The 72089-nt window shown below is 38.2% G+C and overlaps 1 protein-coding gene and 1 long non-coding RNA gene across 2 annotated transcripts in view; one reads left to right on the top strand and one right to left on the bottom strand.

The window, feature by feature from the left end:
• Nucleotides 1–1927: 1927 nt before the first annotated feature.
• LOC115419180 (uncharacterized) lies at nt 1928–10494 on the top strand. The gene is made up of 3 exons (XR_003935408.1): nt 1928–1939; nt 7230–7231; nt 10367–10494. It is a non-coding gene; the product is annotated as an uncharacterized LOC115419180 (long non-coding RNA).
• Nucleotides 10495–57045: 46551 nt separating this feature from the next.
• Nucleotides 57046–72089, bottom strand: part of znf831 (zinc finger protein 831) — a 21533-nt gene continuing 6489 nt past the window's right edge. Inside the window, exons 2-3 of the mRNA XM_030133736.1 lie at nt 64858–65144; nt 57046–57989 (exon numbers count right to left, since the gene is read on the bottom strand). Of these exons, the coding sequence (XP_029989596.1) occupies nt 57159–57989; nt 64858–65144 (1118 nt within the window). The 3' untranslated portion in view covers nt 57046–57158. The remainder of the gene's footprint in view (nt 57990–64857; nt 65145–72089) is intronic.

The raw sequence follows: 72089 nt of genomic DNA on the forward strand, positions 1-72089 counted from the left end.
TTTGTTCCTGTTATTCACATTGTTTTAAAGGATAGTTGGCAAATGTAAACATTTTCATCACATAATTTTGGTTTATTCACTCTAAAACATAGAGGAAAGTTTGGAGTTGACATTATTTATATATTATTATGTTATTATTTTACTGGTCCGGCCCACTTAAGATCAGATTTGGCTTAATGTGGAGCCTAAACTAAAATGAGTTTCAACAACAACAACAACAACAACAACAACAACAACAACAACAACAACACACTTTTCATTCAGCAGAATTTCAAAGTGCTACAGAAAGAAGACAGTCCAACAAAAACTAAAGCACTGTAACATAAATAAAAGACTAAGTGAATAAAACAGAGCATCGTGGTGGGCCATAAAAAGCCTTTTTAAACAGGAATGTTTTCAGCACCTTTGGTCTAAATTGTCCAGGAAGCATGTTCAGTTTTTCATAAAAGCATAAACCTTGACACTTTGGTGTTGGTTGGGATTCAGTGGAACATTTTCACACATGGACCAAAAGCTTCATTATGGAAATTTTACTGGATTCAGTGAATAATACAGAGTTTATACTTTATATTTTTAGTAACTTCAGTCATGTTCTTATTTTTAAGCAACATAGCCTGAAAACAATATCTCTGGAAAAAATTTATTTCAGAAACACATGTGATTGTTTTGTTGTTAAATCCTCTAATCCAGATGTTTTTTTAAACTACCATGTCAATTTGAAGGGAGGTTTATGGATGATGTAGAAAAGAAAAAACAGAATGTGAGGCTTATTTCCATCACATGGTCTAGTCTAGAACAAAGGGGCAAGGACTTTATCTCCAAAATGAAGCCAACACTGGAACATCTTAGAGCTGTAATACCACTTTTGTCCACTAGATGCTGCTCCCATAGACTTAATGAGACCAGTTTTCCCGGTTTTTCCTGTTAATTTGGTCAGAGGTCAAATTAATGCATAAGACTATTTTTTCCCCTCAACTGTAATTATGGTTAATAGGTTATACAAACAAAATGCAAAACGCTATTGTTGCTGTTGTTGTTGGGGATTACGTAGTGCATGTGGGTTATGGAAATGGTGGGGATATGCCATCATTACTTGCTTTTCCATTGACCGTCAAATTGCGTGAATATAACTTCTGCATCAAAATTTGCTTAATGGAAAAACAACAATTTCACCAAAACCCTTGTTTTTCAACAAGTAACAATCTCAAGTTTTACACTCATATTGTCATTCATTCCTTGCTAGTATACATATACATGAGGGGGGGGGCTCATATAGACAGAAGTGCACAGGGACAGGATGTAACAAAGTGACAGACTGACACAGGACAGTGGGACAAAACAGACATAAGAGATACATATGATAAAATACTTTTGCGGACACTTGGACAGCCCTCTCGGTTTGATGAAGTTCACCATTTTAGTCATCCATGACCCGTTGCAGATGGTTCTGATCCCTTGCATCCCTGTAGCTCCGCCCCCTTTATCCAAATATGGTCATTTCACATCACAAATCACACCTTAACCACACACCTAATGTTGACATAAACATCAACATTGCATATCAGAAACCAATGAGTGATGTCATGGTTCCTCTGTCCAATAATTAAAAACAGTCTATGATCTTATTTTTATTTTATTTTATTGGTTTATTTAAGACTGAGTTTCTGTAACATTGTGTGGCAGTCGGGGACAGTACCTCTGGATTGGCTGACCGGGGTGGTGGTTCCCTTTTTTAAGAAGGGGGAACGGAGGATGTGCCCCAAACAGGGGGATCACACTCCTCGGCCTCCTGGGGAAAGTCTATTCCAGGGTACTGGAAAGGAGGATCCGACCGATAGTCGAACCTCGGATCCAGGAGGAACAATGTGGTTTTTTGTCCCAGTCGCGGAACACTGGACCAGCTCTACACTCTCCATCGGGTGCTCGAGGGTTCATGGGAGTTCACCCAACTGGTCCACATGTGTTTTGTGGATCTGGAGAAGGTGTTGAACCGTGTCCCTTGTGGTATCATGTGGGGGGTGCTTCTGGAGTATGGGGTATGGGGGCCTCTTCTGAGGGCAGTCTGGTCCTTGTATGACCGAAGCAGGAGCCTGGTTTGCATTGCCGGCAGTAAGTCAGACCTGTTCCAGGTGCATGTGGGACTCCGGCAGGGCTGCCCTTTGTCACCGGTTCTGTTCATAATTTTTATGTACAGAATTTCTAGGTGCAGTCAGAGGCCGGAGGGGGTCCGGTTTGGGGACCACAGGATTTCATCTCTGCTTTTTGCAGATGATGTTGTCCTGTTGGCCTCATCGAACCTGGACCTTCAGCGTGCCCTTGGGTCGGTGGGGAGTCTTTGTCCCAAGTGGAGGAGTTCAAGTATCTTGGGGTCTTGTTCACGAGTGAGGGAAGGATAGAGCGTGAGATTGACAGACGGATTGGTGCAGCGTCTGCAGTGATGCGGTCATTGTATCAGTCGGTTGTGGTAAAGAAGGAGCTGAGCCGAAAGGTGAAGCTCTCAATTTACTGGTCAATTTACATTCCTACCCTCACCTATGGTCATGAGCTTTGGGTCATGACCGAAAGGACAAGATCCCACATACAAGTGATCAAAATGAGTTTCCTCCGCAGGGTGGCTGGGCGCACCCTGAGGGATAGGGTGAGGAGCTCAGTCACCAGGGAGGAGCTCGGAGTAGAGCCACTGCTCCTCCACATCCAGAGGGGCCAGCTGAGGTGGCTCGGGCATCTGTTTCGGATGCCTCCTGGACGCCTCCCTGGGGAGGTGTTCCGGGCATGTCCCACTGGGAGGAGACCTTGGGGAAGACCTAGGACACGTTGGAGAGACTATGTCTCTCGGCTGGCATGGGAACGCCTCAGGGTCCCCCCGGAAGAGCTGGAGGAGGAGTCTGGGGAGAGGGAAGTCTGGGCATCCCTGCTTAGACTGTTGCCCCCGCGACCCGACCCTGGATAAAGCAGAGGATAATGGATGGATGGATGGTTTATTTAATAGGGACCATGCATATTTATGAACATTATAGCATAAAAAATACACCCATGTAAACATGCCAGAATTAGCAAAAATAAGTACTTTTCATCTACAGTTTCTAGGCAGATGACAGACACAAGACATAAAACAGCCAACATTAGTACATCACTCGTTTGCCATAAATAAAAAAAACAAAACAAAACCATATAATGATGACATAGGCACCATCAAAACAAACAAATTAAACAAAAAACAAATAGACATACGATGATCCCAAGGGCATTAGCCTATACCAGGGGTCAGCAACCCTGGTCCTAGGGAGCCACTATCCTGCATGTTTTAGATGTGTCCCTCTTCCAACACACTTGATTCAAATGATAAGCCTGTCATCTCTGCAGAAGCCTGATAATGACCATCAGGTGTGTTGGAAGAAGGAAACATCTTAAACATGCAGGATAGTGGCTCTCTAGGACCAGGGTTGCTGATCCCTGGCCTATACATTCACCTCTATACTTACAGAGAAAGTGTATGGGGGATGAAATATATCTCAATTTTAAAAAAATGAGTGCATCTGTATCTGCTTCCAGGAGCCACTGTTTTAAGTGAATTTTAAAAGTGTTGTGTGTTGGACACTCTTTTATTGAGAGTAAATCTGGAGTAAATCTTTAAAATCATAAAAATTTGCAGTAAAGACAGTCATGCTGGGGTGGGGGTGCGATCATGTCAGTAGACTAGGCATACATTATATTTGTGCTGTGTAAAATAGACAGTCGAATATAACCAGTAGGATTCATATTTTCTGGTCAAATAAACACAACAGGGAGTAAAAGCTCGTTGCCAAAACCCCATTCACTATCTGTGTTATTGGAGGTAATGCATCAGGATGTGTAAAACAGTCAGCATGTTGGCGCCTGTTTCTGTTGGAATGAAAAAGCAGCTTCTTTCCCGTCCAGCTTTTCCTTCTCATAATATCACTGAATCTGATGTTCACCTGAACTGTTATCGGTGCTGTACATGATATCGTTGTAATCTGTAACTGTCAAAACACAGCACTGGGCATCAGCTTTTCAGATACACCATGTTTGTATTACAGCCATTTTATTTCCCACCTTGATGAAAGTAAATATCATATTTTCTGAACCAATGTTTTTTGGATGAAATAGATCAGGGGTGTCAAACTCATGTTAGTTCAGGCTCCACATGAGCCAAATTGGATCTAAAGTGGGCCGGACCAGTGAAATAACAGCATAATAATATGTAAATAATGTTAACTCCAAACTTTCCTCCATGTTTTAGAGCAAAAAAAGTACAATCATGTGATGAAAATGTTTACATCTACCAACTATCCTTTAAAACAATGTAAATAACATGAACAAACTGAACTTTAAGAAAACTAAGTGTAATTTTAGCAATATTATGTCTCAGTTTATCATTTACATGTAAATTACAATGTACAGATCACAGTGGGTCTACAAATACACAAAAGATTTAATAACAGGCAGAATATTGGTGAAGTTGCACTTCAGACACTTCAAAATGTTCATATTTGTTCAGGTTATTTGTGTTTTTTTTGTGAAATGATAGTTTGTTTCAGTGTAAATACAGTAAAATGACATGAAAATGTTTACATTTATAAAATGAAAAATTTGAAGCTGTGAGTATTTATGTATGAATGAATGAATGAATGAATGAATGAATTTATTTTGGTTTGTACATAATCATTGCACTTAGTACAATAATCAGAATAAACATGAAAACCAAAAAAGGAATAAGCCAGAAACAAAAGTGTTTTTGTTTTTTTTTTTGCCTGTCCTTTTCACCTGATACACCGCTTACATCAAATTAAATGTGTACAGCACCAAACATCGAGCATTCACATCATTAAAAAAAAAAACAGAATAAATCGACAACAACAAAAACATATCTACCATCTCAATTCAATATCTCTTAATAATTTTAAACTTAAGGCTTTTTTTTTTTTTTTTTTTTTTTTTTTTTTAACTAATTCTAACTTTTTGGACATTTTTGGAATACCAGGTGATTTCATGTATAGAACGTGTTTGAACCACACCAATATCATTATTCATAGGTTATTATGATAGTATTTTACTGATCCAACCCACTGGAGATTAAATTGGTCTGTATGTGGAACCTGAACTAAGATGATTAATATCTTCAGTGTAATTTTTTGCATTTCACAAATTCATTCCAGGGGTCAGACTGGACCCTTTGGGGGGAGGGATTTCGCCCCCGGGCCACATGTTTGAGACCTCTGACATAGGTGGATGTCAGTGTTCACATTTCAACCAGCAAGAACAGACAATATGAGAGCTGTCTAAAACTGCCAAATATACAGGGTTATTCAAAAAGAATGAACCGATTTCATTATTTTCATCATTATTTTCATAAGGAAAAGCAATAGAAAACTCCAGCCAAGTCACAAGTATTCTAATCACAATTAACTTTTATTACCTGTCTTCCAAGTGTTCAATGTGTCCACCACCTGCAGCACAGACAACATCAATGCCAGAAGAGAATTCCTCCCAGACGTGTATCAGCATATCACCATCCACTGAGTCGATCGCTGTTGTTATTCGATGTTTACGGTCATCCAGGTTAGTGGGTAGTGGTGGAGCATAAATGCAATCTTTTATGTGCCCCCACAAGAAAAAATCACACACAATGAGGTCTGGGAATCTTGCAGGCCAAGCACAAAGAGCAAGGTCTAGGGCCCCCTTCAGACCAGTCCACTGCCGGGACAATTTTTCATTTAAAAAAGCTTGAACCATCAGGTGCCAAAAAACACTTAGAAAACTCCTCATTTAAATGGTCACTGACTCATTCCATGACGATGTTTGAAAACTGAAGCAATGCGTCATGAAATCGGTTCATTCTTTTTGGATAACCCTGTATGATATTATACTTTTCTTTTTTCTTTTGTTCAGACAAGGTATAGTTTTTAGATGGTACCTGCTTGACAGTTTCGACCGAACAAAAGAAAAAAGAAAAGCATAATTACATAAACAGAAGACAAAATGAACGTCATTAGCCTTAACCCTATATGATGAATCGTACAAGTGGGAATTGAAACTATTCAATATTCCATATAACGAATTTAGGATGTTGCTCCGTGAAAGAGAAGAGTCTCAGTCCTCCCATACTCTCGCTGTTCCACACATCTGGCCGTCAACTGCATAAAACAGGTGTGCACATTTTCCAGTTTTCAAATTTGTTGCTGGAAGCCTCCTACTGTGGTGCTGGAAGGTGTTTCAGGAGGAGGTTGACAACCTGACAGTCGGTTTGTTTTAAGTTATACTCATGTCTTCAGTCAAATGGAACAACACTTAGAGGGATCAAAGATGTACTTCAACTTGACAAAAACTGAAACTGAAGCCCAAGAATGTTTTGACTTTAACATTTAAAACAGTAGCAGTCTGTCTGTTAAAGCCAGGGTTTCCTCAGTTATTTATTTCATTTCATAATTCTTCACCTCAGGCTAGAATTGTAATTTGTGTAGGTTTGATATGTTGATATTTGAGCGTGTGTTTAAAACAACAACAACAACAACAAAAATACATAGGAGTCTTTTTCATGCTGTAAGGTTGACGTTTAAGTACTATCAAACTAAACCAATGGTAATCTGAGTTGATCTATAATACATCTATAATAATGGCATTGAATGAATCAATGAAAATTCTTGTTTATGTGTGTTTCTATACACTTGAGTAATGTAATTATTAAGAGCACCAAATATAAATAAACAAATATATATATTTGATTAAGGAAGTGACATTAACAGATGTTTTGACATAAACCTGAAGCTGTCCATCCATCTTTTCCATTTAAAATCAACTCCAGATCAGGATTCTACAACATTGTTTCAAACTCTTCCAGTGTTTGTCAAAGTCTTTGTCTAACATCTGTTTGTGCAGCTCTTCATATGTGATCGTATTTCATTGCTGTTGTCACTGAATCTGGGATTTCTATTGTTTCTTCAGATAATTCTGTGATTGTTGCAGTTTTATCATTGGTCACACAGGCAAACACATTTAGCCACTAAATCTGTTTACATTGCCCTTGTTCCTCAATTTCCTGAAAGCGCTGCCTAAAGAATCAATAAAGTCTCATCTCATCTCATCTCATCTCATCTCATCTCATCTCATCTCATCTCATGCGTTCATTCACGTTCAATGGCAGCTCTCAATTCAGCGACTGTTGCAGGTCTCAGAGCGTAGACTTTGTCTTTTCTGTATCCACATAAAAGAAGTCTAGCGGTGTGAGGTCTGGTGAACGCAGGTATTCAGCCAAACCCCTCCATCCAATCCACCTGTTTGTCCAGTTCACCAGACCTCATACCACTAGACTTTTTTTTAATGGGGATACCTAAAAGACAAAGTCTACACTATGAGACCTGCAACAGTCTCTGAATTGAGAGCAGCCATTGAACGTGAATGCACACAGTTACCAAGGGAATTGTTTGGTGATCTATGTGATTCCATTGCTTGTCGTCAGCAGTGTCTGGACCAGAAAGGACGTCAGTTTGAGAACAGGCAGTGACAAAACAATAAAAGGATGTTGGTAAATTTCTTTTACAATTGGAAAATTAAATGAATTTTAATAAACACCTACTTTACAGTTATTTAAAGTGTGTATACATTTTTTTGGGACACCCTTTATATTGGTTTTTGTTCATTTATACAACAGATTTATGAATGTTCCACTGATAGAACCTGTAAAGTGAATGTATTGTCATGTACAGACAGTATTCTGAAGTAGATCTGGGAGCTCTGAGACTAGTATTCCTCTGGAGTAAAACTATATGTATATGTATATGTATATGTATATGTATATGTATATGTCAGTGGCGATTTCTCAAAGACTGCAAGGGAAGCTCGGCTTCCCCTAAAATTGCAAAAATATGTTCGGTTGTGTTGACATTTCATTGACTCCAAATGTGTTAGAACACGTTCATCTCACAGATGACTTCAATCAGAATCAGCTTTATCACAAATCAACGGACTCGATGTTGTTCACTCCTCATACATTCCCGTTGCGCTTTTTTTTCATGCGATCTCTGCTCAGTGCATTTGCCCATAGACGCTCAGCGTCCATGCACTTCAATGGGACTGAGTGGAACAGTTTTTTTCATTGCCTCAAAACTGGACGGTAATTAGATAAATGCCACCATGTTGTCCCGCCCCCGGACACTCGATGTCTCTGGGGGTGAATGGAGCGGTGGGCGGAGCTCGACTGGGGTGGACGCTGAGCTTCCACGTGCTGATTGGAGGATCAGTCGAAAGGCTGAATCCCGTTTGATTGACAGCTATTTTGAGGCCTACTCCTTCACTGACACAGTTCAGTTTAATACCGTCGTGCATTCTGCTGTGAAGTCGAGAGAGAAACCACTATGAAATTACTTGTTCATTTCTTGTGCTGTAAATAAAACACACTCATTGTACTTCCTTGTTTCAATTTAATATAATTTCAACGTATTCTTGTTTAGTTGGTATGATAAGGTCACTGACCATTTTCTTAAAAAGGAATGGAGGGACGAATTTATGTTTAAATAACTAGACTTTTTTGTTTTTTTATGTAAGCCAACAATGAGCTTCCCTTCTCTGAAAGATGAGCAGCTGCCACTGGTATATGTATATGTTGAGGAGCTGCTGTATCAAAATGGAGGATTGTCTTCCTCCAGACATTAGAGTTAGGGTATATGTCTTTAATTATTCCAGTCCATTCCTTTTTTACTGTGGCTCAGCATTTAAATAACTTCTATCGGATTTGATGGTTTAGTCACAGTTTCCCCTACCCAGAAAATGTTATGCTTTTCTTTCACAAATGTGGGAATGATGGTCCGAAATTGTGTTTAAATTTACAAAAGCACCCCTAAACCTCTGATCCTAGAATCGCCACTGAATATGACCCTTTGAAAGTGTCAGCGATGTTTTATCTGTACCATCATTTGATGAAAACAGTACATTCCAACGTCAGCCAAGCATGTGACACATTTGACCTGTGACTGAAAACCCCACTGTTGACTTCAGTCACCTTTCAGTCACATCCTAGCTGTTGGCTGTTTGTAGTTATTAACCTCCGTTGCATTTATTTTCTATCAGCTGGGGTCTTAACGCTGCAGCCTGATGGTATTTGGAGTGAAAACACACAGGCTCAATGGGCTCTGCAGTGCAGCGCTGGTCCGGTGGCAGAGTTATGTTTTTCACAGGTTACCTCCATAAACATGGGAATGCATCGTCTGCTATTAGAGCCCTCATTCCACACGGATCCATAGGGGGAATAATCTTACTCAAACACCCTGTTTGAGGCCCCTGAAATTTTCATAGCCTTTGTTTAACTCCAGGAATTCTGTAGTAGAAAGCATAGGGTTAATCATTCCTGTATCCTTCTAAACTGCAGTATACATTTACATTTTTATCAGAGTTTATGAGGTCATCTGTTAAAAATGCAAAAGATCACAGCTGCAAAGACGTATTAAAGTGTCAGGGGACGTATCTTTTCATCCATTTTTGTAAGGTTGTAATGTTTTGAACTGATGACTGATGCTGATACTGGTCTTTACCAGCTTTTAAAGATAAGTCAAACAGTAAAAGAGATATGAGATCCAACAGATACATGCTGTTAAACAGTTCGTATCCAAACACATTACAAGATGTTTTTTTCTCAATGAGACGTTATTAGTTTTTTTTTTTTTTTTTTTTAATAAAATGTGCAATGTAAAATGTATCACAGTTAATCAGAAAAATAAAAACACCCAGGCGACACGTTATATAGAAAATCTTGACGGTATAATGCTTAATAATAGTATAATAATAATAATAATAATTATTATATTAATATAATAATAATAATAATTAATAATATAATAATTAGGTTCCTACTGGAAAAAGTAAACTTCCAACTGCAGTCTGTATGCATTATCAGGGACTACATGGCATCTGTCTTATTGACCAAAATGATTCCCCTTTGTTAACTTGCTGTCCTCATCTCCCACTGATTCTCAAATTGACCCATGACCCCTGCAGAAGATAGTTTTAATACAGTAACAATGGGTTAAATGATGCCAGTCAATGTGAGAGGGGATAAACAATAAAATATTTATTATCTATTGCAGTTACTTCAGCACATCTTTATGTAAAAACCAATGGTTAAATCACTTTATCATCCATGTATAGAAATTTGGTCACTGTATTTTACCCATCCTAATACACACACAGTACCTAGCATAAGCAGTTAGCATTAGCACACATTAAAGGTGGGGTAGGAGATCCTGGAAAAACGGTTCGAGCAGCTACATTTTGAAAATACACAATTCAAAAGTCCAAACACCTTTCTTCAGACTTCCCCCCGAAGCCACGCCTCCATTGTATTGATTGCACACAGAGGGGGGAGGGACAAATGGCAGTTCAATTTGATTGACATGTCACCCTTCAATCATTTTAATGGGTCAGTTAAAATGATTGGATGGTGTTTTTTTCAGTCCTGTCCGTTCCACAGGTGACCAATTTTTTTAATTTTAGTGTTAGAGCATTTAATTAATTGGTTGTAATTGGGGTGGGAAGGGGATTTTAAGGAATATGGTAAAAAAAAAAAAAAAAATGCTCCTGTCACACCTGCTGCCAGACGCTAGTCTGGTTTTGTCTGTCCTTTGTGTTTTTGTTTGTCACTTCCTGTTTTATTTTGTTAAGTTTTCCCTCATGTGTCTTGTCTGTCGTCTTTACTTCCTGTTCCCCGTTCATCCTGACCTCTGTCCTGATTACCTGTCTCCGCCCTGATTTGCTCCACCTGTGTCTAGTTGTCCTCCCTCCCTTTTGTGTATTTAAACCCTGTCTCTTCCCCCTGTCAGACGCCAGTTTGTAACTCTAGCAGTTCTTACCAGCGTTTTGACCTCGTTTGTTTGTTTGCCTGCCTGTTTTTGACCTGTTTTGGATTCCTCGGTTTTCTCGTCTTCTGCCTGCTCCCTGTCTGGTTTTTGTCTGCCTCATCTGATACCTGGTTTTGACCTTCTCGCCCTGACTACCGGTACGTGAGTTTTGCCTTGTCCTAATGTCCTGTTGCCCGATCGATTGCCTGCCTGTACATGACCTGTTTCCGTCCCTGACCTCCCTTTGCTTTTCCCTAGTTGGGAAAGAAACCCCTAACACCGCTCGGGGAGACGGGCTGTCGCCCTCGATCCGGAGGACAAATCAGAGGAGGATATCACCTACCATTATCCTCAAGATTCTGTCACTAATAATATTTTTTCACCTGTGTGTGATTAATAAATATTTTGAATCATACTCTTGGTGTGTAAGTTCTGCATTTGGATTCTGTGTTTGTACTAAAGCCATTACAGTACAAACTGGCCACAATATGAATCCAGCAGAACTCTCACAGGTTAAGGAGGCAATCCAGTCCCAGGGGCACAGGCTGGGGGGACATGAGAAGTCGCTACACTCCTTGGTGGATAGGATGACACAGTTAGCCACACAGGTTTCCCAGCTCACCCGTACCCAGGCTGTGGTTGCAGCTGTGTCAGGCGAGAGTCGGGCTGCCAGCCCGCATGTTCGAGACTCGGCTGAGCCGAACATTCTGGCGCCATCCAAGTATTCTGGTAATCCCGACACCTGTCGAGACTTTTTCACCCAGCTCCAGTTAATTTTTGATTCTCAACCCGTTCGTTTTGCTAAAGACTCTGTTAAGATTGCCTATGTGGCCAGCCTGCTGGAGGGTCCCCCTCTCAGTTACTTTAATGCACTTTTTGAACAAGATTCCCCTGCTGTTCAGTCTTTTTCGGCCCTGGTATCAGAACTTAAGAGGGTGTATGACCACCCGGTTCGTAGCCAGTTTGCTGGTCAACAGATTATGAGGCTTAGACAGGGAGAGAGATCTATCAGGCAGTATGTGAGAGCCTTTCGTTCTCTAGCAGTAGAATCAGGGTGGAACAACCAGGCCCTGATCACTGCCTTTTTGACCGGCCTTAATCGCTCTGTTGGCCGTGAGATGGCGCTCCGCCAACAGCTTCACTCCCTAGACGATGTCATCACCGAGGCCATCCGGGTCGCTGATCAGGAATCAGTTTGGCAGTCTGTGGAACCAGAGGTCAGCTCTCCATCCAGTAGGGGACCTGGTCGTGAGATGGTACGCCTTCCAGTAGCTGAGACTGGTGGTAACAAGGAGGAGCCAATGCAGTTGGGACGGACTCATATCTCAGTAGAAGAACGCCGTCGACGTATGACTGAGGGTCTCTGCCTGTACTGCGGACAAAGTGGACACAGAGTAAGCAACTGCACTCTTAGACCTGATGCCAAGGCAGGTGAGGGGTCGCTGTTGAGCAGAACTGTGTGCTTATCTACTGTCACTCGCCCGTTTCCTGTGGTTTTTCTGTGCTCTAGTTCTGTCTCTCCAGCACCCCGTCCTGATCGATTCCGGTTCCGACGCTAACCTTATGGACCAGAATCTGGTAAATAAACTGGGACTCAGCTCGACCACGGTTCAGCGTCCACTGGAAGCCCGAGCCCTGGATGATCACGTGATCTGCCGGATTACCCATTGTACTGAGCCGGTTGCTGTGCAGTTCATGGATGGACACACTGAAAGCATTAGCTTTCATGTTTATAACTCTGATACTCAGCCACTCATTCTGGGTTACCCATGGTTACAAATCCACGAACCATTTATTGACTGGGGCACAGGAGAGGTTATTTCTTGGAGTAAGAATTGTGAAACTCGTTGCAAGTTCGTTAAGTTACCTGTTAGTCCTCCCAAGACGTCACAGATTTCTGTAGCCCCAGTTAGTGTCCCCATTGAGGAGAATAAGGATTTTCCCGCACTAGAAAAGGTTCCCCTGTGTTATCACGATTTAAAAGAGGTTTTCAGTAAATCTAAGGCTACGGCCCTGCCTCCTCATCGTCCTTATGACTGCTCCATAGACTTACGCCCTGGCACTTCACCTCCTAAAGGGAGGTTATATTCCCTGTCTGGTCCAGAGAACTTAGCCATGAAAAAGTACATTGACGAGTCCCTGGCTGCTGGGTTAATTAGGCCCTCTTCGTCGCCTGCAGGAGCAGGTTTCTTTTTTGTGGATAAAAAGGACAAGTCACTAAGGCCATGTATAGACTATCGGGGGCTCAATGACATTACCGTCCGCAACAGATACCCCTTGCCACTGATGTCTTCAGCCTTTGAACTATTGCATGGTGCTAAGATCTTCTCCAAGCTAGACCTTCGTAACGCCTACCATTTAGTTAGAATCAGGGAAGGAGATGAGTGGAAGACGGCGTTCAACACCCCTAGTGGTCACTACGAGTACTTGGTGATGCCCTTTGGTCTGACCAACGCCCCTGCTGTCTTCCAGGCCCTGGTTAATGATGTTCTGAGAGACATGTTGAATGTGTTTGTGTTTGTCTATTTGGACGACATTTTGATTTTTTTCCCCAGACGAGGAGACTCACATCCAGCATGTGCGACAAGTGCTTCAAAGACTCCTCGCTAACCAACTGTTTGTCAAGGCTGAGAAATGCGAATTCCACCAGCCTTCGGTGTCTTTTTTGGGCTTCATCATTTCGGAAGGAAGCGTCCAGATGGACCCTGAGAAGGTTAGTGCGGTTAGGGAGTGGCCAACTCCAGCTTCCCGGAAGGAGGTTCAAAGATTTCTAGGTTTTGCTAACTTCTATAGGAAGTTTATCCGGGGGTTCAGCAGTGTGGCTGCCCCCCTGCATTCTCTCACTTCTTCCAAGTCTGTGTTCAGGTGGAGTCCTGAGGCTGATAAGGCCTTCAACCGTCTGAAGGGGGCGTTCTCCACGGCCCCCATCCTGTCCGTCCCCGACCCAGCTCTGCAGTTTGTGGTGGAAGTCGACGCCTCCGATTTGGGGGTTGGGGCGGTTATATCGCAACGCTCTCCTTCTGACAACAGGCTCCACCCCTGCGCTTATCTATCTAAGAGACTGTCGCCAGCTGAAAGGAACTATGATATTGGAAACCGTGAGTTGTTGGCCATCAAGGTGGCGCTGGAGGAATGGCGCCATTGGTTGGAGGGGACGGACGTGCCGTTTCTCATCTGGACAGACCACAAAAACCTGGAGTACCTGCGCTCAGCTAAACGCCTCAACTCTCGTCAGGCCAGGTGGGCTCTGTTTTTCACTCGTTTTAATTTCACCCTGTCCTACCGTCCTGGCTCTAAGAATGGGAAGCCAGATGCCCTCTCCAGAGTGTTTTCTCCTGACACATCTTTTTCTGAACCTGAGACTATTCTGCCCAGTTCTTGTATGGTGGGGGCTTTTCAGTGGGGTGTTGAGAAGTTGGTCATGGAGGCCCTTAATAATTGTGAAGTTCCGGATGGCGTCCCGCCAGACCGCCTGTTTGTTCCTCCTCACCTCCGTTCCCAGGTTATCCAGTGGGGCCATGCATCTAAGATGGCGTGCCATCCCGGGGTGAAGAGGACCCTGTTTGTGTTGAAACAGCGCTTTTGGTGGTCAGCGATGGAAAAGGACGTTGTTGAATATGTGGCTGCTTGTCCTGTGTGTGCCGCCTGTAAGGTCTCTAATAAGGCTCCCATGGGGGAGTTGTGTCCGTTGCCTGTTCCCAAGAGACCCTGGTCGGACATCGCCCTGGACTTTGTGACTGGTTTGCCCCTGTCTAATGGTAACACGGTGGTACTCACGGTAGTGGACAGATTCTCCAAGATGGTTCATTTTATTCCTCTGCCAAAACTGCCCTCAGCCAAAGAGACAGCAGAGGCGCTGTTGACTCATGTTTTCCGGCTACATGGTTTCCCCAGAGACGTGGTCTCCGATAGGGGGCCTCAGTTCATTGCCAGTTTTTGGAAAGCTTTTTGTTCTCTTGTTGGTGCTTCTGTCAGTCTGTCTTCTGGTTTTCACCCGCAGACCAATGGCCAGACGGAGAGGCTTAACCAGGTCCTGGAGGTGGGTCTCCGTGTGCTGGCCTCCCAGAATCCCGCCTCCTGGAGCCGTCATCTGTTGTGGGTGGAGTTCGCTCACAATTCACTGCCCAGTGCGTCTTCTGGGCTTTCGCCATTCCATGTTGTGTATGGTTATCAGCCGCCCTTGTTTCCTTCCTTGGAGAAGGAGGTGGGCGTGCCTTCGGCCCTGGCTCTCATCCACCGATGCAAGAGGACTTGGACTCGAGCTAGACAAGCCCTATTGAAGCCGTCAGGCCGTTACAAGACCTCAGCGGATGCCCATAGAAGTCCTGCTCCTGTTTACCATCCTGACCAGAGGGTTTGGCTGTCTGCAAAACATCTCCCTCTTCAGATAGAGAGTCGCAAGTTGGCACCCAGGTTTGTCGGTCCATTCCCTATCTCGAAAATTATTAATCCTGTTTCTGTTCGCCTAAAGTTACCAAGGTCAATGAGGATCCATCCCACCTTTCACGTCAGCCAAATTAAACCTGGGAAGGAAAGTCGTCTGGTCCCGCCCACCCAACCTCCTCCCCCACCACGGATGATTGACGGGGATCCAGCTTACACGGTCCGGCGTTTGATGGTAGCTCGGCGCCGGGGGAGAGGGTTCCAATACCTTGTGGACTGGGAGGGTTATGGACCTGAGGAGCGTTCCTGGGTGCCAGCATCCTGGACCCGGACCTTATCCGACAGTTTCATCAGAGCCATCCTGATGTCCCTGGTCCGTCTGGTGCCGTCCTTAGGAGGGGGGGTACTGTCACACCTGCTGCCAGACGCTAGTCTGGTTTTGTCTGTCCTTTGTGTTTTTGTTTGTCACTTCCTGTTTTATTTTGTTAAGTTTTCCCTCATGTGTCTTGTCTGTCGTCTTTACTTCCTGTTCCCGTTCATCCTGACCTCTGTCCTGATTACCTGTCTCCGCCCTGATTTGCTCCACCTGTGTCTAGTTGTCTTCCCTCCCTTTTGTGTATTTAAACCCTGTCTCTTCCCCCTGTCAGACGCCAGTTTGTAACTCTAGCAGTTCTTACCAGCGTTTTGACCTCGTTTGTTCGTTTGCCTGCCTGTTTTTGACCTGTTTTGGATTCCTCGGTTTTCTCGTCTTCTGCCTGCTCCCTGTCTGGTTTTTGTCTGCCTCATCTGATACCTGGTTTTGACCTTCTCGCCCTGACTACCGGTATGTGAGTTTTGCCTTGTCCTAATGTCCTGTTGCCCGATCGATTGCCTGCCTGTGCATGACCTGTTTCCATCCCTGACCTCCCTTTGCTTTTCCCTAGTCGGGAAAGAAACCCCTAACACCGCTCGGGGAGACGGGCTGTCGCCCTCGATCCGGAGGACAAATCAGAGGAGGATATCACCTACCATTATCCTCAAGATTCTGTCACTAATAATATTTTTTCACCTGTGTGTGATTAATAAATATTTTGAATCATACTCTTGGTGTGTAAGTTCTGCATTTGGATTCTGTGTTTGTACTAAAGCCATTACAGCTCCAGGAAAACATCTCCTACCCCACCTTTAAGGGCAGTGACTTCATTGTTTCATGATAATATTTGAGATTGTGTAATTTTTTTTAAGGACGTCGTTCCACTGCTGTATGTGCAGTTCACACAAAAACTTCAAGGCAACATTATTAACACCAGAGCTGTTTAGACAACAACAAACTGGCCAAAAAAGAAGAAAAAATGTATTAATTTGTTAAATCCTAAAATGTCAGTTGTATTTCTCTATAAACTTATATGTTGTCATATATCATCCACTGCTGGGTGAGGTCAAGGGTGTCCCAGATGGACCGCCCACTAATGTTTGATTCCTAACTTTTGAACCAGACAAGTTTCAGACAAATATTCCACATAATTGTAAAGGTCTAAATGCCATCTTAAACAGACTCAAAGGGAAAAATTTAGTTTCAAATATTTTTAACTAAAAAATATCAAAAACAACTGTGTCACGGATGGACAAAAAATTAAAGTATTTTTTGCAAGAAACCTTAAACCTTCTATTTTACAACCTAGTAATTGGTTAGAGGAAAAAAAACATTTGATCAAACCTAAGCAGAAAGAGTTTAGACAAATGTCAGTGTCACAGATTGACAACAAAAGTAAATATCAAATGAAACATTTTTTATTTCAGTTTTCAATATCATATACTTCTTTCTTTCTTTTCTTTTTTTTTTTTTTTACAATATTTACAACATACAAATAATATTAACATTCAAATATATTTTGCATAGATATATGCATTTATTAATTTTACATGCTTTGTGTTCAGAATATGACATTATTAATAATAATAATAATAATAATAATAATAACAACAACAACACTTATATAGTGCTTTTTTGGACACTCAAAGACACTTCACAAACAAACAAAACTAAAAGAACAGGGAGAAAAAAAAGAGGCTCAAGAAAATGCAAGTAATAATATAATAAATAACTAAAATATAAATAATATAATAGTCAAATATCAATGTATTTGGAATAAATGTAGTTTATTTATGAGAGTTTATAAAATGAACCCAGAATGACAGCACTGTTTGCTCTACCGTCTTTTTTCCTTCTCTCTCTCTTGACCACACCTCCTCATCTCTCTCTGCCACACCTGCCAATCAGCCTAACTCTGTCCACCTGTGTTCCCCAGCTGCAGCTCATTAGCTGGGGCATATTTTTTATACATACATACATATACATACATACACACACACACATATATATACATACATACACACACACACACACACACACACACACACACATATATATATATATATATATATATATATATATATATATATATATATATATATATATATTCACCTCTTCTGCTCTTTGTCACTCGCCAGATTGTTCTACCTTGTGTGTGTACTCTCCAGCATAAATAATAATAATAATAATAATAATAATAATAATAATAATAATAATAATAATAATAAATTATTCTCCAGCCTGAACCTAGATCCTGACCCTGCTCGTTCTGACCCAACCCACCTGCCGCCTGGATTCCTACCCCGCCTGTCTGTCTGACCTCGCCTGCCTGTCTTCGTCCCCGATAAACGACCAGCCTTTGTTTGACCACGTCTCTGCCTGAGCCCCGGATGATCGACCTGCCTTCCGTCCCTGACCACGTCTCCAGCCTTCGCCCTCCGGGTCCCGTTCGGATTCCCCGGCTCCCGACCCACTGCCTGTCTTTGACTCCCCCGCTGCCTGTCCCCTGTCTGATGAAAGTTTGCCTGTTAATAAAACTGTTAAAGACTTTACTCGGGTCTTCTGCTTTTGGGTCCTCCATTGTACTTGTGTCACGCACTAAACTGGGTCACTTTACAAACATTCACATTCATAAAACTCCTCACATTTTTTTTTCACCGTTTTTTTTTCTCCTTTCAAAATACATTTTCCAGAAAATATAAGTAATTACCAACCCAAAAATATAAGTTTGGTGTAGATTATTGTAATTACATGTTTTTGACCATATGTTAACCTTCCCTTGACTTCGCCCTGCTGCAGGAACCAACTCCACCTCTATCACATTTTAAAATATATAATTCTTACCATTAATACACAACATAATTAACTGATCACGGCTTCTTCTTATGTATACTTTCCTGCTGCATCCACTCTGTCCGCTGCTTTATTCTGACCACAAAAAGGAGCTTTGTTCAAGGGCACCTCCCTGTCGGACATATTATCCGACCAGATTACCATGAAATTGTTTCCCTTACACGACCCCTGATCATTCATCAAATATAAATACAACATGATTGTGTTATGCAAAATCCAGATCACTTTTCCGTTGTTGAATGCAGAACCCTTCTATTATTCCACTGACATAAGTGTCACTGGTTTCAGCATGGACCAGTTAATAGTTTTCTTGTGTTGTTCTCATTGAGTCAGATCCTGCTTGTGATCAGTTCAGGCTGTGATGAACAATATTTGAGCTATTTCAGTCGACTTATTAAACAGTCAGCGCTCAGTCACAGAGAGGAATGAAACTGTTGCAGCAGAAGTATTAATCATACTCTAAGCCATAATTAAATATTTAATAACAGATGTCTAGACACTATGTTTAGGGACAAAGGTCTGATTGTAAATCTGAAATGACCTCGCAGTATGAAAGTAGAAAAAAATACTGTTAGTGTCAAGTGTTGCATCACATAAGAGCTGCTGTGAATTTAATTATTACATAATCTTTGGTTCTGAGATGGGTGGGGCGTTCCCCGTATAATGAGTGACTTAAAGTGTTCAGGGACAAAAATAAGTTCTGTCATATAGTGCATGTTGGTGTGACTGGTAGTTTGACGTGACAAAAACAAGTGTCATCGAGCTGAATGGTTCATTGTTGTGTGTGGTCTGAAGTTTAATAGTGTAATGATAACAATTGCCGCGTTTCCACTACGTGGAACCGGCTTGGCTTGACTTGGCTCGACTTGACTCTGGTACCAGGTCCTATTCCTGGAGATGGTTTCCATTACAGCAGGCATGTCCAAAGTCCGGCCCGGGGGCCAATCACGGCCCGCGGTCAGATTTTATACGGCCCGCAGCTTCGGTTTTATAATGTATTATTTATGGCCCGCTTGGACTGTTGAACCGAGTACATGAATCATAAAAGGTTCAAAATGCAGTTTCTCCTTCCACCTCATGGTGGCAGCACCACTCTAACTCTATCTGCTCTGTGACTTTGCCGTGAACCCTTTTCGCTAATTTCTAATCATGGCGCCTGTAAATAAAAAAACGAAAGTTGACAGTGAGGGCCGCCGCTTCCAGGAGAGATGGGAATTACAATTTTTTTCCCCTGAAAATCGAGGTGATTGTGTTTGCCTAATCTGTCAAGAGACTGTTGCCTTGTTTAAGGAATTCAATGTAAAGAGACACACTAGCAGGCAAAACATGCTAACGCATACGACAAGCTAGCAGGGAGTGAGTGTTCCGAGAAAGTGAAGCAAATTCAAGCTGCTTTAAACTCACAACAGTGACTCTTCATGTGAACCTGGGAGTTCAATGAGTTCGCCACCAAGGCAGGCTACCAAGTTGCCAGGTTAGTTGCCTATAACTGCTGGTGTTATGTACTTGTAGATGTGACACAAAATATTACTTTCTGAATGATTTTGTGAAAGACAAGAGTAAGAGTCATATGTTTTCATCTTAAACGTTAACAGACTTTGCATTACTGAGTAATATATGAGTAATGATTACTCATATAAGTCATGTTTAAAATGAATGTGGGGTTAAGATTTTAATCAACTTCTTGGGCGTTTAAGATACTCCACACAGTTTGTTCTATGTTATCTGACTCCAGTGTGAAAGGAAGGCAGAAATGTCTTTTTTTTTTTTTTTTTTTTAACTTGTTCACACCTGAGTGGCTTAGATTTGGTTAAATTGCCATTTGAAAAAATGATATTGTGACAATGAAAATAAAATTGTTGTAGAACAGTGCTTTTATATGTAATGTTTACTGTTTAAAAAAACATCCAAAGGGACCACGGGCCCCTGGCAATCTCCACATTATCAGATCTGGCCCTCTTTTAAAAAAGTTTGGACACCCCTGCATTACAGGATACTACCTACTTTACAGTACCTGGACATCATAGCGATGTGGTGTGTTACTTCCATGTCATCTGCTCAGAGTTGCTGATAACCTTGCTCATTGCGTGTTGTCTCGTCAAACTCATGCTGAATTTTTACGTTGGCCACAAAAGACTGAACCTCCTGACTGTAGTTTTACAGACTGTCATCATGTGGCTTAACCTACCGCTATATTTACAGGAAACTTCTGCATCTGTTTTTTGTAAAAGGGCGGGTCACAGAGACGACTCTCTGACCAATCAGTGGTCTGCAGTGTTCACACGTCACCTTTTAGTATCTGGTCCCCAGTCCTGGAACCTGGGCGGAGGTGATACCAAAAAACTAGTGCCGGGCACCAGATTCCAGGTCCTTTTCGTAATGGAAACGCAAAAAGGCCGAGTCAAATCGAGCCAATACCACGCAGTGGAAATGCGGCAAATGTAAGTGGGTGGTAGAAATGTCAGTAGTTTAACATTCCACTTTTCATTTTCACATGCTGATGGGCTTATCGGCTGGTCCTACAGGAGCAGTGTTGAGGAGACTTAAGCTACATGGAGTTCCACTTTGTAGTTTAACTCCATTTACTTCAACTCCAACCCAATAACACCAAACGTATCATATTTGATACATGAGTTTCGAAGACCTCTACATGATCAGTGTGATATTTTTTGTCTCGAAAAACCTGATGTATACAACTAGATACATGCAATACACAGATAATCCACCAGGGGGAGGAATTCATTCCCCAGAGGCCTTTCCAGTGACACTACAAGACTGTCATTAATGAGGAAGGAGGAAGAACTGGGACCATTTAGAAAAGGAGTTAATAATTTATTAGACATGTTTGTGTTATATTACATTTTCATTTGTTCAAAAATAATAATATTTGAGCATTGAGACCTGATGTAACAAATATGATACAAAATTTAAACTCATACAAGGAAATTGATATTTGAAAAAAAAAAAGTTTCAGTTGTTCAGAAGGACCAATGTCCAATGTCAAAGAACTGGAATTTTCTGTCAATGATTTAAGGGTTCAGGCTTTATAGGGTTAAACTACACTCATATTTTCTGGTGCGTCAACTAGTTCAAGTACTTTTTGGGTCATTTTTTGTAGTTTAACTACTCAGTTTGCAAACTACAATTTTGGGCAACAACATAAAATTAAGTAACATGATATCATGAGTTGCGTAAATTTACACGCCACTTTTAATTAGCATGCTATCTGTACGCATTATAAGCTTTCTGTGTGTATGTTTACGCCACGCCAAATACCTCACAATTAACGATTAGGGTTAAGGTTAGGGTTAGCGGTTACAGATAAACTGGAGATCTTAGTGTAAATTGACATTCGGTCAAATGATGTTGAATAACGTGCAAAAGGATGAAAATGCGTATGTATAGCACGCCAAATATCATAAGAACTGGTGTGACATACAACACGGTTTCATGAGATCAGTCTGAAATCAAGGTTTTTTTTTAGATTTATTATTATCTCTGCCAAGTAAAGCGGCAGAGGTTATGTTTTCATTGGGGTTTGTTTGTTTTTCTGCTTGTCTGTTAGCAAGATAACTCAAAAAGTTACGGACAGATTTTCATGAAATTTTCAGGAAATGTTGATACTGGCACAAGGAACAAATATTTAAATTTTGGTGGTGATGGGGGGCACACTGATCTGTCTTGGCAGAGGTCTGCGCTCTCCGAGTGCTTTCCTAGTGTGGCAGGAGGATTTGCTCCTCCCTTCTCCCCGTGTGCCAAATCGGCATTGATTGAAGGGAGGCGCTACCTGCCATATATATACGCAGGTGAAACTACTTTCTCTCCTTTCGCTCTTCCTCATCAGCAGCAGCGTTGGCTGTGTGGCGTTTCTTTTTAAAATCCAGTGCAACACTGGTGGCTGGTCGGCGAGGCTGAAAAGGTAAGCCGCTTTCAATCCACCGTTGGTCGGTTGCGCGAAAGCATTCTAGTACCTCCTCGTTTATTATGTTACCATTCGTTGTAGTGCGACTGACTTCCTGAACAGCGTGTGGAAGCGTGTTTCCTTGTTGGCGTCTCATCGGGTGTGTGTATACCGGTAGGTCGCCGTTGTCCATCTGTCGGTGCAGTTTTGTCTTTGTTGCCTGGCTCCCGGAGCTAATTATGTTCTTGTTTATGCCGCAGTGTGGTGAAGCCGGGTTTAAGAAAAAGAGTTCCACTCTGCACGTAACGTGACTGTGGAGCCGGCGGACATTCCCAGAGTCCACCACCGCCATTTCCTTCACCCTCGGAAGCACTGCTGTTCTGGCTGTTTTGACCGATTTTATGATTTTATTTTAATCTCGCATCCGTGGCCCCTGTGCGGAGCGACACGGATGCACCATCCCCCTCTTCGGCGGTTCCTTTTCATTTGGTTAATTTGTATTCCGTTGTGTTAAGTGTGTGTGTTTGTTTGTTTGTTTGTTTGTTTGTGTTATATTGAATTGGTTTTTTTGAATCTTTTGTTACAGTATCTTCATTTGTTTTGTGTTAGTGTATTATTGGGTTGTGTTTTATTATAATTGTATGCATTCCATTTGTGTTTCATTGAATCTTGGTTTATTGAGTTTGTCTATTCTTAGTTTGTTATTGTGCTGTTTAATTTTGTGTATTATAGTCTGATTAATTGTTTTTTTCTTTACTTTAGTTGAGGGGTTGGGGGCAGCACGTGGCCTTTTTTTAAATTGTTCTCTCTTTTCTTTTGAACAGGTGCCGTGGGCCTAGGGTGGCAGCGTGATCCCTGGTGGTGGAATTTTCTTCACAAAGCTTCCAGTTTTGTTGGTGTGCAGTTCACGGGTGTTGGTTTGCGGTTCCCTTCTTTTATATTTTGTTGGATCCCTGCCATAGTGGTAAGCCCCGGCCCTGTTCACCCGTATGGGCCACGTGCTAGCTTTTTAATTACTTGTTTTTTTAATAGCAGTCTTTTTAATAATAATTCATTCAATAAATTGTTTTAAATCGAAACAGTCTACACCCCTGTGGTATTGTTGTCAATTCGAACCTGTGAGCCTCCTACTAATTTCCTGGGGTGTAATTCCCCAGGTGGCGTTGTCACCAGTCTTCATCCTCCAACTCTCTCTCTTGCCACACTAGTTTGTAATATAAACAGTATTTGTCCATTGAACACAGCCCCTTTCTCTTTCCTCCTGGATGTCTTTGAAGCCATGATCATGTCATGACATCAAAGCCAACACTGCCTCTGATTGGCTGGCCCTGAGACCACTCCAATGCTTCACAGACGTGCAATCATTACTAACATTGTGTGGTTGTCGCCACTGTGGACAACCCTCCCGTCGGCCCCGCCCCCGATAGCGACATGTCATCCCAACCATGACCATATTTGTTTTCTTATACACCACAAGTACATTCTCAATTTAACGCTGAAAATAAAAAGCAGTTGCTAAAACTACTTTTTCTCAGAGGGTAGAAATGGAGTTGGTTTATACTACTGCCATGATGAACTACTTGTAGGTTTAACACTTTTCTGTACTCTAATTCCATAGAATAGTTGCTTAATTGTGGAATCCTGCCTTCCTCTCTGCTCCTCTACAGTAGCAACAGTTTAACAACACAAGCTACCATTAGCTTTGTAATTGAGGATTTAATACTAACATTAAATAATGTCCATTAAAAGGCTACCATTAACAACATTATGTGACCTAAGTAAAAGGTTACTGAGGTAAATGAGGCCCAAAATCCGATTTTTTTTTTTTTTTTTTTTTTTTTTTTTTTTTTTTTCCGATATGTGACCTGTATCTGATCTGTTAAAGACAGTTTGAACAGCACGAATCTGACCCAGACCAATTTCAGATGTGGTCCCAAATCCGATACATATCTGATATTTTCCAATGCGACTTCAGTCTGAACGGCCAGGTTGCATTTATCCGACCTTTATGCCATTGAAATGTGACAAATGTCACAATTCTGCGTTCCAGGAGGAGGAGCGCTGGGAAAAACATACTTATTTCCTTAAACACAGTGTGTGTCTGCATGGTCACGTATTCCATCAGGACCTCTTTAGTGCATGTGGGTCACTTCAGGGTCACATTCATGCATTAAGACCTGCTGTCTGAATGTAGCCTAATTTATGCTGCTAGTGTACCCATTTAGCCAATGGATTTACCTGTTTATGACTACTGCTTTATAAATCTGAGGTAATGTTGATTTCTCAGGTTTCAAATGTAGCTGCATGTCAGATACTATCTTTGAGAAACTGCTGATGTTTTGTATAAATATGATACTCCGTTCTGGCAAGAAAAAGATGGACCCATTGTTCAGACAAGTGTTCAAACCAGTCTAAACACTGGGCTGCATGAGTTTTTGGCCTACAGTTTGTCCTTGTCCTTGTCTTTAAACTCCAGACTACAAACTGTCTCTGACATAAAGCTGTGGGGCACTCTCTGGCTCTTACAAATCTCTGCATGCCTATAGCATTCCATAAAAACAGAAAAACAGGAAATGTTATGTTAGCGTGGCACTTTGACCTATGCAAACATGCATGCTTTATGGCTAATATCAAATGGTATGTTGTAGCAATAACTATGACGCAATTGTTGATCTGTCCAACCCTGTGGGTAGACGTCTAGAGTTACCTGTCATGTGGGAAACCGCTGCCTGACTTGTCCGAATTGCTGCAGTGAATATATTTGACATTTTAAAAGGATTAGAACCAATATGATTAGAGGTGCCTTCCCCGTACAAATCGATTTCTTTTTAATAATATAGTAAGGAAAACTTCATTTACACAGTGCCTTGTGAAAATAAGGACACGAAGATTTATGAGAGAATATAAAACCAGGCCAAGCAGATGAAATGAAGCGAGAACGATAATGAAAATGAACCAAATCATTATAAATACAACCATGCCAAATATTTTCAAAAGCTTTTCCAAAAGGAGATGCCTTCACAAAATTTAAAGTATGTTAAGGACTTTCAACAACAGAGTCCCATAGTGTGTTTTGTGATACGAAGCATAGCATCTAAAAAAAAAATAAGTAGGAGTTGCATTGTTTAAGACTTAAAAGTATGTGATAAAACCAAAATGATACATATCATGAGACCAGTGTACTGAGAAAAGTACTAGTGACTGGATGAAGTCAAGGGAAGGTAAATATCTGGCCAAAAAAATGAAATTACAGCTAGAAAAGCACAGGAGAGCGCAGGCCTCCACCAAGGCAGATCAATCCCCCCCTTATCACCACCAAAATTTAATAGTTTGTTCCTTGTGCCAGTATCAACATTTTCTGAAAATTTCATCCAAATCCGACCAGAACTTTTTGGGTTATCTTGCTAACAGACAAACAAACAAACAAACCCCGATGAAAACATTACCGCCGCCGTTCCTTGGCAGAGGTAATAATCTACACCAAACTTATAGTTTTGGGTAGGTAATTACTTATATTTTCAGGAAAATGTATTTTGAAACTAGAAGAAATTTGTGGAAAAAAAAAAAAAAGTGAGGAGTTTTCTGAGAGTGAATGTTTGTAAAGTGACCCAGTTTTCCTCCGTCATTCTGGGTTCATTTTATGAACTCTAATAAATAAACTACTTTTATTCTAAATACATTGATATTTGACTATTATATAATTTATGTCATATTCTAAAGAGTGTTTAAAATTAATAAATGCATATATCTATGCAAAATGCATTTGAATATAATGTTGATACTATTTGTATGTTGTAAATATTGTAAAAAAAAAAAAAAAAAAAAAAAATGATATCGATAACTGAAATAAAAAATGTTTAATTTGATATTTGCTTTTGTCGTCCATCCGTGATGCTGCCATTTGTCTAAACTCTTTCTATTTAAGCCTAATCAAATTTTTTTTTTTTCCTATAACCAATTATTTGGTTGTAAAATAGAGAGTTTAAGGTATACACTGAATACATTTGAGGATGAAAATGTCTGAGGAACTTCATTTTAGAGAACTTCGGAATTCTCACAAAAAATAGATGTTAATTTTTGGTCCATCTGTGACGCAGTAGGTGTAGTAGTAGGAATATTTGTCTTAAACTTGTCTGGTTCAAAAGTTATGAATCAAAAAGTAGTGGGATGTCCATCTGGGACATCCTTGACCTCACCCTACTGTATATATTAGTAATGCAAGGAGCCCTGTCTGATTCCTGAATAAAGAAGGATGACCCACAAGCGATAAAACCCCTAATGGACTGTATTGATGACATTAAATCTTGGATGTCATTGAATTTTCTGAATCCAAACCAAGACAAATCAGAAGTGATGGTTTTTGGCCCCAGTGTTTCAAATCACACAGTTCTTGTTGACCTGGGTTCCTTATCACATTTGGTTAAACCGGTCACGTCAAATTTGGGTGTTAAAATGGACCCCAATCTTAAACTCGACCAACAAATTAGTGGTGTGGTCAAGTCCAGTTTCTTTCACTTAAGACAGCTTGCAAAAGTAAAATTTGTTCTGCCCAGGGATCTGTTTGAAACTGTGATCCATGCTTTTGTAACTACTAGACTTGACTATTGTAATGCACTTTATGCCGGGCTGAGTGAAAATACACTTTCCCGACTGCAGCTGGTCCAAAATGCTGCAGCTCGGCTTTTAACAGGGACACGGAAACATCAACACATTTCACCGGTTTTAGCTTCACTCCATTGGTTACCAGTGCGTTTTAGAGCTGATTTTAAAATTCTTTTATTTGTTTTTAAATGTTTGAATGGCCTTGCCCCCTCCTACCTGTCTGATCTGATCCACCTCTACGCCCCCCCTCGTGCTCTCAGGTCAGCAGATCTGATGCAGCTTGTGGTTCCAAAAACTAAAAAGAAGCTTCATGGGGACCGTGCCTTTTCTGTTGTCGCCCCTAAGCTGTGGAACCAGTTGCCCTTAGTTGTTAGACAGTCTCAGTCTGTACCTGTCTTTAAATCACGTCTAAAAACGCACTTTTTCTCATTAGCTTTTAATCAGTGAGTGACATGTCTGTTTTTTGGGGGGGTTTTTTAGACTGTTTTTAACAGATTTTAATTTATCTTTGTTTTTATGATGGTAGTATTTTGTTGTTCTTAGCCCGCTTAACACCCTGTGTTATCACTAGTTTTATTTACTTATTTAATTCCTTGTTTTATTTTTGGTGTACGGCACTTTGGCCTGCTGTAAAGTTCTTAAAGTGCTTTATAAATAAAGATGGTATGGTATGGTAAAGTACTAGTAGTAGTAGTAGTAGTAGTAGTAGTAGTAGTAGTAGTAGTAGTAGTAGTAGTAGTAGTAGTAGCGGCAGTAGTAGTAGTTTATTCGTTCGTTAATTACTTAACCAACAAACCAAATCAACATAGCCATTGTTCCATATATAATACAACTGAAAGGATTTAGGCTGAAGTTGAGACTTATTTTGCTGAACCCTATTTACAATTAACACAGTGTTTCCACATGAAAACAAGCAAACAAACAAAAAAAATTCAATGTAATCATTGCTCAATATACAACAGAAGAGAATACATATTTAATTGAAATTCAGGTAAATCATGTCCTTATCTAAAATACCAATATTGATCCTAGTCTTTTAAACAAGTATTTTCTTTAGTCAATCCTCAGCTCTATATTTTTGAATAACAGTTAATTTGTACATCTTTTTAAAAGTTTTAATTGTTTTAGACTGTTTGAATTGTTCTTCCTGACCAAAGTGTTTTACAATAAGCATTTCTTGAATAAATACATGGTTTAGTAGCATATTGTAGCAAGTGTTGTCGGTGTAAAAATGGTAAAACATCCCATGATTTTTAATGAAATGGCTGCAAAGAAACATATAGAAAATAGAAGGTGATCACAGACTAAGCCATGAGGGACACCACAGCTCCAGAGGCATAGCTTGTGGATGGGAAAGCCAGGCAACTTCTTCATCCCTGGGTTGCTGAAGGTTCATGAACTTAACTGCACAGTAATTTGTGAACCCCCCCCCCGCCCTTAAACCACCAATGAGTGATTTACTCAGTAGAAAACCTCCCTAAAGGGGCTCCATGTCCTTCCTCTTGAACAGTGGTTATCAGGTCTTATAACCAAATTGTATACATGTCAACACAGGGATTGAAAAATGTGTGGTTGAACCTGAAATGAACTAGCAACCTATCCAGGGTGCGCCCCTCCTTGTCCCCAGAGGTAGAAGGCATAGGCTCCAGCCCCCCCACCCTGGATGCTCTTGAGGATTTAGAGGTTCAGTATAAATGAATGAATGAAATGTTAGGTTGGTGTCAGAAAATAAGAGAAGATAAATAAGATCTGAGAAGTTCTGCCTGGGGCCCCAGTAAACTCTGGAGTCACGACTGTAGCTCATATGGTCAATTGAGAGAATCAAATTACCCATGAGTTTCAGAAAGTGCTTTGTTAGAGAGAGAAGTGCGTAATAATGTGAGAGCTGAACTCTTAACTCCTGCACATGTTTCCAGACAGTGCATGGGCATGGCATGATCTGCTGTGTCAAAGGAGGCACATGAATTTGCAAGAGTTATTGAGTAGTTGTCATGGAAACGGTTAAAAACAAAGAAATATGAATATGGTGTTGAAATCCCGAACTCCAGAACCTTAGAAAGAAAAGAACATATCCCAATGTTGAAGTCCTCTCCTGGATTTAACTCAACAAATGGATAAGAACCTTTCATGTTTCAGCTGCAACAAGTTATCCCTTTAACTGATGTAGTGAGAAGCCTTTCATTTCTTTCTTTCTTTTTTTTTTTTTTTTTTTAAGTTTTTGTTCAAGAAAGGAAATACTTTTTTTTTTTTAATTATTTTTGTATTAGTTGTGATCCCCATTAGCTGCTGCACACCACAGCAGCTCCTCTTCCTGGGGTCAATAACGACATAAAAAACAAAGCACCACAGTTTCCCACAACTCGCCCAAGAACTTGTTTCATTGGAGAACGTCATGTGGTCCGATGAGACCAGATTGACTCTCTTCCAGACTGATTAGTACAGAAGAGAGGCAGATGAAGTGTTTGCCCATCATGCCTAGTGCCTACAGTACAAACCTGTGGTGTAATGACGAGCCGCTGCTACATAGTTGGATGGTGAATTGTGGATGTGTTTTACAGTATACAGGAGATTATTGTAGATAAGGGGGAAGAAATGACACACACATTTTAAATTGTAAAAGTAAAGTAAAGTAAAGTAAATTTTATTTATAGAGCACTTTTCACAGACAGAGTCACAAAGTGCTTTATCAATTCAAATCAGAATCAAATTAAGTTTACAGAGACCCAACAGAATCCTTCAGGAGCAAACACTTGTGATTGGTGACAGTGGCGAGGAAAAACTTCCCTTTAACAGCAGAAACCTGGAGCAGACCCAGACTCCTGAAGGATGGCTGTCTGCCTTGACCAGTTGGGGTTAAAGAGAGAGAGAGAGAGTAAAGGAGGAGAAAAGAGAGAGCGATAGAGATATAGAGAGACTGGGGGGGGATGACACATGGAGTACGTTATGATGAATACATAGAGTGTAATCAGTCTGTGGTGGTCCTGGGTCAGGTGGGAGACTAAAAAGCCTTTTTGAACAGGAGGGTTTTGAGGTGTTTCTTAAAGCTCCCTACAGAGTCCATGGACCGTAGGTGTAGAGGCAGGTCATTCCATAGACGTGGTGCCACAGCTTTAAAAGACCTGTCACCGCGTGTGCTAAAACAGGTCCGTGGAACCATCAGCAGGTGCTGTCCTGAAGACCTCAAGCTACGAGTCGAGCTGTAGGGCTGGATCAGGGAAGCAATGTATGCAGGGGCCTGGCCATGTAGGGCCCGGAAAGTTAGCACAAGAATTTTGAAATGAAGACGATATAGAACAGGGAGCCAGTGGAGAGATTTAAGGATGGGAGTGATGTGGGTTCTCCTGTTTGTGTGGGTCAGGAGCCTGGCAGCAGAGTTCTGGACAAACTGTAGACGGGCCAGCTCCTTCTTGTTTAAGCATGTAAACAGGCTGTTGCAGTAGTCTAAGCGAGAAGATACGAAAGTGTGAACGATCATCTCGAGCTCATTTGTGGACACCATTGATCTGAGTTTGGAGATGTTGCGTAGGTGGAAGAAACAGTTTTTGACTAGGTGTTTGGAGTAGAATTCTAAAGACATGTCCTGGTCAAAGATGACACCCAGATTCCTCAGTTTTGTCTTTACCGAGGAACTCAGGTCTCCAAGGTGATGTTTGATCCCTGGGATTACACTATCCGGGGCAACGATGAGGGTCTCAGTTTTGCTGGAGTTCAGCTGGAGGCTGTTCTCATTTAGCCACTGCTTCAGCTCTGACAAGCAGTTGATTAAGGAACTCAGTTTGTGGGGCTCAGAGGAGTTAAAGGAGCAGTATATCTGGATGTCATCCGCGAATAGATGATAGGAGACATCACTATACTGTTGGATAATGTGGCCAAGTGGGAGGACATAGAGTAAGAATAGGACTGGTCCCAGGACAGAGCCTTGGGGCACACCACACAGTAGATCCGCTGAGTCAGATTGGAAGTTGTTTATTGACACAGTGAAGCTTCTGCCGGTCAGGGAGCTTATGGGGGAGGATGTCTGCAGAGTTGGAGGAGGGTTTCGTTTTGGATAAAAGTGCTGAGATGTCCTCCAGTGTCACAGGGTCGAAAGAGGACCAGGTTTGCAGAGGGGGATCAGATAGGGTCAGACGGCCAGAGGGTTGTGGGATATTGGGTTGAATATCCCTGATCTTGTCTGTGAAGAAGTTTAGGAAGTCATTGCTGTCAGCTTTACAGAGCACAGGGGCAGCAGGGACAGCAGGGGACACAATGGACTGGATTGTGTCAAAGATTACTTTGGGGTTTTTCTTGTTTGTGGCTATAAGTTTGTGGAAGTAGCTGGATCTTGCCTCCTTAATCATTTTATTTAATGAGGTTATGAGATCTTTAAGATGTAACCTGTGTACTTCCAACTGGGTTGATTTCCAAAGACGCTCAGTTTTGCGACAAGTTCTCCTTAGGTTTAAGATGTTTTCATTTATCCAGGGACAAGACCACTTACGAGTGACATTAGTTTTCACGGGAGCCACCTGGTCAAGAATAGAGCTGCAGTGTGTGGCAAAGCACTGGATAAACTCATCAACATCGGGACACTCATTAAGAAGACTAGGGTTAAACAGGGCACGGAAATCCTGGGCTGTGGACTCTGTAATGATCCTCCTCTTGGCCCTTCTAGGTGCAGGCTTGGGCTCAAGAGGCACACATAAGTCAAAAAACACACCACAATGATCACTCAAGTGGACATCCTCAACACACACATTTGTGACGTGTAAGCCCAATGAGTAAAACTACTTATTAGTTGTGTAAAAACTATAAAATTGTATGTCGGTGTATAGGGAATCGTTTCCAGCCATGGGAGCTGGGTCTTTGGCGCGGTCGCTGAACTGAAAGGAGTAGCTGGGTATGGAGTAACAAGGTAATATAGTGGGTGTACCAGCCGGGACTTATATCGACAGAAAATTACCGTAATTTCCGGTCTATAAGCTGCTACTTTTTTTCCACACACTGTGAACCCGTGGCTCTAAAATGATGTGGCTAATTTCTGGGCTAATGATCGATCTGGCTGATGAAGAAGGAAATAGAGCTGCTGCACATAAGCATGGCATCAATGAAGCAATGGTGAGATGTTGGAGACAAGGTGAGTGCGGCTTATACTCAGGTGCGGCTTATAGTCCGGAAAGTACGGTAATATAAAAATGATGAACACACATTAACTTGAACTTACTGGTGTTGGGTTCCTGGTGGAGTGGTCCATCAGGCAAACAGTCCCTGGGGGTCCGATGGGCTAAGTTAGGGTTAGGGTTCGGGTTAGGGTAACCCGAACCAGAACCCTAACTTTTCCACACCTAAACAAGTTGAACTAGAAAAGCACTTGGAGAGTGCAGACCTCCGCCAAGGCAGATCAGTCGCCGCCCTCCCCGACCACCACCAAAATTTAATCATTTGTTCCTTGTGCCAGTATCAACATTTCCTGAAAATTTCATCCAAATCCGTCCATAACTTTTCGAGTTACCTTGCACTTGGACAGACAGACAGACAAACAAACCAATGCCAGCAAAATCATAACCTCCTTGGTGGAGGTAACTAACTTTGAAAGGCAGGAACAGCTGTCATGGGTAAAGAAATGAAACTGACATGGTGGCCAAAGTGTTAATGCCTCAACCTGGTAATTTTGTGGAAAACAAGATAGATGCCCATTGTCCCCTCCCATGACCTTTGATTGGATTTAAATCTCACCGCTACTTCACGCAAAACAAGTTTTAACTTGGATTGCGCAATTTGTCCCTGCTCACTCATGCATGAAAACCTGGGTCTGTAAAGTTGGACAAATGTCCACCAATCTACGACCTACAGACATCCAGAAAAGAAAATTCCAAAAATGATCAAATGCGGAACTGGGGGTAATTTTTCAAAATATATAGCTTGTTTTTTGATACACCCTGTAGTTCCACCCAGGTGACGCACATAGAGGTGAGTTCCAGTAGGGGTGTTAGGTATTGGGTTATGTAAATATTTCTGTGTATATATTTGGGTCTGACGTTTTATTGTTGTATAGGTGTGTTGTGTTTGTATATAGTGGTGTTTATAGATTAGATATGTGGTTGGTAATGTCTGGTTCACTGTGTTTTATAGACTTTGTGTGTGAATGGTTCCCCTGTGTAGATAGTACATTTTCCTGACACTGGAGGCAGCACTGGGTATAAAGCCTCACAAGTCACTTTTTCATTGACCCTCAAATTGTGCAAATATAATTTGTGCATAAAAATTTACCTAATGGAAAAACGACAATTTCGCCAAAAGTCTCATTTTCAATTTAAAGTTTTTGCGCTGGCAAGAGGAGGTTTTGCAGGCACAGCGCAAATGGTATATCAGGCAAAACTGCAATGGAAAGCCCTTTTTCACAACTAGAGTGAGGTAAATTAAAAAAACAGATGTTGACGGATGTTACAACAAGCGAAGAAGAAGAAGAAACATGGTATGTGTGGACACACCAGAAAACCCAATCATTTTTTAATTCAATACGAGATACAGGGGTAATATATAATAATAATGAATATATCTGTAAATCAACACCATATTTACATTCGTTGCCATGTTTATGGAATGACTTCTCGTGTCGTCTCACAATAATAAATAAACAAATCATCGCATTTGTGATTTAATGGAAAAACCGACATTACGCACTTCTGTTTTTTCAACATTTTTTAAATATCGGTAAAGTTTTGCACAGATGTCTAACAGTTAAGCGACTACAGTTGTCTTTGGGTTTTTTTGGGGAGTTGGTTGGTGTATGGATGCCATATGGGTGTAGTGGGGAATTGCTCTCAAAAATTATTGAAAATAAAACCTGAAAAAGAAACCCTTTGAAGCGCCTCAGACTCAAGTTAGTACCACTTTGAAGCCTCCACTGCTTGGCCAGCTGTGAAATGTGGGGACAATGTTATGATCTTTGGTTGCTTCAGTTGATCAGGCCTAGGTTCAACCATGTTTTGTGCCCAAAAAATGACAAAATAAATGTTATGACTCAACAAAATCCAATACATGGCATGACTATTTAGAAAAACCTTATCCGTTTTTTTTTTTTTTTTTTTTTAAATGCCTAAACAAAAGTCAAAATTCAGTGCTGTTTCTGCCTCAGTGTTGGACAGAGTGTAAAGAGGCTACAGCAGATCATGGGCACATTTTTGGTTGTGCCCACTCATTCAGCCCTTCTGGATGAAGGTAACCAAAATACTATTGAAAACACTGGGCTTTAACAGCTGCTCTTTTGCAGTTCTGTATCTTGGTTACTTCCCAGATGAACTGGATTCAGATGACGTTTACCTCCTAAAGATTTTGTTGACATCAGCTAAAAAAGCTATAACAAAATGTTGGCTACAGAAGGAAACACTCACAATAAACCTTTTCATTTCAGTTGTGGAAAACATTAGACTGATGGAGCGTATAACTTTCACCCTGGAAAAAGGCACTGGAGAAAAATGGACGATCTTTACAAACGGTGACAGCACTAATTAAAAATGGCTGATGTTGTATGCATGTTTATGTTATAACTGTCATCCCCTGGCCACACTTCTTGTCCTTGTTTTGTAAAATTAAAATGTTTATAAATAAAAAGTGTCCCCCCCAAAAAAAGTTAACCTCCTAAGATCCAGGAAATGTCAGCAAAGTACAAGCTTTTTTTTTTTTTTTTTTAATTAAATAATTGCCTATATTGGAAACATCATGATGTAATAGTTTTTTCAGATGCAGTTTTTAAATTTTTTATGGGATGTCCTTTGCGGTGGACAGTTTTCTTTTCTTTATTTTTTGTACAAAGTTATGAAACTCTTGTCCACAGATGTGGACAGAAAACCCATAGCTGGGTCTGAGGAGGTTAAAAAATGTTGAGACATTGTGTAAGCTTATCAAGATGATGCCATGGTGAACATGTGCCGTAATCAAAGCTAAAAAGGGTCTAACAAAATATCACTCTGGCGCTAGATTGTGTATATAGAGAGAACAGAAGGGGGGCCAAGAACTGAGCCTTGGGGAACACCATATCTCACTTGAACTGGTGATAAAATTGAATTATCTGTGAACAGCAGAAAACACTTCTACTGGAACTGGAGAGGTAAATGCATCACAATTTGACAGATGAGCTCATAATCCACAAGAAGTAGAAAGTCACAATAAATATAAAAAATATAATATAAAACTAGTATGGAAACTGATACAGTTTTACTATTGGTAATAAAGCATGCTGCTTCAGTTGAGTTCACTTGGTCCAGAACCCTGGTAAGAAAAGACAGCTTGGAGTTTTAATAAGATTGAATGCAAGGTTATATTTTGGTTGGTTTTGGTTGTAGAAAAAATCAGTAAAATTGAACTTGGACATCATCATGTTGTGCGAAGTCTCACCTTTAACGATTTCCTGCCTTCAGTATATATGGACCAGGTCCAACCCAGCAGATAGTATTACCACAGCGTATGAAGACCACTACTGGAACACAATGTACTACACACAGTGGGCCTTTTCATCAACCTGCATTATTTTAACTGATACTTCCTGAGCATCAGAAACACGTTATGACTTGTCATGGAGTTAGATCAGAGCATCAGATGGTCACTTTAGTTACAGATCATCCATCCATTTATTGTCAAAATTACCTCCATGTTCAGGTTATCAGGAGGCTGCAGCTTATTCTGGCATCCACTAAATAAGACGCAACATGATCTGTCAGCTGACCGAACCTGCTTTTCTTTGAACTGACGCCAAAATAGCCACACATGGATCCAATCTTACATGTCTGATGATAAAACCACAGCGTTAATCACTGTTTGGCCCTCCTCTCTTAACAATCACACATCTGTCAGTATTAGTTACAGTCTGGCCTACAGGACCAAGAACATGAAATATCCATTTACACATTAAATACTTTTTGGTCAGTGATAAAACCACTCTGTCTGTCAGATGGAGTTCACTCAATACTCACCGCAGGAAAAGGAAACATTCTTCCAAAGTGCACCTGCTGCTGTAATTTATCATCGTCTGTATGCTAACATCATTAGTGTTGGGTGTCTAACAGGATGTTTTATCACCCACCTGCCTCTGCTGAACACAGCAAGTGGACCTGAAGCCCTGAAAGAAACAATAAATGATCAATCAGCAGTGTTTCAGAGATGATATGTTCATCTGTAAACGAGCTGCAAATGCAAGCGTGCTTTATTATTTAATTCAGTTCAAGCGCAGGGACAGGAAATTATCCTTCGAGAGTAATATAGAGGTGGTAGAATAGAATAAATTTTATTGTCATTGTACTCCATGTTACAATGAAATTGTGCAGCCCCCCCCCCCCCCCCCAGTGCAATTCAGCATAAACAAGATAAAAACACAATAGTATATAAATAAGACTTAAAAAAATATAGTGATAATAAAAATCTTAAAATAAATATTTAGACAAGACAGTTAAAACTTAAAAGCTTTAAAAGTTTAAAAAAAAGTAGTACCCCAAGTTTACTTATTTAAAAGCCTTATAGCCCAGGGATAAAAAGTGTCTCTGAGCCGGTTTGTTCGGCTCCCCAGAACCCGATACCTCCTCCCTGAGGGTAGGGGGTTGAAGAGGCACCGGCCAGGGTGGGATGTATCCAGTAAGATGTTCCTTGCCCTCTTCAACCCCCTAGAGTTCGCAATGTCCTCCAGGGAGGGCAGGGGGCAGCCAATGATGTTCTGTGCTGACTTTATGACCCCCTGCAGGGCTTTTTTGTCCTCGGCCGTGCAGCCGGCATACCACACTGTGACACAGTATGTCAGCACACTTTCCACAGTGGAGCGGTAAAAAGTCTGCAGCACATTCACATCCAGGTGGCATTTTTTTAGTAGTCTTAAAAAGTACAGTCTCTGCTGCGCTTTGCCGACTACTGCAGCTGTATTCGTGTGCCACCTGAGGTCATCTGCTACATGTACACCCAGGTATCAGAAAGAGGAGACCCTTTCCACACAGACACCATCTATTTGTAGTGGGGCGGGGTCTGCTCTGTTCCTCCTCCAGTCCATCACCATCTCCTTAGTTTTGCTTGTGTTCAGATGCAGGTTGTTCATTGAACTCCAAGCTACAAGCTAGTGTGTAAAAAGGCCCAACAGAGACTTTTCTTTTTAAGGAAGATGAAATCATTTAATGTGTGCAGGACTCTCTAGTGCAGGGGTCTCAAACATGAGGCCTGGGGGCCAAATGTGGTCTGCCAAAGGTTCCAATCCGGCCCGTGGGATGAATTTACAAAGTGCAAAAATTCCACAGTCAAGGCATTTTAGTTCAGGTTCCACATACAGACCAATATGATCTCAAGTAAGATAACACAATAACCTACAAAAAAAAAAGACTCCATATTTTCTTCTTGGTTTGATGCGGGGAAAAAAATTACATTATGCCTATAAATAATGACAACTTCAAATGTTTGTCTTTGTTGTAGTGCAAAAAGTAACATTAAATTATGAAAATATTTACATTTACAAACTATCCTGTAACAATAAAATGTGAATAACCTGAACAAATATGAACAACCTGAAATGTCTAAAGAAAATTAAGCACAATTTTAACTATTTTCTGCCTGTTATTAAGTATTTAGTGTCTTTGCAGAACCGATCCATAATACACATGTAGAAATGATAAGTTGAGGCAGAATATTGTTAAAATTGCACTTAATTTTTCTTAAGAAATTTCATTTTTTTTCAGGTTATTCACATCTTTTTGTTTGGCTAGTTTATAAAAGTAAGTATTTTCATAATTAAAAGGGTTTTTTTTGCACTAAAACAAAGACAAAAATTTGGAGTTTTCATTATTTATAGGTTATTATGTTATTATTTTACTGGTTCGGCCCACTGGAGATCAAATTGGGCTGAATGTGGCCCCTGAAAGAAAATGAGTTTGAGAGCCCTGTACTAGTGTAATGTTAGGGTTCGTTGGTGGTTAATGGTTCATTCTTCATAAAATGAGACAGCAGGATGGAGACGGATTTCTTCTTAAACAGTGCTTTACTTTTTCACACACCGCAACTACCGCCACGACACTTCCTGATACATTATCTCACATGACTCAACTAACCAATCAGGAGCTAGCAGTACTTAGGTCATTAAATATAAGTGATTTAGAAAGACAGATCCAACAGATTATCTTAGCTGCTTGTACACTACAAATGAGAATGTTCAAGTGTGTAAATAATAATTCTGCAAACATTAATGTAAATAGTTAATTGGGTAAGTCTCATGATATATCGTGATGTATCGTATCGTGATCCTAGTATTGTGATTTGTATCGTATTGCCAGATTCTTGCCGATACACAGCCCTAGTCATTTGTGTTGGGAAGGGAGTGACTCCATTGTGTGTTGTCCTGTATTGTGTAATTTTATTGTGGTGGTATCTGGTGGTGCAGTTTTCGTGTATGTGTTTATGACCCCTGCTGCATACCGCATTTCTTTTTCTAAGGATAAATAAAGTTGAAAGTTGAAGATAAATTCATTCCAGTTTCAATTCAAACTCATCTGTGAAACACAAGGTCATTAAAACACACCAAGGTGCTGCACATAGGTGGGTCAAGACAGGTGAGGGTCATGGGATTGAACTCATCACTGGAAAATAGTGGAACATTGAGGACTTGCAGCTGACGTCACTAGTCATGCGATTGTTGTTTACACCGCCATATTGGTAGGCGCACTATCTGGATCCAGAAAGTCAGAACTGTTGCTTTATATTGTTTTTCTTTGGACTCGTGTTTGCATTTTTGTCATTTGCGAGTATGTCTGCTTGTGATAAAGGTACCATAGATGAGTTTCAGTGTTTACTAACAACAGTGATGTGCGCGTAACTTGGAGGCAAAAACACGAGTACCAGCTACCAGCCGGTTCACATCAGCCGCCTACACCTCCAGGCTCTCGTGAACGAGCCGATATGTTAGCTCTAGAATGGTCCATTAACTGTCTTTGTCCAAAAGCCGATCCCATCTTCTCTTTCATGGCTGCATAATTTGACTTGACCACATCGGGAAGGCTGTCCCATAGTAGAAAAGCAGACTTGCACAGACGGGTGGGAAGTATTCTCATCAGCTCCCCGCTGAACTCACCGGTGTCGCCCGCCGTAGCTCTGACTGCCACTTCCAGCTGAGGAAACTCTGGCTGCCATCGCCGGCAAAGGGAGCAGGTAGATCCACAGTCACACTGTCTCTATAGGGTGATAGTCCAGGGGAAGCCCTCCTGGTAGGTTTAAAGGGGTCTTCATCACCATACCGCATGATGACAATTCTTTTTTTCCACGCCGCTAAGCGCAACAGACACGCAGGCTAACTATACTGAGAAGTTACGCAAACCACGGTAATAACTATAAACAGCGGTTGGCAGAACAGAACCACTGCTGTCACCAATGGAACCGAGCAGTCTTTATGTCTAACTAATACTTGGTGAAAGCTAAGTAATAAACAGCACACAGGAGTTTAGAAGGTCCATTGTTTAACACGTTGTACGATCCAAGGAAAGCTTGCCTACCAATATGGCGTCGTAAACAGAAAACCACGTGATTTTGTGATGTATGTGCAAAACCTCAATACATGTCATCTTGTGTGGGGTCACTCCAGCTTTCTCTGGCTTCTTCCCACAAATCAGCAGGTTAATGGGTTACAAGTGTGAACGTGAGGGTGAATATTGATTGTCTGTGTCAGACCTTGAACCAGTGCTACTTTTGTGTCAGTTCCCAAATTAATTTTTTCTCTACATTTAAACTTTCTTAAGTGATTTATCACCATTTATTAAAATTTTATCCTCTGTATTTTGCATTTTTTTTCAGTGAAAATCATGTATTTTTCCTATAATTAATTCACTGATTGTGTAGATGTTCATAAAAACTCACATCAAATTTCAGTGTTATTATATCAGAAACAGAGAAAACTGAAGAAAAAGTGACTTCAACTAAATCTCTCACTAACTGAATATAATCCCAGTGTGTCCATCCACGGTCATTGATGCAACTCCATGGGTTTTACTGGTGAAACAATGATGTAGATGATGACGGTGTTTCCACGGTAACTATGGAGCCTCTGAACGTCCAAATGGGTCATATCTGATGACCATGAAAAGATGAAGAACTATATTTTACGCCAATTATTGACATGGACTGATGGGATTAGTGGATCAACAGGTATCTCAATATTCATTCATCTTGTGCGATACAATCATTCTGGGAATAAAAATCACATGAAATATATATTCATCTCTGAGTATTAATCACCCGGTACACCATAATTAAACATGGTGTAAGTAAATTTTCAACCATCATACTTTTTTTTTTTTTTGGCATTTTTTATATTATTTTTTATTTTCATATTTGTATATAGTCTTAACTGCACTGTCTTGTTGGATTTATCTTGTACATATTTTGCACCTTATATTTTATTTATAATTACCTGTTTGCACTGAAAAATGAGAAGCTCTCCAATCTCATACATTCAGTATAATGACAGTAAAGGGCATTCTATTCTATTCTATTCTATTCTATTCTATTCTATTCTATTCTATTGCATTGTATTCTATTGCATTCTACATTGCATTGTATTTTATTCTACTTTATTGTATTGTATTGTATTCTATTTCATTGTATTCTATTGCATTCCATATTCTATTCTATTCTATTCTATTCTATTCTATTCTATTCTATTCTATTCTATTCTATTCTATTCTATTATTTTCTATTCTATGCTACTTTATTGTATTGTATTGTATTGTATTGTATTGTATTGTATTGTATTCTATTCTATTCTATTCTCTTCTATTCTATTCTATATTTTACATCAGTAGATGCTTTGGTCACCCGTGGCTGTTTGGGTCTTTATGGATTATGAAGGTGCTCTGTTTTCTGTCCAGTGTGTGGTGGACAGGGTGCTCATCACTGTCCATGATGGATAACAGGTTTTTTTTCATCTGAAAATAGTCCAGCCTGAGACGGACTGCAGAGCCAGCCTATAGGTGCTGGCGTCAGGATCATATACAGTGAAAAGTTCTTCTATTAACTAACAAATCACATTGTTAAATAAAGACTTTCCAGACTGAATGTAAATGTAACACAGACATGAACCTTGGGTTGGAATTTCAGATGTGTCAGCTTCAGGTATATGAACATGTGTGTTGGAGACAGAAGTGACTGAATAAATAAATTGGTAAATGTCGTATTGGACTGTATGAAAATGTTCCTCCTTAGACCACCGAGGACACAGAAGAAACCATATTCACCCATTTATTTTATTACCTGAGTGTTAGTGGGGCAGTCCAGACACTGTTTGTAGGCATAAGGTCAGGAAGAGGAACACTGGTCTGAGCGGTCCTTCTGTACACACTAGTGATGGGACTTTAGGCTCTTTGAAGGGAGCCGTTCAATCAGGAGTCGTTCACTGAAAAGAGCCGTTCAAAAGACTGGCTCTTTTATGTTTATTGCATTATTTTGAAACACCAATGTTTTGATGACTAAATAGGCTACATGTGATGATTGACATTACAGTTTAAAGGTGTTTAATTGGTGCGGCAGTAAATATTATCTTACCATAAAAAAGAATAGTTAGTTAAATGTGTGGGCTAAATACATGACATGAGAGGTGACATTAGGCAAATGATGGAATTTGACAAAAAACATCACAGTACATTATGTGGACTAGTCTGTAGCCTAAAAATGAAGAAGAAAATGAAACATTTTTTTATGTAATAACATTTTATTCTCCTCGAAACAAGAACAATAAATGTGTGTAAACATATGGAAAAAACTGCACAAAACACAACAGTGATTAATCACTGCAGTTACTTAAATACCTGAACTGTAGTGCAATTCTCAGAACAAGAACAATAAATGTGAGTAAACAAATGGAAAAAAATTGCACAAAACACAACAGTGATTAATCACTGCAATTACAGAACTTAAATACCTAAAAAACTGCAGTGCAAATATAATACTTCAAGTAACATTGCAAAATACCTGATATCTCTAATGTAAATATCAAAATGATACCACATCAGGAGTTCTCTCACTTCTACTCTGTATATAAAGCCAATGCCTCCCCAGTGACGCTAAATTGACAGGCAATCGGACACTCCCTCCTTAAAAATAAAAAAATTCAAAAAAATGAACGGCTCTTTACAAAGACTCGGTTCCCATTGTTCGTTTCAACGAGTCGTTCAAAAGATTCGATTCGTTCATGAACGTCACATCACTAGTACACACCCCAGGGCCTTCTGGGACAAGAATGCAGCCATTGTGTGCTCTGATTAAACTGAATACACCAGCAGCATAATAATGCACTAACACATTTACTGACTTATACAAACTATGTTCACATTGAACTACATCCTTTTGCACAGACTCTCTTAGTTTAGTTTTAGTTTAGTTTTATTTGGAGCTCATAGAATCATCAGATAACACAGAACCGTACAACATGGTCAAACAAAATTTGAAAGACCTTTATTCTGCCTTTCTCGTTTTCATTTCCAATAATTGTGCATCTTTCAAAGACTCGCGCAGTGACCTGTCAATCAACTGGGGTGGTTCTGGCACCTGAAGTGTCCAATCAGGTTCCAGAGGTGGGCAGCGCTAGTTAGTAATATTTTCCTGGGCATGACCCGCCCTACTCTGCCTCTGATTGGCTCATCAGTCCTCATACCTAAAGTTAACCAATCTAATCAGTGAAGGTGCCAAGTATTAGCCAATTAGAGGCAGAGTAGGGTGGGTCATGGCTTCACCAATCGAGGGGAAAAAATGAGCAATTTGGCTGCAGATACGACTGAATGGAGCACATCAGGCGGGATTTAGAAGAGGGTATACGCAATGACTGAAAAATAAGTACATGACCAGTCAACAGTTTGGACTCACCTTCTCATTTAAATGACATGAGATGGACCTCAGATGGCCAACCAGTGCTCAGCATCACTGGGAACTGCTTCAAGACTGTTGGAAAACATTTCAGGTGACTACCTCATGAAGCTCATCGAGAGAAGGCAAAGAATGTGCAAAGCAGTAATAAAAGCAAAATGTGTCTATTTTGAAGAATCTAAAATATAAAACATGCTTTGAGTCATGTCACACTTTTTTTTAACTCTATAATTCCATATGTGTTCATTCATAGTTTCGATGCCTTCAGTGAGAATTTACAATGGAAATAGTCATGAAAATAAAGGCAAGGCAGCTTTATTTCTACAGCACATTTCATGTACAAGACAATTTAAAGTGCTTTACATAAAACATTAAAAGCATTACAGCAGAAGGCATGAGAAAAACAAACAAACAAAAATCAGATAAATAGGTAAAACAGATAAACAGATAAAAGAGACAAGCAGATAAACAGATAAAAACTTTTAGCTTAAAAGGAATAGTGCAGGTCTGAACTGATGAATAAAAACTGTATTCAAATGCAGCTGTGAACAGGTGAGTCTTTAACCTGGATTTAAATAAACTGAGTGTTTCAGCTGATCTGAGGTTTTCTGGAAGTTTGTTCCAGACATGTGGAGCATAGAAGCTGAACGCAGCTTCTCCATGTCCGGTTCTGAGTGTGGGAACTGACAACAGACCGGATCCAGATGACCTGAGGGGTCTGGTGGGTTCATAAAGAAAAACCAGGCGAGTCCACACTTTTGAGTGGTAGTGTAGGTATATTCCGTATACTGCCGTATACCCTGGACTACGCCACTGATTTGTCCAAACAAATGTACCTTTAGCTGGACCAGGCATTAAAATGAACAAGAAATTGAAGAAAACAAGGGATGGTCTAATAATTTTTTCCATGACTGTTCATCCAATGGAAAAGTGAAAACTGTAAAAGAGCTACACAACCCCATAAAACACCAGACAAAACCTCATAAAACACAGAGCTGCATCAGATCATAAACCAATAACTAAAACACACAGATGCCAAAACACTCAATCATGCATTTTTTAATATCCTCCTTAACCTTCGCACATTTCAGTTCCAGTCTGATCCATTCATTTCTATGTTCGACATCCACCTTCGTACCTGTTTCATGTTCATGCTGGTTTCTTGGAAATGAGCCACACGCTGTAAAAACGAGCACATTTAGACCGAGACGTGACTTATTCATTGAAATATTTAATTGACCTGTCAGTCTGTGGTGTTCAATGAAACCAGGGGAAATACGACCTGGAAGAAAAAGCACTGTGATGACTGACAGCGAATTATTCTGTTATGGTGCAGCTCACTGTTCTCTGTGGCTTTTTTAAAATTCTCTGACACTTTAAAGAATTATGTTTAATTAAGCTGAGAACGGTGCTTCATTTTCTTCAGTAAAAACACTGAACAACAACAGTGAAAATATGTAAAGTTATGACAGTCACCACATACTGTAATCATTTGTTTCAACAAAACAAAGAAGCTTTAAGGTTGGATGAGGTCATTTTTGTTGTGTCATCCTATTTATAATAATAATAATAATCTGTTCAAGAACCCAGCGCTGAAATGTTACACTAGGCTGATATTCTATAGTAATACATTCACCACCAAAGATATGAAACATTGTCATGTAATTATTAATATATTAATATTATTATTAATTATTAAGTTTCTCCTGGTGCAGAATCCTACATTCAAGTTGTCAGTTCAGGGGAAAAGGATTCTACCACTCCGTCCTTCCTTCCTTCCTTCCTTCCATTCATCCTTCCTTCCTTCCTTCCTTCCTTCCTTCCTTCCATCCATCCATCCATCCATCCATCCATCCATCCATCCATCCATCCATCCATCCATCCATCCATCCATCCATCCATCCATCCTTCCCTCCTTCCTTCCTTTCATCATCCTTCCTTCCTTCCTTTCTTCCTCCCTTCCATTCATCCTTTCACCATCCTTCCTTCCTTCCTCCTTCCTTCCATCCATCCGTCCGTCCGTCCTTCCTTTCATCCATCCATCCATCCATCCATCCATCCATCCTTCCTTCCTTCCTCCTTCCGTCCGTCCATCCATCCATCCATCCATCCATCCATCCATCCATCCATCCATCCATCCTTCCTTCCTTCCTTCCTTCCTTCCATCCATTGTTAATTTGAGTAGAAATAACTCTGAAAATTTGACACTGACCATACAGTAAATTTTACTCTAATTTGGAGTAGGACCAAATGTTATCTGAAAGAAAGAGTTAAACTGACACTTTTTTTTTTTTTTACTGTGTACATTTACATATCATTCAAGTTACTTTAAAACTAGAATACTTCAGCTTTTATCTCTTTTTTTTCCACTATAACCTTCCTCCTGTCATAAAACACCGAACCAGTGACTCAGTAACTTTGAAACTCTGTGAGCCATGAAGCGACTCCACAATAAGCGACATTTAATCCACATGTCCTATACGTGACTGTCAAAAGAACAGAGACGCCATGTGAAGACGCTGACCATCATCAGGTCATTGAGTTTGGATGTAACTTAGTCTCCACTTCTTCTTCTTCTCTATGGGACACTGATCACACGCAGAGGATATGAGTTTTGGAATGAGGGACCACAGCCTCTTGTACGTTTTTGTTCATCTGTGCTGTGGGTGTGTAAGAATTTATAGTTCTGTATTTAAGTGTTGCCTTCAGTAGCTTTATGATCCGACATTATTCTAACTGAGTCAAACAGGCTCCATTGCCACCTTTCTCCAATAATTCAGTGAATGGTTTATTTTCCATCCTACAGAGAGAACAGCATGTGCCTGTTGCTACATTTCTGAAAATACTGTCTATAATAAAACCTTATTTCCTTGTGTACTGTTATATCTGTGTATTCAATGGAAACATCACTGACATCATGTGCAGATGTTACAGAGAGAGACCTTTACACCAGACTGCCAATCCCCATACTCTGATTCAACCACAAAAGGCAGGTTTATTCCTATAGTGCATTTCATCCCCAAAAGCATTAATCTCCTTTACATAAATAAAAGGAAAATCCGGGGAGGGGGGCATTTTACATTTTGCTTCGTATTTGTTTTGCATCTTGTGACATATTTATTTGCTTATTTTGGTCTGGTATTGTAATTGTTTTGCATCATTTCCGCAGGTATATATTTACCTGTTTTGTTTGTTTAGTACTTCCTAGGTATGTAGTTTTGCACTTGGTTTTGTATTAATTTTGTATGATCTTTGGATGTATTTTGTTGGTTTGTCTGACTTTATACAGTATGATTTTATAGCTAGTCGTGTATAGCTAACCATTAGGGCTATTATTATTTAGAAGGGGGCAAGAAATATAAGATTTTCTTCATCCTGCTCCTTTTCGAGCATGGTTGCGTAAATGTTTGTTCACCAGATGAAATGCACAACCATGAATGAAATAGATGAAATGAAATAAAATAAAAGATCAAAACGTAAGAACATGTCTGACCTCAGATAAATGCAAAAAAAAAAAAAAAATGTCTTCTTGCTCTGAGCCATCCCAAAATTAATGAATTTATAATTAAATATTGGGTTCCAAAATAGGACCCAAATATGGACATTAAATCTCCCTAAGTGTCAGTGCAGTACATGTGAAAACATGTGTGTAAATGGTCTTCTATAGACTATAAATAAAGACGTTGTGTTAAATGTGTCCATCCTAGTGTTTTTTCTAATCCACACGTGGGTTTTTCATCAATCTCAGTCTCATTCCAGGTTTGGTGTGGAACCCATCGTGTCCACTGGTGTTACATGCGGAACCTGAACATTTAAACACAAATAAATTGTAAAATGATTTTGCAACAGCAGCCATGTTTGTGAAACACTCCACCTTGAATATTTACTTTGATTCCCAAAATGTCCCTGTGAGAGAATACAAAGATATTAAAAACAAATAGTAGCGTGTAATTTTCGTGTCCTTTTGACACTGGGTTAAATGTGTTGATCCTAGTGGTTTTCTAATCCACACATGTGGGTTTTTCATCAACCTCAGTCTCATTCCAGGTTTGTTTGTTTGTTTGTTTCTTTATTTATTTCAAACTTGCATTAAAACCAAACAACAAAAGGATTATATAAAAGAAAGTCCGACATTCGAAAAGGAGCGGGAAGAAGTTTAATTTATTATAATCTCCCGCCCCCATCCTTCAACTTACCCTAAATTCCTACACAAAACACAAAATTGCTGTACGTATCAAGGATAGATTATTCATTTTGTAGCAGCAGCAAGTTTGGTGTGTAATCCATCGTGTCCATTGGTGTTACATGCGGAACCTGAACATATAAACACAAATAATTGCAAGTGATTTTGCAGCAGTGGTCATTTTTGTTAAACACTCCACCTTGAATATTTACTTCAATTCCCAAAATGTACCTGTGAGAAAATAAAAAGATATTAGAAAAATAGTAGTAATTTATAAATAAAATTGTGCTTTATCTGAAAAATTGTTTTTCTTTTATCCCAGTAACTATTTATTTTTAAATTAGACCCAAAGTGCTTCCAAACCTGCTTCATAACATCTACATAACGTCTACATCTGGTCTGAATTTTTAGCCCCTCTGTCCTGTTTTTAGGACCAGTTTCATAGAAGCACACATCTAAAAGTCCTACTTCCTTAAACATGTCACTCATCTACTCTGGGCCTTAAATATTCAGTGATTTGCAGATGAGCAACAGCTCTTTAATGTACCGTATGTCCCCCCAAAAAATTACAATCGGACTTTCTGCAATGATAAGTTTAAAAATAGTGAAACAATCAAAATGCAATTTCAGGGCATGAAACTATCACTTATTACCTACACCTCACAGAAAACCCCATTTGATTTGCTTCAGTTGTTACAGAGAAATGGGGGATTCTGGGAAAGCTTCTGCAGAATCAGTGACATCTTTTAAATCACTTTTTAAAACACATCTTTATAGATTTGCCTTTATGTGATGTTTGTCCCTTTTTAATTTTTTTTTATTTTTAATTTTATCTTATTTAGTTATTAATTTATATTGTCATACATGATGTTGTTTTATCCCATTCCTTCATTTTTGCATTGATTTTTTCAGCATCACCTTACGCTATCTCCAATTCACTCAATTTATTCGAAGTGTCATGTTTTTGCCTTTGCTGTACATATCTCTTTTATATTGTGTTGTTTCTGTTTTAGTGTCTTTGCTTGCATCTTTTATTCTGCTTTATCTGTCAAAGCACTTTGTAAACTTCATTTTAAAGGTGCTATACAGTAGTAGTAGTTTATTTCGAGTACATAGAATCATCAGATAACAAAGAATCATACAACATGGTCAAAACAAATAAATAAATACAATTTTTTTGTGCTCGAAAAGGAGCTAAAATAATAAATAATAAAGCTATTATTATTATTATCTATCTTCTATCTATATTATAATGCACGTTCTGTGTCCGTCCGATGTCCGCTTGATGTGTGATCGATCTTGCAGCACAGGAGGACGTTTGGGTACAATGCCGCTGTTGCACCACAGGAGGGGTTTTTGGCACCACGGGTACAATGCCGTTAGTTACTATTATTCTTATTATTATTATTATTATTATTATTATTATTATTATTATTATTATTATTAATATTATTAATAATAAAACAAATCTTAACCTCCTAAGACCCAGGAAATGTCAGCAAAATACAAGCTTTTTTTTTTTTTTTAATTAAATAAGTGCCTATGTTGGAAACATCATGATGCAACAGTTTTTTCAGATGCAGGTTTTAAAATTCTTATGGAATGTCCTTTGTGGTGGACAGTTTTCTTTTGTTTTTTTTTTTTTGTATAAAGTTGTGAAACTCTTGTCCACAAATGTGGACAGAAAACCCAAAGCTGGATCTTAGGGGGGTAAAAAACAAACAAACAAACAAAAAAAGGTTTGGGGTATTTTAACATCAACCTGGGCTGAGTAGCTGAAGCGGACCATCTCAAGAGCTCCAAAGATAACTGCAGATTTGTATCAAAGGGTTTGTGTAAAAACTTGGCTGAGGTTTTTTTTTATGGTTTAATACCTGTCTCAGTGTTGTTTTCGATGTCGGAGGTGGAGGTAAAAAATGAAAAACTATGTAAATCCCATTTCAAGTTTGAAATAGATCACAAATCACTGTTGCATTTAATCTCCTCAGGAAATCGATGATGATCGGAGAAAGATCAAATAAAGCTGGTCTCATCGTTTATCTTTCAACAAATCCAAAAAACTCCACGAATTATGAAGGAACTGAAACCAGACTTAAAGCAGCTGGAAGAAGGAAAATACCAGGATGGACTGAAGTGTCTTCATGAGGATCTGTCTGCTTTTTTTTTTTTTTTTTTTTTTTTTTTTTTACTTAGTATAAAGTATAAAGCAGCTTTGGAATTTTCTCCTATTTTTTTTGCCATATGATCAGTCTGTAAGAAGCTCAGATGACAGTATGAGTTTAGTCTCACACATCAGTCAAGTTACACAACAATGAGACTAAGCCTTAAATATGCAGAGCAGTAAATCCCTGTCAGATGGAATGTCTTCTCTGGTTGTCATGTCTTAAGTTATTGTTTTTGTGTTCCCATGGGATTTGTTCACATAACAATGCAGAATATTACGGTGGGTGATGAGGGCCAAACACATCACAACAGCCCAAAGCATCTCAGTTATAGAGAATAGAATAGAATAGAATAGAATAGAATAGAATAGAATAGAATAGAATAGAATAGAATGCCTTTACTGTCATTATACATATGTACAACGAAATTAAAAATAGCAATTCTCTTGTGGTGCAAAACAGTTTAAAACAGTTGCAAGTTTTACTAACGGTAACCATTAAAGGCATCACTATCAAGTGGTTGAAAGCAAAAATGTTGATCCTGGCACAAGGAACAAATTATTACATTTTGATGGTGAAAGGGGGGGATACTGATCTGCCTTGACGGAGATCTGCGCTCTCCGATTGCTTTTCTAGTGTTATATTATGTTTTTGTTTGTTCAATAATAATAATATTTGAGCATTGAGACCCGATGTATCAAATATGATACAAAATTAAACTCATACATGGAAATTGATATTTGAAAATATGTTTTGGTTTTTTTTGGTTGTTCAGAAGGACCAATAAAGGCTTAAGTTTCAAAGAAGTGGAATTTTCTGTGGTTGAAGTGGTCAAGTGTTTGAAAGCAAAAATGTTGATACTAGCTCAAGGAACAAATGATTAAATTTTGGTGGTGATGGGAGGGGGGGACTGATCTGCCTTGGCGGAGGTCTTTGCTCTCCGAGTGCTTTTCTAGTTGTCGTTGTTTTGTTTTGTTTTTTTTGCTTTTGTTTACAACACTTGTAATACTCCAGGTGACACAAACACACGGAGAACCCAAAAGCAGCACCTCAGAGTTAAGTCTTTTAACAGTTTTATTATCAGACGAACTAGTAACAGACAAGGAACAGACAGCAGATTGGTCAAGGCAGGCAGGGGTCGTGCACCGGGGAATCCAAACAGAACCAGAGGGAGCAGGCTGAGCCGTGGTCGGAAGACTGAAGGTGGGTCGAATCATCCGGGGCAGAGACAGACAGGCTTGGTCGGGCGAAGGCGGGTTGATACCGGGACAGAAGACAGGCTGGCGTAGTCAGATGAGCGAGGGTTCGGGGAATCCGGGCAGGCGGGTCAGGCTGGGATAAACAGGTTCTGGATCGGAGGTTCAGACAGGTAACGCTGGAGAGTTGTAAGCGAGGTTGAACAATCTGGCGAAATACACACATACAAGGCAGTGGTTCTATAGGCCCAGGCCTAATGAGGGGCAGCTGGGACCCACAGGTGAAAAGAGTTGAGTAATTAGGAGGAGTGGCAGAGAGAGATGAGGAGGTGTGACCGAGAGAGAGAGAGAGAGAGAGAGAGAGAGAGAGAGACAGAGAGAGAGAGAGAGAACAGAACAGACAGAGATGTGACACCAGGTGCCTTTGTTAGTGAGACACAGGTCTACATACTTGCTATAAATGTATGTATATTTACAAGTGTATGTGTGTTGCAATTTTGAACTTTATACTGCGTTTAAGTCATTCTAGAAATGTTGTGATTTTTACAATTGTTAACTCTAACTTTTATACTGATTCTACACTTGTTAAATACTGGCACCAGCATCTTTATCCTTGTTTTTGAAGATATGGTGTGTGCATGTGTGTCATTTTTACATTTGTAACCCTTTGTTTTTTAAATTATTTTTTTAATGCTCGTTATACTCTATGGATTGTAACTATTTGCATGTCTGATACAAATAAATAAATGAAAATTAAAATGTGTATATAAAAAAATGTCCCTTCTGTTCATGGACTCTGTTGAGATTTTTAAACATCTTAAGACACTTTTGTTTAAGCAGCCATTTTAAATCCAAACGGACTCAGGGCTGCTACAAACCAATTGCACTTAATGTGTTTATTGCATTTTAACTGTATTTTAATTTTATCTTAAATTGTGTTTTAAACTGTATTCTAATTGTCTTGCACTGTAAAGCACTTGGTGACTCCCTTTCTGTGAAAAGTGCTCTATAAATAAAATGTACTTACTTATAAATATATTGATAAAAAAAAAATGACACAATAAAATGCTCAGACGGCTGTAAATGTTATTTAACTTGACATTCCCCTTTATTAAAACAGCTAAAAACACAAAATGATGTCCAGTGAATCTGAGCTTATGCTTCTCCAACCTGTAGTCCAAAAATATATAAAAATTACAAAAGGAAACATAGCAAATATCACTCTTTGCTGCACAGTTATAAATCTCTAAGTGTAAACCATGTGCACTGCTTCACATTTTCACATCTTTTGCATTTACATGGTGTCAGACAGCACTACGGAGTCATGTGACATGTCCAACCGAACAGGCCTGAACAGATGCACAGGAAGTAAAGCTCATTCAGCACCGACTTCACACTTACACCTGTCAAATGATGAGCACGACAGCGGCTGAAGACTGACAAGCAAGTCAGCGGGATGAGCGATAGCTGTGGGTTTATGTACAGAAAGGTTCATATGTGTCCGTTTCCTGTTCCTGTGTCATAACAAGTGAGTCACTGGAAAACCCAGACTGGGAACGGGGCCACTTCCCCACGGCCCATGCCTGCCTCACGTGGGCAATCTGATCGACAACAGTGATCTCCATAAAAGGTGTTTGGCAGCACACCAAATGATTCACTCACACAGGTGTTGTCTGGAGGGGATACAGTGTTCCACAGTTGCATTTACGAGAGAGAGAGAGTGTGGGAAGGTAGACACTAATTATGGCAAATTATGTCTGTGTAAGCAAAACGGAAATGCAACAACTTTTCTTTGTGGTGTCGTCTCATTGGCTGAGTTAAAGCGCAGAAGAAGGGGCCACGATCTTCACTTATGACCCAAGAAAGACAATAAGACAGTGTTTTTCAACCTTAATCTGAGCTTTTATGAACATCTACACGATCAGTGAATTAAATATAAGAAAAGACATGATTTTCACTGGAAAAACTGCAAAATACAGTGGATAAAATTATAATAAATGGTGATAAATCACTTAGGGCTGTTTTTCTAATGGGGTCGCCTGAAATTTCTAGTAACTGATAAAAAACAAACAAAAAAAACTTACTAATAAAAAATTTATGTTGAGTTGACAGAGAATATCCCAATCCATCGCAGACAAACTGTGAGTGTGAAACTGCAGCACTGTGGTTCTGTTTATCTGTCAAATGTTCATTGTGGTCAGTTTCAGATGCTGCAGCTCTTTCATAATTCATAGTTTGAGTTCTTGTTTGTTCAGTATTAATTGTCAGCCTTGTAAATCCAAGCTGGACTGACTGTACATATCATGACCAAGGAAAATCCAATTCTCCGTTTGTGCAGTAATCTACACCTGGCTATTCTGCCTCCCATAATAATATACATTATATAGACTAAATTTCCTCTAAAATTAACCTGTATTTGAAACATAGGACAGAAAACTATTACGTTTAGCAAAAAAAGTCTCTGTTTTGAATGTCTGGGGTCGCCAGAAATTTGTAATGTTAAAATGGGATCAGGAGTAAAAAAAAAGGTTGGAAACCACTGCAATAAGCACTCACTGAAAAATGTGAAAACCGTGGTAGAACCGGGTTTTAATTGTTTAACTGTTGCTAATGTCAGTAAAAGTAGATTTCTAGAGTCTTACTGGATAAAAGCAGCCACTAAGCTAATAGTGTTAAAGGAGTGATATTTTGCTTTTCTAAATGTTATTCTTCATTTTCCCACATTTCCCTGTGGTCTCCATAAACTGTAAATGCTCTGCTTGGGTCTGAATTTTTCATTAATTCAACTCTGCAGGTCCATCTTCAACCATATTTCTGAGTAATTACACCAGAAAGGTGGTTTGGAGCGCTGGCCCTTTAAATGCACATGAGCCACTTCAGTAAAATACTAAGATAATATTGAATAAATAATGTCAATTCCAAACTTTCCTCTATGTTTTAGAGTGAAAAAAGTAAAAAAAAATTACATTATAAAAATGTTTACATCTACAAACTATCCTTTAAAACAATGTGAATAACATAAACAAACCGTAATTTCCTAAGAAAAACAGATGCAATTTTAACAATATTCTGCTTCAGTTTATCATTTACTCATGTGCGTTAGAACTTAAAGATCACAGGGGATCTACAAATACACAAATCAATTAATAACAGGCAGGATGTTGTTAAAATTGCACTGACTTCTCTTAAACGAGGGATATTTTTCTTTTTAAAAAAAAAATGTTATTCTTCCTTTTCCCACATTTCCCTGTGATCTCCATTAACTGTAAATGCTCTGCTTGGGTGTGAATTCTTCATTCATTCAACTCCACAGGTCCATCTTCAACCCTATTTCTGAGTAATGACACCAGAAAGATGGTTTGGAGCGCTGGCCCTTTAAATGCACATGAGCCACTTCAGGCCCCGCCCCCTCCAGGTAGTTGGCTGTGCTGCTCTGTCCTGTTCAACCAACAACTGAACATTTTAGGACACAGCTGAAAATCTTTTAAGCCTGAGTTAACAGCAGACCTGATCACAGCCGTTGACCTTTGTGACCTCTGCTCATTACCTCTGTTTTTCCAGGTGTGCTAAGCCCCTCCCTCTGAGTGCCTGACCACGCCCCTCTGCACCTGAACCCTTTCTGGTGATCAGTGAAGTCATTATAAACCCCTCACAGCCGTTCGTTCACTCCACAGGACACAGTGTAATGTCGGATTGTTTTGTTGGATGACAGTTGTTTATTTATTTACTATCAGCTGTAAATTAAATTACACAAAGACACATTGAACATTGAACCTCTTGGTCATGGAGCTGCTTTTCTACATGATGTGGTTTTGTTTTACGTTTGTTAGATGTTCACTTTCTATCATCAGGGTCATTGTGAACCAAAGCATTTGTGTTGACTTCATGTAGTAAATGCAGCCTCTGTAGGAGTTCTCCACTGTTTATCATTTGAATCTTTTGTTTCAGTTTTTTTTTTCTTGGTACATGTGGCTCTTTGTTTTTTTGGCCTTGGTAACACTGAAGTCCTATTGCGCTTCATTTTATCTAGTCTTCTTACATCTGTTGGGTTAATTGAACTGTGACTTGCTTTTTTTTTTTTTTGCAAATAAATATATAGATAGAACTTTACTGATCCCTTGGGCCGAGTGCTCAGGAAACTAGACCACTTGAAGGTTTCATCTGCTCAGTGTAGCATAATAGGAATGTGTTCACAGAAAGTCTATGGCCCAATCCCAATTCACCCCCCCCCCCATTTTGCACATTCTCATGAAGGGATAGGGTTGTCCCAGTTCTCGATGAGTTGGAAGGGAAGGGCTAAGGTGGAGGGCTGTATAGGCTTCCAAATGGAGATACTCCAGGATCACACTACGAACGGAGGGATAGGGAGAAATTTCCCATAATTCTGTTCAAATCATTGGCAAGATGGAGGTAAACACAGCCAAAAAGTCCAGTAGCATGATGAAAGAAACTCACAAATGTACATATTTTCTTCATAAATAACTTAATCATTTGATCACCCATTTAACGCCGTTTCAATGTGTTATTATAGATCGCATTTCTGCAGTTTGAGGTTGATAGCCGTAAAAAGATGACCAAAGCCCATGGAACAGAGACAGTTACAGGTACTGACGACATGGAGAATACTTTCAGAAACAAAGTAGTCACATCTGTTAATAGCGGCATCGATGACTGCTGATGAGGGAACAGGTCTGGAAGGGTTGGACCATTTCATAGGAGAATGTTTTAATCACTAGCCCTGACAACTGTGTTTCAAGGGGTAGTGTCAAGTGACAAGGGCCAAGGGGAGGCCCAAGGGGTGAACTGGGATTGAGCCTAAGAGAAAGTACAAAATACTACCCCTCTTCCAGATTTAAGACTCACTTCTGCAGATAGATTACATAATCTTACATAAGTGTCATGGATCTAAAAGAAGAAAAACAAGTGGAGTCTCTGCAGAATGATAAAGTCTTTGAATGAAATATCTAAACTACCAGTGCAAATACTGGAAGTTTTATTTCAATTTGATGTCAGAATTTAGGGGGGCCATGGCTCAGGTGGTGGAGCCAATAACCGAAGGGTTGGCGGTTTGAATCCGGCTCTGTCCTTGTCAGTCCGTTGTGTCCTTGGGCAAGACACTTCACCCTCCTTTCCTCCAGTGCTGCTACTCACACTGGTGTATGAATGTGTATGAATGTTTGGGGGTGGTGGGAGGGGCTGTAGGCGTGAGTTCAGCCACGCTTCTGTCAGTCTGTCCCAGGACAGCTGTGGATACAGATGTAGTTTACCACCACCAGAGGGAGGATGTGAGAGTGAATGAATAATGGATCAATAATGTAAAGTGCTTTGGGTGTCTAGAAATTGCTATATAAATCCAATCCATTATTATTATTATTATTATTATTATTATTATTATTATTATTATTATTATTATTATTATTTCAAAGAGAATAATTCCACCAAACATATCACCTAATGTCTCACAGAAACTGACTTCCAACTAACTTATAAATGAATGATGTTTTAAAACAAACTTGGTGCCCACATTATATTTGGCTAGAAATGTAATTGTTTGTTATAATTGTTACATAATAATCTAATCAAATTTCTGCATTGTCTTTAAATGTAGTGTTATTTCTCCCTATACGACTGGACGTGTGGACAGTGGGTCAGTCTATCTTTTGGTAATTGGATTTTCTTTTCAGAAACAAAACAAAAACTAATGGTTAATTGAATCTTGACTTAAGCAAAAGAAAATCTTGAATTAAGCAAAAAATCTGCCAATGGAACAAGTGAAAATTATCTTGGTAAGATTTCTTGAAATAACATTTTCCAAATCTGTTGTTTAAAAATAAGTTCTTGTAACTTCAGCCAACCAGTATTTAGGACTGGATTTTCCTTTATCAGTGACTCACACATGGTAAAATTTCACTACCCTGGAAAAAATTTAAATATTACTAAGTGTATTTTTCTCATTTCTAGTCCAAATATCTCATCACACTTAAAAAAAAAAAGACAGAATCGCCTAGAGAGTAACTTTTCAGTGAGATATAAGAACTGACTTTTTGAAAATAGATCTGGAAAATCTGATTTCAAGAAATCTTACCAAGATAATTTTCACTTGGTCCATTGGCAGATTTTTTGCTTAATTCAAGATTTTCTTTTGCTTAAGTCAAAAAATCTTGAATTAAACCAAAAAAAAAAAAGTCATGAATTAAGCAAAAAACCTTGAATTATGCAAAAACAAATATTTAATTAATAATACAAAAAAAAAGAAATCCTGAATTAAGCAAAAAAAAATCTTGAATTAAACAAACAAAAGAATCTGGAATTGAGCAAAAACAAAAAAAATCTTGAAATAAGCAAAAAAAAAAAAATCTTGAATTAAGCAAAAAAAAAGTTCGAATTAAACAAAAAAAAAAAAAATCTTGAATTAAGAAAAAAAAAAAAAAAAGAGAAAAAAATAATCTTGAATTAAGCAAAAAAATCTGCCAATGAAACAAGTTAAAATTATCTTGGTCAGATTTCTTGAAATCAGATTTTCCAGATATACTGTCTATAAATAAGTTCTTATATCTCACTGAAAAGTTCCTCTTTAGGTGATTCTCTCTGATTTTAAGTGTGATGAGATATTTGGTCTAGAGATGACAAACACACTTGGTTAAATTCCATTTTTTTCCAGTGTATCCGCTGTCTTTTTGCTTCTGGATGTGAATAAACGTGGGTTGAACATACGCTATAACTCAGCCAATAAGATCATTTTAACCCTGAAGGGATGTTTTACTTTATCGTCAAATAAATATCTACAGTAAAAAAAAAAAAAAAAAATCCAAGCAGCATGTGTTCATCTACAGTTCTATGATGAGTTTCCCCTCATCGTCACTACTGCTGGTGTCTTCTGGGTAATCCTGGCAGCTCTGCACCGGCCTCAGACACTCGGATGCTTGGTAGCTTTGAAGTTGACCGGCAAAGAAAAAAGACTGGTATTTGTTTGTAATATCTGCCCTCCCGGAGTTCCCGCTCTGCGTTGAGTAATCCTGTCTATCATCAGTGTCCGTTTCTGGGAACACGAAGGTCTTTGATGGCCTGGTGGAGCCATTACCCAGCAGTGTTGCATGATTCAAGACGGCAGTTTCTCCTTTCACATCCTCCATCACTGTTTGGATTTGACCACAGAGAGAAATTTGGCTTATTTGTGCAGCTGATGATGTAGCTTTGACATCAGATAAGAGGCCTCTGTGAATTCCTGACTCGACGCTACAGCCCGTTACGACGCCAGTATCATCTCGACGCTGAGCAGATGGGTCCACGCTGCGTTTCTTACACTCATGCTGTTGCTCCACGTGTGAAAATGTTTGTTGAAAATCCGGCTCGGGGTACGAAACAGCCTGCGTTTGTCTTGGCCGGGGCTGTTCGTCTGTAGATTTACAGGGATAGTCGTGTGCGCCGCTCTCCCAGTGTTGTGACAAACACAAATTACCCACTTCCAGAAGGTTCCGAGGGCCCACCTGAGCGCTGTTGGCAGGTCCGTGGAGGTTATTTGATGTGCCTGGGACCAGCTGAGGGCTTTGCGGAGGGTACTCAGACATTCCTGAGTGCGTCTGGGAAAGATGCTGAAGATGCTGCTCAGATAGCGAAGAGTTTGGAAAGGAATCCGGCTTGACCTTCGTGACCTCTCCCTGTTAATAAAAGAGGAATATGTGGAGGAATATTACATTCTACCACCACTCGACACTCATTATACAGCCTCCATGGAACTTTCTCATTAACATTACTCAAATACCATGAAGCTCAATGAGATATGAGGCTTTTGAAACTCATCACAGGCAACTTCAGAGTGATGGAGTGTGTGTATTTGTTATCTTGACCTTTTCGTTCTATATGACAGACTTTAATTCATGTGGAAAAAACACATTTGGGTGAAGTCGAGGTTAAAATTAACCCTATAACGCCAAACGTATCATATATGATACATGATACACGTTTGAATGTATTGTTTTTATTCAGTTGTTTCATTCGGTATTGATTTATTGTTCGTATTTTTTGTTGTTTTTAATTTTACAGCTTTATATGTTGTTAATCTGTTCTTGTATTCTTTTATTTAGGTTTTATATATTTTTCTGTATTTTTATTTATTTATTTCACAGCAGTTCGATGTCTTTTAATCCATTCTTGTATTTTCTTCTTTTATTTAGGTTTTATCTATTCTTCTGTATTTTTATTTATTTATTTTTCTTTTTTTCAGTTCTATGTCTTTTAATCTATTCTTGTATTTTATTCTTTTGTTTAGGTTTTATCTATTCTTCTGTATTTTTATTTATTTATTTTTCTTTTTTTCAGTTCTATGTCTTTTAATCTATTCTTGTATTTTATTCTTTTGTTTAGGTTTTATCTATTCTTCTGTATTTTTATTTATTTATTTTTCTTTTTTTCAGTTCTATGTCTTTTAATCTATTCTTGTATTTTATTCTTTTGTTTAGGTTTTATCTATTCTTCTGTTTATTTATTTATTTATTTTAATTTTATATTTTACAGTTGTTCCATGTCTTTTAATCTATTCTTGTATTTTACTCTGTTTTTTTCATTTTTATTTATTTTTCTGTACAGCACTTTGGTCCACTGTGGTGGTTTTAAAGAGTTTTATAAATAAAGTTGGATTGGATTGGACATGAGTTTTGAAGCCCTCTACATGATCAGTGTGATATTTTTTTGTCTTAAAAACCTGATGTATACAATTAGATACATGCAACACACAGATAATCCACCAGGGGGAGGAGTTCATTCACCAGAGGCCTTTCCAGTGACACTATAAGACTGTCATTAATGAGGAAGGAGGAAGAACTGGGACCATTTAGAAAAGGAGTTAACCATTTGTTAGCCATACTTGTGTTATTACCTCCACCAGGAGGTATTGTGATCACTTTGCTTTGTGTGTTTGTTTGTTTGATTGATTGTTAGCAAGATAACTCAAAAAGTTATGGACGGATTTTGATGAAATTTTCAGGAACTGTTGATACTGGCACAAGGAATAAATGATTAAATTTTGGTGGTGATCGGGGTGGGGGGGCAGATCTGCCTTGGTGGAGGTCTATGCTCTCCGAGTGCTTTTCTTGTATTATGTTTTTGTTAGTTCAAAAATAATAATATTCGATCATTGAGACCCAATGGATCAAATATGATACAAAATTGAAACTCATACATGGAAATTGATATTTGAAAAAATGTTTTTTAGGTTGTTCAGAAGGACCAATAAAGGCTCCAGTTTCAAAGAACTGGAATTTTCTGTCACTGATTTAAAGGTTCAGACTTTACAGGGGTAAATTACAATTATTTACACCAAACTTATATTTTTGGGTAGGTAATTACTTATATTTTCAGGAAATAAATTAAATTTATTCCAAATACATTGATATTTGACTATTATGACCTCCACAGTTATGTTTTCACCAGGGTTTGGCTGTTTGTTTGTTTGTTTGTTTGTTTGTATGTTTGTTTGTTTGTTTGTTTGTTTGTCTGTCTGTTAGCAAGATAACTTGAAAAGTTATAGATCGATTTGGATGAAATTTTCAGGAAATGTTGATACTGGCACAAGGAACAAATGATTAAATTTTGGTGGTGATTTGGGGGGGTGTGTGATCTGCCTTGGCAGAGGTCGGCACTCTCTGTGTGCTTTTCTAGTATTATTTATGTCATATTCTAAACACACAGCGTTTAAAATTAATAAATGCATATATCTATGCAAAATACATTTGAATATGATGTTAATATCATTTGTATGTTGTAAATATTGTAGAAAAAATGTATATGATATTGATAATTGAAATAAAACATGTTTAATTTGATATTTACTTTTGTTGTCCATCTGTGACACTGCCATTTGTCTATACTCTTTCTATTTAGGTTTGATCAAATATTTCTTTCCTCTGTAACCAATTATTCGGTTGTAAAATAGAGGCTTTAAGGTTTACACTGAATACATTTGAGGATTAAAATGTCAGAGGAACTTCACTTTGGAGAACTTTGGAATTCTTGCAAAAAATAAATTTTTTGTCCATCTGTGATGCAGTAGTTTTTGATATTTTTCATTTAAAAAATATTTGAAACGAAATTTTGCTCTTTGAATCTCTTTAAGATGGCATTTAGACCTTTACGACCCTTACGTTTATGTGGAATATTTGTCTGAAACTTGTCTGGTTCAAAAGTTATGACCTGAAAAAAAAAAAAAAAGGAATATGACCAACTTCAGTTACAGCTGGAATAATTACTCGACTAATCTATAAACTATTACAACTATTAACAATGATGAGCTAAAAACCTAGGGATAAAAAAATCCAGAAGCTCTCTCCTCTCAGTCAAAATCCACAAAATAAACATAGATGATCTACAAAAAAAACCCCAAAACAGTTATGAATCAAACGGTCGTGGGCGGTCCATCTGTGACCCTTGACCCCGCCCATTTGCTTTAATATGTTTCCGTCTAACTGCTATCAGCTGCCTCCTTCTGCGAGTGAAACTTTGGCATAACTCTTCTGAAGCTCTATAATTTATATCTGCTGTGTCCATGTGTGCGGCGTCGCAGTATACATTGTTGTTTCGTGTGCTTGTCAGATCATGTAAATCATCGCTTTACTTTTCACCACCTTTGTTTTTGTTATCACATCTTGGGTGACATATGGTCATTATCTTCATTACGGAGCCGATATTTCATGAGGAAAAAATGTTTGTGTGACGGTTTTCTCAGCAAAATGCCTTGAAAAACGACAAACAATTCTATGATGTAACAAACCCTCATGCTTGAAAACCTGCTTCCACATGATCCCCAGATCAGAACAGTCTGTACATGTGTGGCTGTGAGCAATTTGTGGGAAGCTTTAGCAGAGTTCGGAATAGTTAAAGCAATAAAAAGTATTTAGAAAGAATGACAAATGGGCAAGAATCCTGTGTATTTGTGAATTTTGTTTATCTATTGTAATTTTGTGGCCTTTGTCTGTTGATTTTGAATGGTTTATTGGTTGTGTTGAATAACTGTAAAACTGAAGGAACCAAAACAACCAAAACAAAATAAATGATAATACATCCAATAATTGAATAGACCAGTGTTCTACTATATGACTAAAGCATAAAAGCATCAGTATCTAATCTAATAAAGGTATTATTAATACTAGGGATGTCCGATATTGGCTTTTTTGCCAAAAACCGATATGCCGATGTTGTCCAACGCTTAATTTCCAATTCCAATATCTACCGATACCGCTGCCGATATATGTGGGATATTAAACTAATTATAGGTAACATCACGTATCTCCTGTCATGGAATTAACACATCATGCCGAATTTTATTGTGATGCCCCATTGGATGCATTCTCAAATGCAACAAGGCTTTCAAAATGTAAACACTGTCTGTGCAAAGAACACATATTTCAACTTAAGTTGTGGAAAACATGCCATATTTATTTATTTTCTCTCCCTCCCTCCATGAGTCTATTACAGTGTGGCAACTCTACTGTAAAATTTTGAAAACTGCACATTTCTTTCAGCTACAAACAATGCTTCATTTACGTGTCGGTAAATGCCGGCGAAATCAAGGCATTATTTTATCGGTTTTAATGATAGGCAAAAAAAACGATAACGATATTCACCGATATTACATTTTATGCCAATATCGAGCCGATAATATCGGTGGGCCAATATTATCGGACATCCCTAATTAATACCTATAATCAATATATTAAAGGTTTTGTGTCAGATGTTCAGATTAATTATAATTCTATCTACACTCTAAGAAATAAAATGTTGGAATTTGTTGGCTTTAGTTAAAAATATTATGCAACTTGTTCCACAAAATATGGTTATTTTAATGTAAAAAGATGTTGCAGTTAATTGCAACAATAACTTACTAATAAATCCAAAGTAATTGTGTCAATACACCTAAAGGAAGGTGTCGCTTTAATGCTACAACTGGAGAATTACATTTTCTAATCAACAGTATTTGTTTGGATTTACACACATTTTGTTGTAAATTTAGTGATGGAAGTCTGATTCTTTTAACCAACTTGATTCTTTCGGTTTGTTCGTCTGTTGCGAATCGATTGCGAATCAATTCATTCATTTAAAAAAAACATCCTGCATCAATTCAGAATCGATTCACAACAGACGAATGAACCGAAAGAATCGAGTTGTTTAAAAGAATCGGACTTCCATCACTAAATTTACAACAAAATGTGTGTAAATCCAAACCAGTACTGTTGATAAGAAAATGTTATTCTTCAGTTGTAGCATTAAAGCAACACCTTCCTTTAGATGTATTGACACAATTACTTTGGATTTATTTGTAGGTTTTCTTTGCAATTAACTGCAACATCTTTTTACATTTAAATAACCATATTTCATGGAACAAGTTACAGAAAATTTTTAACTAAATCCAACAAATTCCAACGTTTTATTTCTTAGAGTGTAGTGACCTCATTAACCTCAGTATAGAATCACTCTCTGTTAGTCATGCATATCTTTGCCACAACAACATAGCTGTTGTGTTTGCGTCTTTTTGCAATCACAAAATAAAAATAAACAAGATGAATTATGTGTTTTTGTTCTATGCCACTGAGAAAGTGAAGGACACTGATATCACTGGTTTATGTGACAGAAATGATCTGCCTCAGAGATTAAATGTGCTAAATGTTTCTTATTTTAATGAGAATAATTGTAAAACAAGTTATTTTTCACTTGTAAGCAAAAAAATCTGCTACTTGGTAAGATTTAGATTTTTGCAGTGTATGACTAAAGTATAAAAGCATCAGTATGGAACTGAATAATGGTATTATTAACACCTATAATTAATATAATAAAGGGTTCGTGTCAGATGTTCAGATGAATTAGAACTATCTCCAGTGACCTCATTAACCTCAGTGCAGCATCACTCTCTGTTACAGTCATGCATATCTTTGCCAGAACTGCATAGCTGTTGTGTTTGAGTCTTTTTGCAATCAGAAAATAAAAATAAACAAGATAAATGATGTGTTTTTGTTCTATGCCACTGAGAAAGTGAAGAAAACTGACAACACTGCACTGTAAAAAAAAAAAAAGTGTAATTTAACAGAATTTTCACTGTTTATTTTACAGATTTTTCCTGTATTTTTAAGATATAGGAAAATATCAATGAAATGACAAAAATAGACTGTGATTTTACATGTCAAATGTAAAATAACACGAAAAAAACTATAACTGTGAATAACCAAAAAATTTCAATTTTTTAAAAGAAATTTTTTCTTTTTTCACAGAAAAATACAGTTAAAATACATTTGCAAATGTGTCCTATTTCACAAATATTTCTTTACTATTTATGAGATTAAACTGTTAATTTAAAGTTTGATACTGTAAAGAAAAAAATAATTAAATGAGATAAAATTACTGAAAATTAACTGTAAAAGAAGTATTTGTTCTGCAAGTTTAACAAGACTTTTTTGTTAATTGACAAATATCTTGTGTAATTACAGGAGGTTTCACAACAAAAATGTTGAATAAATGTAATTTTGTGAATGTATAACATGTATAAGCACTGTTAAACTGTCCAAATACAGTTTTTATCAGTGGATTGTACAACTGAGTCTCATTGAAAATTATTTATATATAAATATTTATAGGTAATTTGATTGTTTTAATATATGTAAATATTCTTTATTAAACATTAAAAAGTAAAAAAAAAAAAAAAAAAAAAAAAAAAAAAAGCAAAATCTCATGTAATGTTAGGGCAAAAAACTGTATTTTAATCATGGAACATTACTGTATTTTTATGAGATGGTCATTTTCAATTATTTTACAGTATTCTTTTTGGCACCCCTGCTGCCGGCATAATACCGTTTTTTAACTTTTTTTTTTTTTTTTTAGAAATGATCTGCCTCAGAGATTAAATGTGCTAAATGTTATATATTTAAATCCAATTAATTGTAAAACAAACAACCAAAGTGCTGGTTTGCTGATGTTTTCAAGGTATATGATAAAGTGTTATGTTGGTTTATGTTCATTTATAAAATAGGTTTATAAATGTTCCACTGATAGAACCTGTAAAGTCAATGTATTGTCATGTGCAGACAGTGTTTGAAGTAGATCTGGTAGATCTGACACTAATATTCCTTTGGAGTTAAACCCATTCTATCATTAATTCTCAACTTTCACATTTTGACCCCAGATACAGTCTTAGGTCAAAATGAGAAATTTGAGAATTAACAAGAGAATGAGTTATACTTCTTAGAAACTTCAGCCAACCAGCATTTAGGACTGGATTTTCCTTTATCAGTGTCTCACATGTGGTCAAATGTCACCACTTTTATTTTGGAGGTGTTTGACTTCAGTAGTAGATCAGTGTATTTAACAGTGTTAAAGCTGTTCTCCTTCTGCCCAGTCTGACAATTCTAAACTGAAATGCCTCCACATCTGAAAATAAACATGGAAGTTTTTAGAAACACTCATGCTTTAGTCATTAAATACACACCACCTTCCATACACACGTTTATCTTCTCCATTAAACAGCAGTAAATCATTCCGTCTCACCTCTGGTTTGATCAGATCTGCTAACAGGATGTATGTGCAGCTGTCTGACTTCAGTCCTCCGTTCTTGTCCTCTGTTCCACTCCCATGTCCTTCTATGCATTGTTGATGATTCTGTCTGACCTCCTGGTTCTGCTGTGGCCTCTGGTCTGCACAGTCTGGACGCCCCGGGGCCCCTCCATCACCTCCATCACCTCCATCTCCTCCATCACCTCCATCTCCTCCACCTCCTCCATCTCCCTGTGTCTGCTGCTCCTCCTGGGCTGCACGTCCAGTCGGGGAGTCTCCATCTATAAACCCTCAGGGGGGGAGAAGCAAACAATAAGCAGTGGTTTTCTTTAGGATGCCAGGATCCACAGTGTTATTTTACCCTCCTAAGAAAAGATCATTCAGCGTGTTTTAACTCTATATGCCCTAAATGTAAACCTGTACCTTTGGACAAAAGTATAAACTTCAAAATAGGATGTGCATAAATCAGTGTTTTTCAACCTTGGGGTTGGGACCCCACGTGGGGTTGCCTGAAATTCAAATGGGGTCATCTGAAATTTCTAGTAATAGCTAAAAAAAAAAAAAAGACAAAAAAAACCAAACCAAAACAAACTTACTAATAAAAAATATATGGTGAGTTGAGAGAGACATAAAAGACATGACAAACGCTGAGGCTGAAACTGAAGCACTGAATTGATAAAAAATTAAAACTTACTGATAAAAATTTACATTATATAGCCAAAATGTCATCTAAAATTAATGTTTATTTGCAAACTATTACATGATCAAAAACAATTTGATTTTAGCAAAAAAATTTAAAAAAAAAAGTCTCAGTTTTGAATGTCTGGGGTCGCCAGAAATTTGTGATGTTAAAATGGGGTCACGAGACAAAAACAGTTGGGAACGTAAATGGTGCATGTCAAAATAAATACTGTCAGTACTGTTACTTTCACAAGGGATTCATTACTCTTTTTTTTAATTTTATTTTTATTTTTTACATATTTATCATTTTTTGGTGCAGATTTAAATTACATTGAACATTTGAATATTAAATTTCAGAGGCATTAAACATGTCCCATTTTTCCCACCCCCTCACCCTCCCATCCCTAGTCCTACATGACATACTTGATGATAGTAATAAAAAATAGCAAAGTACTTATAGTACAAAAAACATAATAAATAAATGGATAAAAAATTACTAAATAAAATAATAAAAGCAGAGAGAGAGAGAGAGAGAAATTTGCCTGATAGCAGACAAATCTGTTTATTCATAATTACATCCTACACGCAAGATATGGACATGTAGAGTTATTAATATTATTAGCGACCAAGTATGTATAGCACACCAAACAAGAAAAAGAAAAAAAAAAAGAAAGAAAGAAAGAAAAATGTATGTATGGGAAAAGTGCATGACATAAATACATGACATTCTTATGATGTACACATGAACAAATATGGTTAACTGTGCAAGACTTTGATTAAAGCTGCTTTTATCTCAGTAGGATATAAACTGACCCTAAACTTTGAATTAGTAGAGATTATTTGATTGTTCAACAAACTGCTCCATCCATTCTCCTTAACTCATAAAGACCCAGTGTGACTTTTGCGGCAGTTCCTAAGTGAATTTTTCTCTATATTTAACCTTTCCTAAGTGATTTATTACCATTTATTGTAATATTATCCTGTTTGTTTTGTGTTTTTTCAGTGAAACTCGTGTATTTTCCTATATTTAATTCACTGATCATGAAGATGTTCCAAAAAAGGTCAGAGTACATTTAATGGTTATTATATCAGAAACACAGAAAACTGAAGAAAAAATGACTTTTTAGTCCAATCTGTCATTACCTGATCATAAACCCAGTGTGTCCATCCACTGTCATTGATCCAACTCCATGGGTTTTACTGGTGAATCAATGTTGTAGAAGATGATGGTGTTTCCACGGTAACTACGGAGCCTATGATCTTACCTTATCTTACCTTACCTTACCTTATCTTAGTTTAACTTAACACATAAAGACCCATCAATCAATCAATCAATCAATCAATCAATCAATCAGTAAAATACAATTATATAATATAATTGGTGTAAAATACAGTTCTTCATCTTTTCATGGTCATCAGATATGACCCATTTGGACGTTCAGAGGTTCCGTAGTTACTGTGGAAACACCGTCATCTTCTACAACATTGATTCACCAGTAAAACTCATGGAGTTGGATCAATGACAGTGGATGGACACACTGGGTTTATGATCAGTTAATGAGAGATTTTGCAGAAAAATAATATTTTCCTTCATTTTTTTCTTTTTGATATAATAACCCTCAACTATAATCTGAGTTTTAATGAACATTTACATAATCAGTACATTAAATATGGGAAAATATATAATTTTCAATGAAAAAATGCACAATACAGTGGATAAAATAATACTGAGTGCTGATAAATCACTTAGGAAAGGTTAAATATAGAGGAAAAAAATCATTTGGGAACTGCCACAAAAATAGCACTGGGTCTTTAAGGGTTAAATATGTGTGTGAGGTTTGTGTTGGAATCTGTTCTGTTCATTTGACATTTCTACTGTTAAAGCAAAACATACTGATGCAAATAAGGGAACCTCAGATGTTTTCAGTTCATAATCTCAGAGGTGAAGTTCTGCTGATGAACACTGATGTAACCGCTGAACAAAAACTGAGTTGGATTCTAACGTTCGCTGGAGAGTCTGGTTTCTGGTTTTGGTGTGATGTTGTTTTTTTTGTGTTGCCCCTTCAGGAAACTGGAGACAGATCCAGACACATTCATTCCAAAGGGATAAGTGAACATGATTTTCAGATTTTGACTAATTCTTTCATCCCAAAGTCACCCATTGTCTATAAACTACATATCCTCTGAACATTCAGAGATTAAAGTGATATTTGAAGACAAATGGAGTAAGAGAAGATGGAATTTGTTTGAAAGCTGTTTCTTTTTCTGCAACAAACCCTCACAGGAAATGGTAAAAATAATGAGCAGGAAAATAAAACAAAAATATTGGTTCATTATTGTATTTACACTTTATTAATCTACTCTCATATGTACTGACGTCACTCTCAACTCTACTATTGTAGAAACAGGAAGTAAATATATAGGCTCATATTGTTGGTGAAGCAAATACTGCATCATCTTTGTAAATTAAGGGTCTTTAGTTTCACATATTATAAATATAAATTGTTTGACAACAGTAAAGAGTGTAGATCCAGAGATTAGAGGATAAAGTAGAAAATAGAGCTTTTATTTTTATTATTTTTATTTATTTTATATAAGTTGTTTGATAGTAGTAAAGTACGGAAGAGGATTAGGGCCACTGGAAAAAAAAGGTCCAATATATATTTTTGTCTTATTCTGAGAAAAAAAAGTCAGAATTCTGAGATTAAAGTCAGAATTCTTACTTTTTTCGCAGAATTCTGACTTTAATCTTAAATTCAGAATTCTGACGTTTTTTTCACAGAATAATAAAGAATATATATATTGGACCTTTTTTTCAGTGGCCCTAATCCTCTTCTGTAAATAAAGAGTCTAGATCCAGAGATTAGAGGAAAAAGTAGAAAGTACAACTGTTATTTTTATTGATTTTATTTATTTTGTATAAGTTGTTTGACAGTAGTAAAATAAGGAAGAGGATTAGGGCCACTGGAGAAAAAAAAAAAAAGTCCAATATACATTTTTCTTATTATTCTGAGAAAAAAGGCTGAATTCTGAGATTAAAATCAGAATTCTGATTTAATCTCAGAATAATAATAGAAAATGTACTGGTGACCAAAACCATCTACTTATCTACAATGTTTAATCACTAATAAACTTCTAAAATTATTAATATGCTGAAATAATTGGTGCAAAATACAGTTCATCTTTTCGTGGTCATCAGATATGACCCATTTGGACGTTCAGAGGCTCCGTAGTTACCATGGAAACACTGTTATCTGCTACAACTGATTCACCAGTAAAACCCATGGAGTTGGATCAATGACAGTGGATGGACACACTTGTTTTATGTTTATTTAATGATATATTTTACTGAAAAAGTCACTTTTTCTGCAGTTTTCTCTATTTTGATATATTAACCTTTGAATTTACGCTCAGCTTTTATGAACAGCTACATGATCAGTGAATTAAATATCTGAAAATACCTGATTTTTGCTGAAAATGCACCAAATAAAGAAGACAATATTACAATAAATGGCAATAAATTATGTAAGAAATGTTAAATATGGAGGAAAAATCTGTTTGGGAACTGCCACAAAAGTAGCACTGGGTCTTTACAGGCTAAACCTGAAATGATATTGATCGGCCTTAAATATTTATGGTAAATTATGGTATTGTGCATGTCGTTAACTCACCAGTTGACTCATGTTTTGGTTTTACACAAAACTCTACTCTTTTTTTCTTTCTTTTTTTTTTTTTTTTTTAGAAGTATCTCTACGTCTACTTTTATACAAAATGTTTGTACTTTTTCCTCCTCTTGTCTTCACACCTGGGAGCAGTAACAAGAATCAGCTGGAAAACTACATTTTCGCTAAGGTAATCTCCAGTCCTTCTGTGCAGATGAAGTAAGGTGTCAGTGAGACGTATTTACAGGACAAGCTTCTGATCTGCTGTTATTTCAGTTCAGCCAGGAGGCGGTGGGTAGAGGTCACCAGAGTCGCAGCTCTGGTGTTTATCTTCTTTTCTCTATGGCCTTTTGACTTCGTTACAGTCTCTAATCCTCACCTATTTTTACTTCAAGAGTGCATAAACTGGTGTTTGGGGTTGTGAAGGGGATCATATGACCTGTTTGCATACAGAATGGAGGCCCTGTGGGCAACCTGCATGTCACAGAAATAAAAACAATAATATCCTAAATTAAAGCCACATGGACTTTAAGGTGTGATTTATTTGCCACAGAAAGATTTTGGATCCACAAATTTAATAGTTTCACTCTATTATTATCATTCAGATGCCGTGAAATTGAGTGGATTTGTTAGAAATGCCAAACATACCTTCATACGCTTCAAACAAAAAGTTAAGGATATTTTACATTTTTGGGCTATTTTTTTCAGTTGGGATTCTTGCACAGCACTTTTGACTTTTTTTGTGTGAATTGAATTGAAACACATTTTTTTAATGATCAGACATAGTTTTATTTACAAATGGCAAAAATGGCAACAAAATAAAAAAAAAAAAAAAAAAAAGAAATATCCTAAACTTTTTGTTTGTAGTGTATTTATACCTTCATACTTTCCTGATATTGTATATTTAAAAACAATAGAAATTATTTTTTGTGCTAAGAACAAAAGTCTTCCTGTTTGTATTCAACTTTTTTTTAATTAAGAGAAGGGAATTAAAATTTAAGAGGGTTTTTTGTGTTTGAAACATGTAAAGTACAAACAAATTTTAATAAATATGGCAGTATTTCTGTTATAGGTGTCAAATTATGAAATCAAATGAATGATGAATTGAAATTGTGTAGCTTGTTGTCGAGTTTTAAAATTCTCAAGGCCTACCAAGGTAAAATAATCTCTAAGTGACTTAAAAAACTGAATGTAGATTAAGGAGTGATTTGTTTGCCACAGAAATACACAAATTTAGTATAATTATTGTTCTGATTCAATGAAAGTAAGTGGATTTGTTAGAAAGGCCAAACATACCTTCATATTCATACCTTCATACCTTCCTAATATTGTATATTTAAAAACAATGGAAAAATTTTTTCGTGCTAAGAACAAAAGTCTTCCTGTTTTTATTCATTTTTTTTAACTAAGAGAAGAGAATTATAATTTAAGAGGGTTGTTTGTGTTTGAAACATGTAAAGTACAAACAAATATTAAATATGGCTGTTTCTGTTACACGTGTCAAATTATGGAATCAGTTACATGGTGAATTGAAATTGCGTAGCTCATCAAGTTTTAAAAAAAACTTTAATTTGTCAAATTCTCAAGGCCTATAAAGGTAAAATAATCTCTAAGTAGTCGCTTTTCCACTGACCCTCAAATTAATTACAAATTAACTTGCACATAAAAATTTACCTAATGGAAAAATGATAATTTCACCAAAAGTCTCATTTCTCGATAAAAAGTTTTTTGGGCGTCGTGCAAATGGTAATATCATGCAAAACTGCAATGGAAAGACCTTTTTTTGCAACTAGAGTCAGGTGAATTAAAAAAACAGATGTTGACGTACGTTACAACAAGCGAAGAAGAAGAAGAAACATGTGTCGGTATATGATAATTATGAATATATCTGTAAATCAACACCATATTTACATTCGTCGCCATGTTTATGGAATGACTTCTCGTGTCATTTCACAATAATAAATAAACAAATCATCACATTTGTGATTTAATGGAAAAACTGACGTTACGCACTTCTGTTTTTTCGACATTTAATAAATATCGGTAAAGTTTTGAGCAGATGTCCAATGGAAAAGAGACTAGTGACTTAAGAAACTGAATGTAGATACATTTGTGTTCATGTTTTATTTGCTGCAACTTCACGTAATTCATAAGATGGGAGAAGCAGAAATAACCCTCTGGCTTCAACTTCTTCATTTTTCAGTTACCAATTGTGTCATCTGTATGTTCTTTATACACTACAAACAAAAAGTTAAGGATATTTTTCAGTTGGGATTCTTATACAGCGCTTTTTACTTTTTTTATGTGTGAATTGAATTGAAACACATTTTTTTAATGACCCGACAGTTTTATTTACAAATGGCAAAAATGCCACACAAAAAAAAAAGACCAAAAAAAAAAAAAAAAGAAAGAAAACAAATATCCTTAACTTTTTGTTTGTAGTGTATGTGTTCTGAGCATAACAGAAAAAAAAAATAAAAATAAAAAAATCATTCATTCATTCATATTAACTCTGGAATTTTAGGGAATTCATCAGCATCATAAAGCCATTCTCTGCAAAACTGTGATTATTTACTGCCATCTTGTGGTAAAAATAGATTTCTGTCACATTGAAGTTAAAACGTTAAATATCCTCCTGTTTTACCACATGCATTAATGTTAGGACATAATATTAGGACAGTTATTTAGTTGTCACACTTCTTAGCAGACTGACAAAAATGAAAATAATAACGGTGTGAAGTAGTTTTAGTTTTGGTTTTACTGTGTTTATGTCCACATTCGACAGAGTACATGTAGCCCACATTAATTATAAATAAACATGCTGTGGAAAATCAATCATATACACCATGGATCGGCAACCTTTTAAATCTAAGGAGCCATTTT

This window comes from Sphaeramia orbicularis, chromosome 5, assembly GCF_902148855.1.
Source record: "Sphaeramia orbicularis chromosome 5, fSphaOr1.1, whole genome shotgun sequence".
NCBI classification, from domain to species: Eukaryota; Metazoa; Chordata; class Actinopteri; order Kurtiformes; family Apogonidae; genus Sphaeramia; species Sphaeramia orbicularis.